This window comes from Macaca fascicularis, chromosome 8 (assembly GCF_037993035.2).
Source record: "Macaca fascicularis isolate 582-1 chromosome 8, T2T-MFA8v1.1".
Classification (NCBI taxonomy): Eukaryota; Metazoa; Chordata; class Mammalia; order Primates; family Cercopithecidae; genus Macaca; species Macaca fascicularis.
This window is the reverse complement of record NC_088382.1, coordinates 124,778,198-124,850,286: the sequence shown is the minus strand read 5'-3', so window position 1 is coordinate 124,850,286 and position 72,089 is coordinate 124,778,198. Positions and strand designations below refer to the sequence as shown.

The 72,089-nt window shown below is 36.1% G+C and overlaps 1 long non-coding RNA gene across 1 annotated transcript; it reads left to right on the top strand.

Moving 5' to 3' along the window:
* The first annotated feature begins 15,227 nt into the window (after nt 1-15,227).
* LOC135964558 (uncharacterized) lies at nt 15,228-51,152 on the top strand. Its single transcript, XR_010577044.2, has 3 exons — nt 15,228-15,419; nt 36,353-36,519; nt 50,829-51,152. It is a non-coding gene; the product is annotated as an uncharacterized lncRNA (long non-coding RNA).
* Nucleotides 51,153-72,089: the final 20,937 nt, after the last annotated feature.

Sequence of the window (72,089 nt, the reverse complement as noted above, 5' to 3'; positions counted from 1 at the left end):
AGTAACTATGATCTGAATGCTTGTGTCCCTCCAAATGTATTATGTTGAAACCTACTCACTCCCCCATGTGGGTGTTAAGAGCTGGAGCCTTTCAGAGGTGATTAGGTGACTAGAGTGGAACTCTCATAAATGGGTTTAGTGCTCTTATAACACAGGCCCAAGGGAGCTTGTTTTGCCCCTTTTGTCATGAGATGATACAGCCAGAAGGCACCATCTGTAAGGAAGAGAGCTCACATCAAACTCTGAGACCGCTGGCACCTTGATCTTGGACTTCCCAGTCACCAGAACTGAACAATAAATATTTGTTGCTTATAAGCCACTCAACTTATGATATTTTTGTTATCATAACATTTTGTTAGTAGCCCAAGCGGACTAAGACGAGGGTCATTACTATGAAATACTGGCTTAGGAAACCTACCGTAATAGCATTTTCAAAGTATCTTTAATTTAGAGTTCATTAAACCTTGTTTTGTTTCTCATCCACGAGATTCTTCAACAAACAGCAGATTCATGGAAAGAATATAAAGAGATTTTCACTGTTTGCCTCCTTTTGTCTGATCTCTAATAAGGTTATGAAAACTGCTTTGAATATTGTGTACCTAACTTTGCACTTGCTCTGGGTTCCCATGGTGGTTTATTCTCTGTGATAAAGCAATTGTTAGAGAATTAATGTCACAGTCACTGGTGAGAACTTTTAAGGGGAGGGAAAGCTTGTAAAAGCCAACAATTCTATCTGCAATAAACAGCGAATTTTTATGAAACTTCGTTGGTCATAAGAAAAAAAGAGAAAACAAAACTAAATGTAAGAGAATCATGAATCTGTAAGAGATCTTGGGAGGTCATTTGATATGCATTGTGACTCCACTGGGGCATGGTTTTCCTTGATCTTTGATCTTTGTCTCCTTTGGCACATACTAATAATGATAATGCTACTATATGCTACATACTGTTCAAATTCTTTTACACAAATTAACTCAGTTAGTCCTCAAAAATATTCCTCTAAGGTAGTGTCTACTATTGTTCTCATTTTAGAGATAAGAAAACTGAGACACAGAGAGGTTAAGTATCTCGTCCAAGGTGACACAGTTAAGGTTAGAGCTATAGATTAAAGCTCCGTGCAGTGTGGCTGTAAAGCTTGTGTTCTTATAGGCACTCAGTGGGTGAATTGATTAATGCATGCCTTCTTGCCTTTGTTCACCTGGCATAATCTCATATTCTGATTTTACAGATGAGGTCCAAAATCCTATTCAAGATTGGCCAAGGTCATACCATAAAGGACAGAGCAGTTATTTAACGTCAGCTATTTTGACTCTATGTCTTACTCTTTTTCATTATGCCGTAATTGCCTCTGTATCTAATTCATGTCTGGTGATTCCCTTTTGCCCTGAGTTTTGTTTGCACCTCCGGCCTGTGTACCTCCTGCTCAGTAATGATCTAATACTTACTGTGTGGGCTTCAAAGTTTATTTGATTTGGAGCAACCTAAACGGCCAGTTGGCAAGGTCTAAATATAAGATTGTAAATACAGAGACAGGGATGCATATTTCTGGCCTGAGGGGATCTCACAGTTATGGTAAAATATCGTGAATTATTGGCAACTGTTGGCATAACTGAAATGGATTTTTCAATTCTAAATGTTTGTGGTATGTTATGTAAATTCACATAAAGGGAGAAACTGCAGAATTATGGCAATAAACCTTAATATTTTTTATGAATTACACCAGTTTCAGAAAGTGGAATTTTCAGTTTGAAAAAGTAATTAATTTTGCAAGAGTCTTGCCTTGATGATCGCACATGAGGGTCATTATTTTGCACAGTGCATGCACCTTGCAGCGTTCAGAATAGGCTGCATTTGTTGCTACCACCCTTGTTTCCTCGCAACATCCCGTGTTGTGACTGGGCAATACACTTTGCTGCACTGATTTGACTGAGGGAGAAACCACAGCACGGTGTGGTTTAAATGACTCACTCAGTCTTGTAAAAGTGGTCTGTGTTAGAGCCAGAGTTAGGATTTGGATCTTCCATCTTGAATGCCATGCTTTGTGTTAAACCACATGGTGTTCCAATATATCATTTGGCCCATTTAAACCGCGTGGATAATTCATTTTTCAGCACTCTGGTTATATATAATCTTAGCTGTCACTTCCATTAGCTGCTTACACACCTGCATGTAGCTCACACCAGTCTCCTTTTCTGCAGGTTCTGACATCACAAGTGGTGCTCATTAAGCACTACAAAAACAATTAAACACAACAACAACCCTCCTTTGTTCTGCCCTACTGTATTTTACTTTTGGTTTCTGCTCAATGGAATTTAGTACCAGTTTTATTATAATGCCTGTCTAGGGGAACATCCGTTTTCTTGCAAACTTTCATAGCCTTTTCTTAGAGCAGAATAGTGATTTTACATTTATGTTCAACGGAGCTTGGGAGATATTAGGAAACTTCTTAAAACTATCTTGGTGAGGTAGCACTAAAGGAGCCTGTGGTGAGACCCAGATTTCAACCTCCCACCCCATGACAGATTATCTATTTTCAGCTTAGGTTTGCCACCAACACATTCTTAGGCAGTGGAGAAACAAGAAACTGCATTTTTAGAGTCCTTCCTCATATGGTTCCTGTTTAGTGTCCGCCAAAAAGAGGCATTCATGTGAAATTTTGAAGACAGAAGGAAAAATTGAACAGAAGAGAGATTGATCTTAGTTTTATACATTTGTGCATCCAACAAATAATTATTTATTTCCTACATGTGGTAACCATTGTTCTATATCCTGAGGATATAGCCCTTATTCTCACAGAGTTTGTATTCTGTGAGTGGGTGAGAAGACAAAAAACAATCAAAAAAACGCCAACAGGCAAGTGAAATACAAGTATATATTTCAGATCATGATCAGTGTTATGAAGGCAAAACAAAAGTAAAATAATATATTTCAGAGAAGATACTAGGAATAGAATAACTTTTGTTTTTTAAAGTTCTAAAGCATGTTCCACAATTGATTTTTCCAGGGAAATTTTAACTTCCTAAACCTTTCTGGAATTTTTTCTTGTTAATTATTCAAGTTTGAATTTAATTAGCTATCATGTGTTTATGCGGTTACCAGCGGTTTCTTTAAATAGTCTTTGTTAGTATACCCAGTAAGGCTGCTAAACACTGTCAGTCTGTTTTCTGTAGCATATAACAAAATACCTGAAACTGGGTAGTTTATAAAGAAAAGGAAGTTATTTCTTACAGTTTTGGAGGCTGAGAAGTCCAAGGGCAGGAGGTTGCATCTGGTGAGAGCCTTCTTGCTGGTGGGAACTCTCTGAAGGGTCCCAAGGTAGTGCAGGGGATCACATGGGAGGAGGTTGAGTGTGCTAACATACTAGCTCAGGTCTCTCTTCCTTTTCTGGTAAAGCCACCGATTCCTCTCCTATGATAACCCATTAGCCTGTTAATCCATCAGTCCATTCATGAGAGCAGAGCTTTCATGATCCAGTCACCTCTTAAAGATCCATCTCTCAATACAAGCACATTGAGGATGAAATTCCAATGTGAGTTTTGGAGGGAACATTTAAGCCATAGCACTGACTATTATGATCAAAGTGATGTCTCGATCTCTTTGTCGAGATGCTGGTTTGTTTGTTTTTAGTTCTGACAGCCTGTCACACTCTCTATTTCCATAAACCCTGTTGGTTGAGGAAAGAAATGGAATTTCAAGGGAGTCACCGTAAGTTACCAATGAGAACTATGATTGTGTTTCATCAGTTTGCTTTCCTAAGTTTTATATGAATTTGTTAGCATGCTCTCCCCAGGTCAACTTTGTCCTGTATAAGATTCTATAGGAATGTGGCATAATAAGCATATATCTCAAGAACATTCTGGATTGACTCAAATATGGGACAGTTCACCCAAGGTCTGTCTGTCCCTCTCCTTAGGAAGTGATAAACAAGCATGAGGCCTTACTTCTGTAGATAGAATTGAGCATATCTCTTTTGGAGATTGACTCTGATTTATGGTTGAGTGCATAGAGTGTGTCCTAGGGCATCAAGCTGTAATTGCACTCCTTCAAAGTGCACTGTTGTGCTCTCATCCTACATAAATGGGAGCTGCATAATTCTCTGTGTTTATTTAACTTATGATTTATTTCTTTTGAAAGGATTATGTCTTTTGGTTAAAACATTCTTTTCAGGGGAGATGGAGATTTAAGGAATAAAGAGTCTTTAGTCTTAGGAGGCTGCTTTTTTCTGTTAATTCTGCTTACCTGTAGAATCCTTTTATTTAGAAAAGAATTCCATATTGTTACAGGAAAGGGGTCCCTATCGAGACTCCAAAAGAGGGTTCTTGGATCTCATGCGAGAAATAATTCAGGGCAAGTTCATAGACTAAAGTGAAAGCAAGTTTATTGAGAAAGTAAAGAAATAAAAGAATGGCTACTCCACAGACAGAGCAGCCCTGAGGACTGCAACCTGGTTGCCCATTTTTATGGTTGTTTCTTGATTTGATGCTAAACAAAGGGTGGATTACTCATGCCTCCCCTTTTTAGACCATATAGGGTGACTTCCTGATGTCACCATGGCATTTGTAAACTGTCATGACGCTGGTGGCTGTGTAGCAGTGAGGACAAACAGAGGTCACTCTTGCACTCTGTGGCCATCATGGTTTTGGTGGGTTTTAGCCTGCTTCTTTATGGCAACCTGTCTTATCAGCAAGGTCTTTATGACCTGTATCTTGTGACGACCTTCTATTTCACCCCGTGACTTCTTAGAATGCCTTAACCATCTGGGAATGCAGTCCAGCAGGTCTCAACTTTATTTTACCGAGCTCCTATTCAAGATGGAGTTGCTCTGGTTCACATGCCTCTGACAATATGTCTTATATGACATTTGGCCACTTTGAGGCCTATAATAAAAATTGTTTTAAAAATACTCCTCTCACCTTTATCACTGCCACCATCAAATTAAGATTAGATGCTTAAGTGTGCTAGAAAAAGAGTCCTTTTCTTTCCAGTACAGCTTTGATAAATAGAACAAAGGAAGGTTGGATTTTAGTTTAGGCTCTGTGTTTGATGTGGTAACCTGGGGCTAGACACTTATGTCCCATGTGAGGGTCTGAGTCACATTGCCTTGTGTGTAGAAGGAGATTATATTAGAACATCAGTTCTTAAAGATTATCTTCTTAAGACAACTTTACACTCCAGAAGTAGGGTCCTATAGAGCTCAGCCTGAATTCCACTGGCAGCTTCCTTGGGTCTCCAGCTTGCAGATGACATATTGTGGGACTATTCAGCCTCCATCATTATGTGAGCTATTTTATATTGTAAGTCCTATCTTATCTGCCTATATCCAATTGTTTCTGTTTTTCTGGGCTGTGGTCTGTTTTCTTTTAAAAAATGCAAAGCCATTCTTGAACTAATTAAATGGTTTAGAATTTAGTGTTGAGGTCAAATTTACAGGAAAAATTTAGTTAAAAAAAAGTGGAACAAAAAGAAGAAAATTAAAAAGAAAATTAATTCACTAGCTCCCTCCTTTTGATGAACCTGTTTGATCTCCCTCTGATTTTTTTTTTCCAGTTGTTAATATTTACGTATCTAAAAAGTGGATTTGTTCAAAAACTGTTATCCAAAATACAGTTGCTGAAGACGATACATTGTAAAGTAGACAGCATGTTAGGGCCTCTTGTTTCTGTTTTTCTCTTCCTCAGAGAAGCATCCAAATATGCAGTCAGGGCTAGCTAAAATGGCAATTTAATGATGGCAAAGATGGCTTTTCTTATGTTTTGTTCCTCGGCCGTCTTCAAGCTGTTTCTCTCATTGGCATGGTTAAAGATTAGTATCCTAACCACCTTCCGGCCATTAAAGGTAGAGGATCTGAAGAGACAATACAGTCAGGAAGTAGCCTGTTTCACTTAAGCTCACCTCCCATTTGCCAGAATTTATTTCCATGGCCATGTAGGGGCAAAAAGAATTTTTCTTCACTTCCTTTTGAAGTTTCAATAATCTGAGTCTATAAAATAAATGGACAATAGGGAGATTAACAGGAGAAAATGCTTACAGATTTATTACATGCACACGTGTGCACAGGAGACACGCAAAATGTGAGACTCAAAGAATGGCCATATAAATGAAATTTTCATATCCCACAGAAAGGAATAAGGGCTTGGGACTTCTGGAGGGTGGTGGCAAAAGATTATAGAAAGGTCAGTGGAAGAAACACATGGTAAGCAACGCTGTCTTGTTATGAAATCTCTTAGATAAAAGTAGTCAGAATGAGCGACTCTCTGTGACAATCTTAGTTTTGGGGAGATGTCAGAACATCATCTCTCCTTAGACAAATAAATGGAGCTCCAAAAGAACCTCTGCTTGCATCCACTGTTTACCATAGTAAGGTAGAAACATGTAAATTTTCTTTACAACAGGACAGTTTTTCAGAGCTATTCCTATTTTGAGTTCTCTGAATTAGCAATTCAAAATATGCCAAAGAAGTATATTCTGGTCTTCCAGAGTTTTCCTTTTGAATCTTTATTTTCAGAAAGTTTCATTTATTAAAACCCCCTATCAGTCTTGTAGTCCTGCGAATTAAGTTAGTTCTGTCCTGAGAATAGGTCGGTTCAGTTAAATAGTTGTGTCTCGTTTGAGGAACTGGTGTTGTAGGTGGGCTCCCAAAGTTAGGCCTCTATATGGTACAATAAAACAGGTATTTAATAAGAGACATTTCTAAGGAAACAAAATAAAAACAAAGGTTAATGCTTGGAGCAGTCTAAAAACTAACATTTGAGTTTGAAGAGCAGCCAGTTGAGATTTCTAGATGTTGGCTCAAAGCGTCTTCGGGGTAAGCAGAAGCAGACAATGGCAGTCTGTACAGATTTTCCTGATTTGCAGTTTAAATGTAGCTGATGTAGTAATTTCTCTGAGTCTATTTATCAAGTTGACCAGTTTCCTGCTTGCAAGATTTTAATTTTTGTGATTCCAAGTCAGAAGAATGGGAGAAAAATTGGTAAAATTAGTATGCAGTCTTAGAGCCAAAAAAAATTTAGAATCCAGTCCGAATTGCAGGTGAAGAAGAATCTCAAAAACAATGAACAGGGTTAAAATATAATAATGATTGTACTATAGTTTTCTTCTGAAACCTAGTTGTTCCTCTTTCCAGTCATACCAGTTTTTATAAAAGATAATCATAGTAAGATGAATTTATTTGCAAAATGAGTTTAGTCTCATTAAATGTGGCCTGATTGTTTGCATAAAGTGCCACAAGAATGATGATTGACCATATAGGCTCTTTTAAAGTTTGTTTTGCTGGAGTTTATCATAAGGAATCTCAGATTAGGCCTTTAAAAGCCACTCATTGCTATGAAGCTAAGCCAAGAACTTGCTATCAGGTTTTACCTGTATTACCTAGGGAAATTCCTATCTTCTTGAGGTTTCTAAAATACTCTGAGGTTCCTGGAACTGTTGGGAAGTGACATTCTTTACTTAATTCAAGTCTGGGAACCCTGTAAGAAAAGCATGTCTTCAAGATAACAGGCCAGTTTTCCAAGGGCTTCTATTGGCTTCATAAAGTCAACCTCAGTTTCTCAAAGCTGTCTGAGCATATCTAAGAATATGACATTCCAGTTGCAATCTTGGTAATGTAACCAGTGTTACCAGTTGTCCTGTTACAAAGAGCAGAGATTCTTACTGAACTTATGTGGATAAGAATACTGCCATAAAGTAAGAATACTGATAAATGGTTTCCATATTTTGGAGGAATCAGGCAGGGAGAAAAATATAAATGTTTCAATTCTGTTTATAAAAGTATGTATTACCAGATTGCTGTAAGCTATGGAAAGCTTAAAAGAAAAAATTTTCTTAAATCTAGAAAACGACACAAAAATAAACAGCAATGTTTCAAACAAAAGTCGTAAAATATAGTCCTTCATCAGTTCAGTCCCACATAATTAATTTTATTTCTTCTTATCAGATAATTATTTCTTTAATACAAATTTTGGACTCGTAAAACTAGATGTTGGTTTAGCAGTTTTATGAGTCCATTGTTAAAAAATTATTATTAGAGTTCTAGAAATCTTACCCAGTCTAATAATATGGTTAATATGGTTTAAAGTCATCAGAAAGTGTTTCAGAGTACCTGCCAGAGTCCTTCCCATAAATTTTTTGAAGAAGCAATTTTGCACTGTTGCTAATTGCAAAACATTTTTAGAGATGAGTCAACACCATGATCTGTAGATGACAAAAACTTAGAATGGCCATGGCTAAAAATCAGATGAGTTTACTATAAATAGCCATTGACAAAAAAGTGGTTATTTTTGTCACATACAACATTTTCACAAAATAACCAAAACTATGACTGACAAAATATCAGAATTCTAGAAATTTCATACAATTTTGGATTACTCATATCAATAACATACCCATATAAATATAACTCAAAGGATGTTAAATATCATTTCCAATTTTACAGTGCTTCCCATGTAATTTATATTAAATAGACCTAATTTGTTTAATACCTCTCTTTTGGACTTCTAGGGGTCGTTCCAGAATACCCAAAAGGTAATTGGAGGCAAAAAAAAACCCTTAATTTTGATTTCGGGAAGTTTGTCAGAAATAAAGGTTCTAAACACTTGATCAAAATAGAGTTATAGATTACTGCAAAATGATCATTCTTTTAATCAGAGTGAGAATTAAAACATTTTAAAAGCAAACACAGGAAGTTACATACTTGTAAAAAACAAAAACAAAACAAAAATCCTTTACTCTTTGATAGTGGAGAAGCAGTTTTACAAGTAATCAAAAGACAGGATGCGGTACACAGAATCTGTTTCTCCACCTTCTTTTTTTTTTCCTTTTTGCAGTTCTCTGAAAAAGGTAAACAATTTTTTTTAATTATTATTCCCTATCAATACTAAATAAAAATCTTGTTTAAAAGAGAGGACCAAATTCTAGTTTTATATTAGTGTCCTTTTGATATTAAGGGCTCATTTTAAGAAAACATAAATAATTTCTTTTTAATGTTAGTCAACTTAATCATACTTAAATTCTTTTTCATAAGAATCATCTTTAATACATCTTTCATAACCTATCCATTCAGTTTTATCAGTATCACTCTTATCTTTATTCATTCTGAAACAATCTTTAAATATCCTCCTAAATAGACAAAATTGCTTTTTGCTCAACAAGAACAAACAGCCTCATGCTTGCTTTATAACTTTATTAACCAAAACCCCATCTTACTTTCCTTGTGTGCTTTGAATACAGAATTGTTTCCTTTACTTTTAGTAATTTTAATTACATATGGTAATTAAAATTTTACCCTTAGTAACCTTAGTTTCTATTGAAAACCTAAAAAGTAAGCAATTTAAAATGACACATACCAACTTACTTATTTTATAATTTATAAAAAATATATGCTTCATTATTGTATAATTTTTAAATGTGGGCCAAGACCTATGTACTTACAGAATCAAATATATTTTGTCTTTTATAAAATTAAAGAAGCCAAAAGTAAATAAACATGTTCCGCTATTAATGTTTCAATATTTTATCTAATTTGGAAATGATCTAGATATTCAATGACTAGCTATCATTTGATTTAACTTAGCAAATTTCTAAGTGTGTACTTATCAAAGGGATTTGGGAAACTTATTTAAGCAAACATGTTACAAAATGTAGTTATTGATAAAAAGTACATTTATAAACTTTCATCCCCCTTACATATATTTAGTTTTCTTTTTCTCATTAAAATACAATAAGACATTAAATGAAGTAAGTTATAACCCTGCTAAAGATTTTTATAACATGTGTAAGAATCTTAAAGTCAAATACATGGGTATTTTACTGATAATTCAAGAAGATTTAATTGTCTTTATTAAACCAATGATACTAACCTAGCCTTACCAAAGAGCCACCCAATTCACATGTACTTGAAAAGTACTTAAGTGTATTCAATATTTTTATTAGTTTTAGGATTTAGCTTTATTAGGGCTCATTTATCTAAATTCCTTCAAAGGATTTTATACCAAGTAGTCACAACATATATCATACATGTACACATGTATAAATGCACACAAACATAGAATTCAGCTAACTGATAAGTTCTCATAGAAAAAACAGGATCTAAAGCACACAACAAAGACCTTACACACACACACACACAGGCACACACACAAAGAGAGAAAAAGAGTCTCAATATTAGCTTTTAATTAAGCCAACTTCTGACCATAGATTATAGAGCTCTTTTCTTTAAATTAAAAAAAATCTTATTACATTTTAGCAAGGGCAAATAGCAGTATTAAACTGTTCTTTTTTTCTTTTGAGAATCATTTCTTCAAGTTTGCATTTTAAATAGAGTGGTTTCTCAGGCAAGACTGGTTAGAAAATTTTCATCTCAAAGGCATAGGGAAAGAAGACAAGTTTTTCCAAGAATGACTTTTGAGGGACGTATTTGCATGTTAGACATCTTGTGTAATCAGTATTCGATTTTTTTTTTCCATTTCTTAAGGGCAGGATGGTCTCATTCTAATGCTTCGATTTTTTACAGTATTTTCAGACATCCTAAGATAAATAACTGCAGTTCAGTGGTTAGCAAGAACAGGTGGGCTTTAAATTTCTATCAAAGAAACATTTCTGTTTTTTTGAAATATTTAACTTGTAAGACAAAGACAGTTGCTTTTAATTCTCCTAAAAACTGTGTGGCAACCTGAATGATATCTAGAAGGTAACTCATACATCCAACAGTATCATCTTTAATTTGTTCTTTTATAACAGGGAGCAGATTTCCAGCTAAGATGCAAATCAAAAGATTTCTCTGTTCTGTACTGAAAGCTGTTTGCTTTTGATATGTTTTAATAAATTATTTTCTTTTATTCGGAGTATATGGTTCCATTATGCTTAAGGGTGAAGGCTAAACAAACAAAATAACATGTTCCTATTGCATTCTAAATAGAAAGCAACATTTTATATCAAAAATATACCTACAAGTGATTTGAGATCAAAATAAAGAAGCATACATGAGACAAAAGCAAATAAACTTTATGACATTAACCAAGTCTCTAAAGAGGAAGCAAAATAAAATTCTGCCCTTTCAAAATCCAGATAACTTCCGAAGACAGGGAAAAAGAAAGAAAAGCTTAAACAACCATCAGTATGCTACTCACAAATGGGGTGCAACTTGCATTTCTATCTGGTCATATTCTTGGGATTCCCAACCTTTCAGTTGGGTGCCTACACATGAAGGTTCAATAATCCATGTGCTACTGATAGACAGAAAATAAAAATGATACAAATAGGAAAACAAAAGCTGTTTATGGGAGGAAAAAGATTACTAATAAATGGGTATCCCAAAAGACAAGAGTCATACAAATTCAAAACAAATATTTCTAACTAATTTCTATAAAGTAAATTTTTCTCTCCTGAGCTAAAGTAATTTAGTGAAGAAAGGAATTTATGGAGGGTTCAAAAGACTTTAAGTCTGCCTTAAATCTGATTTCTGTTGAATTAGGTATAGTGACTGTCTAGTTAACTCCCTCAATGTTTACATTTCAAAAACATGGCAAGATTTACATCTCCAGGAGACTGAGAAAGGGCTGGAGATTCAGGCTGAAGCATCTTTTGTTTAAATTTGATTTTCCGTATGTACCGATAGGTCAGATGGTTAAGATAAGAGCCCTCTAACATTTTTTTTCCTTTAAATATAACTAATTTATTTATTCCTAAGGTAATTCCAACAAATATAAGAACTAGTTTACATACACACTTCCTTCTGTTAATATAGATTTGTAAAGATAAAAGAGTCAAGAAGACACTCTTACCACCCACCCCAACCAGGCACTGCAGGCAGGGACATGAGACCTCAGCAAAAATGTTTATCTTTCTTTGCTGGTTTTTTGTCAGTTTTCCCAGGATCCCATCTGCAGACTCCCAATAAGTAGAGGGATTTGTTCTCTTGGCTCACCAAAGCTGTAAGGGTGAAGAAAAGTTTTCTTCCCTCCTTCCTGAAGGCTTGATAATTTGAGTCTGTAAAACAAACTGACAATAGACGGATTAACAGAAAAGGCATACAAAGTTGTTATATGCACATGTGTGCATGGGAGCCACACAAAACATGAGACTCAATGGCCAGATAAATGAAGTTGTTTTACTCTACAGAAAATGATAGGGGGGTGGGGTTCCTGGACAGTGGGATGGTATCAGCTATTTGTAGAAGGGTGAGGGGAGGAAATACTTGGTGAGCAAAGGCCATCATGTTATAAAATCTTTTAGGTAATGGCCATCAGAAGAACTGGTGACTTCTCAGAACTTTATCTGAGAAGATAAATATGTTTGGGGGTCATCTCAGAACTTTATCTGTCTTTAGGTAGATAAAGCGGCCTAACAGAAATACTTTAACTTACATCTGTTATTTATCTTACCAAGATAGATGTAAATTCTTTTAATCAAAAGGACAGCTTTTTAGATATTTCTATCTTCAGTTCTCAAATTACCAACTCAGAATATGCCAAAGAAGTATATACTGGGGTGGCATATTCTGGCCTCCCACACCATAACCAGCTGCAACGGAAATGAGAAATTTTAATTTTAACTATATGTCCACGTGTCCAGCTAAAGTTGGGCAACCCTCTTACCAAAAGAAAGAATGAATATTGGTGAAATGCAGTTGCCATGCCATAATGTTTACAAGGATTCATAAACTTAAACATCATTTATACATTTTCTTTTATAAAAGATGCGATCCCCAAAGTAGTAAGCTCACTGTGATGACTAAAAGCTTTTGATAGTGTGCAGCACAAAACGTTAAGAAAATTTATACATATTTGTTATTTCCATTTAATGTGTTTATGTGAAATAAATTAAAAACAAAATAAAACAAATATGCTATGGACAGTGTATTTTGAAAAAGCATGCCTGGAATTATGTAGATTTTGTTGCCAAATAACATTCAAGTGAGTCACCTATTAAAAAAGTCTCATATTTTCATACTTAAAAACATAGAAATATAATTTTTTAAAAAACTTAAAAAATATTCCAGTTGTTTTAATAATTTTAAAATCTTTGTATTAAAAATAAACATTCAACATGTTTGTATTAATTTGGATAAATTAATTTTTTATTAATATATCAGAAGATTGAGTTTTTCCAGCCAAATTAAAACCTAAATATTTGAATATCTGTAGATGGGAATAAAAAATGGGCCAACCATAAATACCTTCAATATGTATATACTTGACCTTTATAGATTTCTTTTTAGGCTGTGACAGACATTAAAATTCATATCAAAAATAATAGTTATTGTATTTATTAAAGGACTAACTTTTGTCATTAATTTTGTACTAATTTTATATCAATATATAGCCTGATTAATGTTGTATCAATAATACAGTATTCATAAATATTGTTCATATAATACTTACCTACTTTTCATTTTATGTATATTTTATGCATATTTTATAGTATATGTAACAGTGGTATGGTTGTATATATTTAAACAAGATAAGTCAATCAACCCACAAATACAAGAGGAATGCAGTTAAAGTATTTTTAGTTATGTGGTGGACAACCAAAAAGGTTTGGAGAGCAGTGGTTTCCCAAATGTTGTATTTCCACCATAAAGACATAGTGTATATTTTTAAATGTAGATATAAGAGAAATATAGTGTACTAATATTTAATGCATGGATTGTCACTGGAAAACTCATATTTGGTATTTGTCAGAAGGTCCCAAGGTGTCCACTCTAGTTTCTGGATTAGAAACAAGAATTTACATGCTTTATGAGGGGTTATTACACTGTGTCATGAGCATCCTGAGGGACTAGTGGAACTAGTTTCTTGGATCTGTGTCTCAGACTCTAGAAAATTCTTGCACTTTTATGTCCAGTGTTACAGGGAGCAAGATACTAGCGGGGCAAACACACCTGACAATGTGTTGCATATATTCCTACCCATCTTTTTATCAGTTTGTGTAATTTCTGAGAATAAAAACTCTGAGTTCCTGGCATCAGTGTTAGCAAGTTTATGTGAAGACAGTTATGCTTAATTGTAGTCAAGTGTTATATCATTAGTATGGACAGAGTGAACACAGAAGTACCAAATTTACTTTAGTGGATAAAGTTTGGATGGACAGGTTTCAAGTAGGTGTCAAGAACAACATTGCTGGGGGTAGAGGTATGCAAGGAGCATCTCTTATTAGGTTGATGCAAACTAATTGCAGTTTTTGCCATTACCTTCAATGGCAAAACTACAATTACTTTTGCACCAACCTAATGATTTTTAGTTAATTAATTAATGCTTATGGTAAATGTATTGTGTGCCACAACTATGTTACCTCAGACAATACAGAGGTGGAAAAGGCAAAACCTGTCTGTATCCCAGTGGAGCATAGAGGGTTACTAGTGAAAGGAAGCATTTAGAAAAGACTCAAAATGTTTAATGCAGTTTTATGAAGGGCTACAAAATGAACATACAGAGTGCTATGTGAATGCCTAATGAGGACATCTTACTTAGCCTATAGGTTCAGAGACGACATCCTTGGGGAGTGATGTGTAAAGGCCTGTAATGATTAGGAATTGAAAAGGCAGAGGGTAAGAGGCAACACTGACAAGAGTAGGCATGGAACCATGGAATTAAGTGAAATAAAGTGTTTGTCAATTATAGAGTGCTTTTGAAATGTGAAAATTTACAGAAAGTCCTTAGTGGTTGCTATGGACTGTATTGTGTCCCCCTAAACCCCATGTGCTGAAGCTCCACATCCCTAATATGACTATTTAAAGATACGGCCTTTAGAAGGTAATCAAGGTTAAATGAAGTTATATGTGTGGGGCTCTAATCCGATAGGATTGGTGGCCTTGTAAGAGGAGGAAATGAATTCTACATCTCTCTCTTCCTCTCCCTTCTTTTCTCTCTATCCCCTAGTGCAAACTCTCAGGAAGGACCACAGGAAGACACAGCAAGAAGGCTGCCATCTGCAAGCCAGGAAGAGAGCCATCACCAGAGCCTAACCATGCTAGTACTTTGATCTAGAACTTCCAGCCTCCAGAACTGTGAGAAAACAAATTTCTGTTGTTTAAGTTACCAAGTCTATGATATTTTGTAATGGCAAGCCAAGCTGACTTAAACAGTTATTATCTAATTTATCCTCTGAACTGACTCTCGTAATAATAATGTGATAAAGAAACTAGCAGCTCCTATTGATTGCACACTTGCTATATATCTGGCACTGTTTTAGATACTTTATGAAATGTAACTCCAATTCTCAAATCAGCTAAAAGGTGGGTATAATCTGTGCCTGCAGATGAACCAACCAAGTCTCACAGAGATGAAGTGATGGGCTCAAGATCACACAGCAAGCCAGAATAAAATTCAGACAGGTTCCAAGACCAAAGATCTTCTCTCTTTTCCTGGACAGACAGTCATCTAGCTCTTCCTTGAATACCTCCAGTAATGATATTTCTTTCCAAGGTAGCTTGTTTCAGTGTTAAATGAGAAACAGGTTCAAGTTGTGGTTTGTTTTTATTTTGTGTTGAGCTGAAACATGCCTCTGTATTATTTTTTTCAATTGTCCCTGGCCCACTCCTATAGTATTTTATTCTTCATAACAGGATTTCATCATCTTCTGTTGGTCTACCCTCTTTTAGGGTGAACCATATTCAATGAGTAATTCATTGTCTGTGGATTTGTTTCCACCTGTGAAGCCGCAGAACTTTGGTCCTCATCCTCAAATTGCCTTCAGTTCTATCTGGAGGTCTGCAAAAGAATTTTTAAGTTTTTAAGCAGTATAACCATGGGCCTCAGTTCTACTTGTATTCGTATTTGTCTACTTGTTTATATCTGTTATCACTGCTCGCCATGAAAAGCCCAAAGTCATTTCAAAAGTATATACCAGATGCTACTGGGATTTCTAGAGCTTACAACAAACAAACAAACAAAATCAAGCAGTGCTACGGGCAATACCAAGAAAAGGTAAGGGTCATCTTTCTCAGCTTTCTGCCTTAAATTATCTTCAGATGCCAAAAGCTGCTCTCTGTCGTCTCAGAAATTCCCCTCAATAGTTCTATGAGCTTCTTCCTCTTTTTCCTTAGTGGATGTATACCAATACATGGGACTGGTGGGGTAAAGATGCTCTTCTATCCTCCTCCTTTCTCCAGTTACCTCTTCCTTCTCTCACACACCTGCACCTGCCCCAAGCTTCTGCATTCCCATTTACAAATTAAAGCCCACATTCTTAGGAATGGAGTAAATATTAGATTTGGGCAAGATTGTGTGGGGGATAGGTACTGCAGTCAAGTGCAAGAGGTAGCTCTTGGCTACACTTGCAGAAATTAGCTTAAAATGCTCTTTTTCATTATTAGACGGTTTTCAGTTCATTTGCTACCCCAGTAGCCTCTTGGCATGTGTTTCTGTTTGTTAGTGCTCTTCTCAAAATGGAGCACTTATAATTGAACCTAATGTTCCAGATGTGACCTGATTAGGTCAGTGTACAATAGGATAGTTAATGCCATTCTTCAAAATCAAATCTAATCCAAGTAGCTTCCTGCTGCTTACAGCCCTCATCTGATTGCCTTTCTTGGTATTGACCAATGGAGCTAAATTTATATTGATGGCCTCCCCATGCCCCCGCCACCCCATCATCTCAATTTCCTTTCATTCAACTGATGCGCCAACTTCTCAGGATCCCTCACCATTTCCCAGTCTTTTCTTTGCATGCACAATTCTCTTTTTCTAGAATCTTCTTTTCCTCTTCTCCACCTGAAGAAATGTTTCTAGTTCTCCATTTCTCTTTTGTCTTAGATGGTCCTTCTCCTTCAGTCCCTTTTCAGTGTTACTTGTCACATTTTATTGTTACTATCTTTAAAGCATATGCACCCCAACTGTAAGCACTTTCCAATTACCGATGGCAGAAATCACGTATGATTCACTTTTGTTTCCCAGGTTTTTATTTTCTTTCTAGCACATTTGGATGTTCAGAATTTTTCACTTAGTTAATAAATTATCTTGGAATTAAGTTACATTACCTATTTAGTTACAATTGCTTTGTTTTTAATATTCTATAAAATACTAGATGACTTGTTAGACATATTTTTGAAATTAAATTACTTAGCTTTTAAACTATGTTAATAAAATACCTATGTTAATGTTGCTCCCATGGCAACCCATTGTGGCAGAAATGGCTGGTTGTTCGTATTTTCCTAGGATGTTTTTTGGGGAGAGATGGGAGGAGAGAGCATTCTAATAATCTGCCACTTGTACTATACCTTAGAGTGGTAGAGTTTAAAACACACCTGGAGGTAATCACAATGATCATCTTTTTAAAGATAAGAAAACTGTGGCTCAAAAAATGTATTGGATTGCTGAAGTTTCCACAGCTAGTTGCTATACTATTAGGTTTGTGCAGAAGTAATTGTGATTCTAGACCGTGAATTTTAAATCATTATAACTAGGCTGAAACACTTCTTTATTAATCAAAATAGGAATCATCACAGTAAACACATCATTGCCAACAAGAAATAAGTTTGTTTATTCGTGTAGTGGAAAAAGTCAGAGCTTCAGGATTCAACTCTGGAAAGCATTCTCTGTATCCTGCTGGTTGTGGAAGTGTTTTGCCTGCAAAACGTTGTGCAGGTGTTTGAAGTGGTAGTCGATTGGCGAGAGGGCAGGTGAATGACGCAGTGGATGACGCAAAACTTCATAGCCCAGTTTGTTCAATTTTTGAAGTGTTGGTTGTGCGACGTGTGGTCGGGCGTTGTCGTGGAGAAGAATTGGGCCCTTTCTGTTGACCATTGCTGGCTGCAGGTGGTGCAGTTTTTAGTGCATCTCATCAATTTGGTGAGCATACTTCTCAGAAGTAATAGCTTCGTTGGGATTCAGAAAGCTGTAGTGGATCCAACCGGCAACAGACCACCAGTGACCGTGACCTTTTTGTGGTGCAAGTTTGGCTTTGGGAAGTGCTTTTGAAGTTCTCAGTCTAGACACTGAGGTGTTCATCACTGGTTGTCGTATAAAATTCACTTTTCATCACACATCACAGACCGATCGAGAAATAGTTTGTTGTTGTTGTGTAAAATAAGAGAAGATGACATTTCAAAACAATGACTTTCTAAACTTTTCGCTCAGCTCATGAGGCACCCACTTATCAAGCTTTCTCACCTTTCCAATTTGCGTCAAATGCCAAACGACCGTAGAATGGTTGGCATTAAGTTCTTCAGGAATTTCTTTTCTTTTCTTTTCTTTTTTTTGAGGCAAAGTCTTGCTCTGTTGCCCAGACTGGAGTGCAGTGGCATGATCTCAGCTCACTGCAACCTCTGCCTCCTGGGTTCACGCCATTCTCCTGCCCCAGCCTCCCGAGTAGCCGGGACTACGGGCTCCCACCACCATGCCCGGCTAATTCTTTGTATCTTTAATAGAGACGAGGTTTCACCATGTTAGCCAGGATAGTCTCAATCTCCTGACCTCGTGATCCACCCGCATTGGCCTCCCAAAGTGCTGGGATTAGAGGCATAAGCCACCATGCCCGGCCTCTTCTTCCGCAATTTCTTGTGGTAGTTTTAAGAGGATCAGCTTTGATGATGGCTCTCAATTGGACATTGTCAACTTGTGATCGCCGGCCTCTATGCTCCTCATTTTCAAGGCTCTCATCTCCTTTGCAAAACTTCTTGAACCGCCACTGCACTGTACGTTCATTAGCAGCTTATGGGCAGAATGCATTATTGATGTTGTGTGTTGTCTCTGCTGTTTTATGACCCATTTTGAACTCAAAAAGGAAAATCACTCAAATTTGCTTTTTGTCTAACACCATTTCCGTAGTCTAAAATAAATATAAAATAAACAGCAAGTCATAAGTCATTAGCAAAAAAAAAAGAGCGAGAAATGCACATTAAAATGATGTATACCATAACCACATTTATTTAAGAATGTATTCCAATATCAAACAGCAAATTTCAACAATGCAGAAACTGCAATTATGTTTGCACCAACCTAACAGTACAGCTGGAATGAAAACCCAGGTCATGTCTAAGGTTGCTGCTGCTTCTTTTTTAACGTTATTTCTAATGTTACTATTAGATGCTACTAAAATAATGCTACTATTATTTCTTATTCATCTTTCATAAACACACCTTTAGCCTCTTTTTATTTTTTACCTTATCTTACTTCACTTGTAGGATGGTTAGTGTTAACAGCACAAGATTGGAAGCAAACTGCCTAAGTTCATAATGCTGGCTTTGCATCTTTCTAATTTGGTAACCTTGGGAAATAATTCAGTCATTTCAGCCTCAGTTTCCTTATCTACAAAATGGGTATACTAACAGTTTTTACCTCATATTATTGTGAAGATTAAGATATTTTATATAGATAAATCAATTTCATCACTATATATAGAAGCCCTATGTGTGTTTGCTGTAATTATGATAATCACCCACAACTCTGTGCTCTTTTTTACCTGTCACCAACCTGTGTGGCTCCTTAATGTAATGTAACTGCTGTCACCATATCACAACCAAGTGGCCAGCATCTTGGATTTTCTCCTTGATAATTTTAAATAAACTTTTAAAATGTGGGAGTAATTTTAGACTTACCTAAAAGTTGCAGAGATACCATATTTACTGTATGGCCTTCATCCAGCTCCAGCTATTGTTAACATCTCACATAACCACTGTCCATTTGTCAAACCTAAGAAACTAACATTGACACAATATTATTGACTAAATTACAGGCTGCATTAAGATTTCACCAGATTTTCTATGAATGTCCCTTTTTCTAGTCCAGAATCCAGTCTAGAATATCGAATGGCACTTAGTATTTTATTCTTTTTTATTTAATGCTCCTTTTAAAATGAACACTGATGATTGGACATGAGAGTGCTAATATGGGCTATTTTGTCCCAAAGAGAGAGGCACTATCACCTCTTTCATAACCAGTGTACTGAACATCAAGGACACCTAATCACCCTAATCTCCTGGCAGAGACCAAAATGAACAGACAGAGAAGATAATCAGTTTCCCTACTTAAGAGCCGCACTTTCTGCAGTCAGGGAACGCATGAGAGTAAACAGAGTGTGAAGAACAGAGCTGCTGATCAGAAAGTCTTGTTAGGCTTGTGGGAGGTAGTCCAGGTAAATGACTCACAATAAAAGAGAGTAAATGTGGGAATCTTCTAGTGTCTCCTGGTTTCAGAGAAAGTTTATAAGGAGAGACATTTGTTCATTTATTCAAATATTTATTGAGCACTTACTATTGTCAGACATTATTCCTGGTGTGAGATATTGTTTAGAATTTGTGAAAACAATTTATTCTTTCTCAAATTGACTTCTTCCAGCAATGTAAATAAGAAATAAATTTTAATTTTTAAAAAATCATATTATTAATTTTAAATGCCTTGAAGATAACAAATAAATACATATATTCTTTTCTTGCATCATTCAATGCATTTTTTTGGCTTTTTAATTTCACATATTAATAAAAGTAGTTATGAAAGCATTAAAATTAAATATAATTTTTAAACCTCTACTGTGTACCAGGCACTGTGTTGTCTATTTAAATTATCAAATTAAACCTTTATTAAAATCCTCTGAAATGGAGATTTACTGTTCCACTTTAAGAGGTGATAAACTATGACTCACAGAGCTTGGGTGAACTTCGTGATCTCTTGAATGTCAGAGCAGAGTTGGAATTTAACACCACCGTCTCTGAAAACCCACATCTTTAAGGCCAGGTTGCCTCATTCTGTTCTGAGTTGGGGGTGACATTGCCAAGCCTGATGGATGGTAAGGAGCAGAGACTTCCTATTCTGGTCTAAGTTTGAATCTGGTCATTTATAAGGGAAGCATGGAAAATGAAATGCAGTTTTGTTATTGTGGTTGAGAGTGAGAAGTTATTGAACGATGAAGGGAATCTGAGGAGAGTGTTATAAAATGAAGGTTTAGAGAAGAGAGTTAATTTTCTGAAGAAAAAGTAAATTGATCAGAAGCAAAGTTAGTAAATCTTAAGGCTTTTATGGCGGTAATAAAAAAAACAAAACACAACACAGAAAGCAAGCTAAGAAACAGAACAGGCATGGCTTAAGGCCAGTGTGGACGGCCCCATGCCCTCATGCTATCTCCTGAGTCCCAGCTCTGCTCTCCTCTCTCAGGGGCTACCCTGTCTCAGAGGGTAGACCCTCTGCCTCAGACTGGGCAGAGCCCTGCAGTGGTTAAGGGTGGGCTTGGGCAAGCAATCAGAGAAGCAACAATAGCTCAAGCCCCTGCTGTACTATCCTGTGGCCTGGGCCCAGGTTTCTGTTTCTCCATTTGGCAATGAAACTGCACTGAATATGACACATAACCTTCCTAGGCTGTGCTATTACTTGGTGTCCCATTAGGCCTCCTGGGGCATATGTCTAGCATGTTCTCTCAGAACAGAGTCATGATAGAGGTAGTCCCTAAATCTGTGCCATGCTTGCTTCTGACAAACAGAGGAGAGAGTATCAACTCCTCTATTGTGTTTTTCTCAAGCTAGTCCTATCTCTCTCTTCACCTCACTCTACCTCTGTGCTTTTATTATATAGACAATGGCTATTTTATAAGAATGCAGGGAATAATTACGACAACAACCAATGTGAGTGACCCCTTTTTTGTTGTTTGTTTGTTTTTTGTTTTTCAGTGGAGAGGGAGAATCTAGGTTTTGAAGAACTTCTCAAGATCAAATTAGAATTTGGCCTTCAGGGGTATAATCCAACCTGAGAGTGGAATGCCCATAGTGAAATTGCTTTGGATACCATCTGATTGGATTGCTCTTCATTTTACAGACAAAAAAAGTTAAATGCTTTTCATAAGACACAAAGTTGGCTATGGGCACAGCTGTGACTCAAACTTAGATCACCTCATTTCCAAATTAGTGTTCTTTCTACCATGATACTGAAAGAGAAGAGGTGAAAAAAAAGAAATGGAAAATTCCACTTACAATAAACTTTAAAATTTCCCCCCAATTTGGTTGGAACCAAAATAAATAATTTGTCAAAACTTTAAAATAATTTTTAGAGGAAAATATCAACATTTTCCACTGTTCTTGAAAGTGTTATTAGAGGTCTGGGTGGTGGAAATGATTGACAATTTTAAGATCAGGGAGAAATTTCTATTATGTAAGTCATATTTCTATGACAATGTCAAGCATTCTACTTAGTCATCTATTATATCATAGTTATTATCTACCCTCAATGTCTAAGGCAATTCAACTCCATAAAATAGTAAAGAAGCTGTAGTCTCATAGGATAAAAAGGTATCAGGACAGAAATATCCATTTCAAGTTCCTATTTGAGAAGCCACATAGTAACATGAGACAAATATTGACACCATGGGTAGGAGACCACCACCAATAATGCATTAAGGGCATAACTAATGAGAAAGAAATAGGACAGAGCTTCATCTCCTTGCTTCATTTTGTGCCCCAGGCACTCAACTCTGAGAAATGCACCTGCCACTATGATTTTGTTACAAGCTGTGGTAGTTCTCCTTATTAGTGAAAGAAATGATGGTATTGGTCTCTGTTCTCATTTGCCATTTAGCTTATTATAGCTTGTTCTTATATAAGTTCCATAGGGAATGTATACATGTCAAATAACTGTGCTATCCACAGTGGAATTTGTTTATTCTTAATCATTTTTGAGAAGAAGGGAAAGTTTCCTGATTTTGTTGTTGTTATTGCTCATGGGAGAAGATAAAACATCTATTTAGACTGGTAAGATTAACTTTCTAAGGACTTTGACTCTGTAAAATGAGGACACAGGATTAAATTATCTTAAAGATATTTTCCAGCACACAAGCCACAATATTTACAACATCTGTATATCACTATTTCCTCCCTTCCTAGTGATGAAAAGGATAGGTCTTGAAAATTTATGAGAAAAGGAAGGAAATACATACACATACACATTTTTTTTTCTCTCTCTGTTTCTCTGTCTTTTTCTGTCTTCACATACATGCAGACCACAAACTCTTTGCTGGAACTTGGACTGTATGGATTCTATAAATTATCTCATTTCATCCTTTCAGCAATCTTAAGAAGCATATAATTTTACTCGTTTTAAAGATTAGGAAGACAGATTCAGAGAGGATAATTAATTTGCCAAAACTCATACAACCATTGGCGGAGATGAAAATACATTATGTGATTCCTAAATCTATGACTTTGCACGATACTAGAGGATCAGTTGAAAGGCATGGAAATTAGGTAAGAATGACAAAAGTCTTACCCAAGAAGACACATTGCCTTCATTCTGAAGTCTACATTTTCTTGCTCTTTCTTAACACTTTCTTTGTCTCCCTGCCCTCTCTTTCTCCCATTTATTTCTTTCCAAAGTCATTTTACATTTTCTTATTCCATTTCTCTGATTCCAAAAGAGAATAAACATATAAGACATATAAGATGAATGCTATCTGTATTTCCAATCTTCCTTATTTTTGTTGTTTTTTTGTTTTTGTTTTTTTTTTTTGTTTGTTTGTTTTGTTTTGTTTTGAGATGGAGTCTCTCTGTCTTGCCCAGGCTGGAATACAGTGGTGTGGTCTTAGCTCACTACAACTTCTGCCTCCCGAGTCCAAGTGAATCTCCTGCCTCAGCCTCCTGAGTAGCTGGGATTACAGGGACGTGCCACCATGCCCAGCTAATTTTTGAATTTTTAGTAGAGATGGGGCTTTACCATGTAGGCCAGGCTGGTCTTGAATTCCTGACCTCGTGATCTACCTGCCTTGGCCTCCCAAAGTGCTGGAATTATAGCTGTGAGCCACCACACCCGGCCTTCCATTGTTTTCTTACAAGTTCATTTTTGAAAAATAACACAATAAAGTGTAAAGGACACAAGTTTGGCTTATTAGTTTTTTAGCTGATAATTTGAAACTGATAAGCTATCACCTATGATTATTATGAAGATTCAGTTGCATAGCTCACTTGAATGAAGCATTTAGTGCAGAAAGACTAGTGTATATACTTCATTAAAAAGGATAAATTAGGCCGGGTGTGGTGGCTCACACCTGTAATCCCAGCTCTTTGGGAGACAGAGGCTGAGTAATTGTTTGAGGCTAGGAGTTTGAGACCAGCCTGGGCAATATAGCAAGATCCAATATCTACAAGAATAACAAACTATTAGCCGAGTGTGGTGGTGCACATCCGTAGTCCCAACTGCTTGGGAGGCTGAGGTGGGATGACTGCTTGAGCCCAGGAGTTCGAGGTTGCAGTGAGCTATGATTGCACCATTGCACTTCAGGTTGGTTGACAGAATGAGACCCTGTTTTTTTTTTTTTAAAAAAAAAAAAGGGAGCAAGTTATTTTTTCCCTCAGTACTGATGAAATATAGAATGGAGAATGTTAGGAGAGAAGAGGATGCAAGAAGGGGATGTGATTGCCTAGCCTATCCAGTTGGAATGCCAGTTTTCCTTTCCAGTATGTCTTGAACGTAGTAGAGAATATATTCTCTTAAGGGACACTGGGGAATCTGCCCTGTGGAGGGTTGTGCTAGGAGCCATCAGGCTATCTTGGCAGCTGGTGCAGCTTTGCTTGAAGAGCTCCTTGTTATGCCCATGTAGACCCAAGTGGGCATCACCTACTCTGTTTTCACACATCATCCAATATCTCTGTATTAATAATGCAGTTTGGGTGTGACCAGCTCCTAACATTCATTAAAGGCTTCAGGAAATTTTTGTAGCTTAGGAAGTAGTATTACTAGAGATTTAGAGGTCACCAGATACATTTATTTCTTTGTTCTGTCTTACACAGATCTAATAATTCTTTCATTCATCCAACATTTATTGAGTATAACTGTGAACCAGGAAACAGTGGTAAAAATAAAATAACGACCAACTACAAAAACAACTAATATTAATTGGATGTGTTCCATACCAGGTATTTTATATTTTAAGCACTTTGTATTAATTATTTAGTCCTCAGAACTATCCTATGAAGTCGGTGGTATTATCGCCATCACATTGATGAAGTGAAGATGCTGAGGATACAGCTTATAAGTGATGGGTGCAAGTTGAGAACTGAAACAGATATAAACTTTTCTTTCACAAAGAATACATACTCCAGCAAGGAAGAAAAGCTGGCAAATAAATAATTGGAAAATCAACTATATAATGGTGCTCATTATTGCACTGTACTGTCTCCACTGCCCCAGTAGTGATTAACTTTGACTAGAGGCATTAAAACAAGGTATCCCATTTAAGTTGCATCTTGAAGGATATTAAAAAATATGACCTAGTAGACAAAGAAGAGAGAATCATCCTAGACTGAAATTCTAATTCATGGCATATGTAGAAAAATGAGAGTAGTTCAGAATAGTTAAATTGTTAGGAAAAGTTGGAGTTAGTGAAATCCAAAGGGTGCCAATCATTGTAGGTCTTGAATATTGTAGAATTTTAGATTTTTTGTACACCAAAGAATAAGAACTTTTTGGAGGTTTATAACCACAGAAGTGGCATGATATAATTTACATTGTAAATGGATTAAGAAGAAAGAAGCTGAGGACAGGGGAAACCTCTTAGGAAAAACATGTTAGTCTGGGTAAGACATGATAAAGAACAGATTGATGGTTGTTGAATTAAAAATAGAGATGAGGGGGCAAATGTAACTGATATTTACAAGTTAAAATGTTGGAGACTTGGTCAGTAGGAAGAAAAATTGAAGGTGGAGTGCAAAGGGAAGCAGAATCAAGAGACTAAGAGGAAAAAAAAATACTGGTCATGTTTGATTTTGTATAATGATTGAAGCTCAGCTGTAACCGCTGCCTCTGTTACTTGGTTACATAAATCCCCCTTTTGTTCTATGCTAGTTCACATTGGATTTTTGGCATTTGTAGCAAAAATATTTTTGACTAGTATACCCAGGAACTACAAACATTTAAGTTTTAGGAAGTAGAAGTGACATTCCAATACAAGATCTGACCCCTCTGTTGTGGATGAATGAAGTTGAATATTCAGATGAACAGATCAGCTTTCAAGGCTTAAAAATATCATGCATCTTTTGATATCAGAGACGCAGAGATGCAGATTCTTAAAGCTTGTTCCATTGTATAAAAGGGATATGAAGAACAGATTCTAGAAGACTTTCACTGCAATACGTACTATAAATTGAGGAGCTGTGATTGCTATTGTAATGAACTAGATTAAAACGTGAACAGAATTTGTGAAATATTGAAGCAATAGAAATCATTTAGCATGAAGAAAGAAAGGCCAGAACACAAAATTACTGTTTTGAATTATTGGAAATGCGCTGAAATGAAGCTCCATGACAAATGTTTCTTTCTTCTCACCAAAAAGAGAGCAAGAGGAAATGGATTCAAGTTGAAGCCGGATCTATTTAGGTGAATTATACTAGAGTGCTTCCTGACCTTGAAGGCTATTTGGCATAGCGATGGATTCCAGGTCAAGGAATCCCTTTCTCCAGAGGGAGAATCAGAAGGATGAAGGGGATTTAGGAAGTCATTGAGGCATATGAAAATTGATCTCTGTTTTAAAGAGTAAGGCCCTTGAGGAAGAAATGCCATGACTTCATTCCAGTGTCTAACATCCTCACTCGTTACTCATGTCTAGCTTGGTGTGATAGCTTCAAATCCTTTCCTTATTTTCTCTTCTAGGTTGAGGCAGAGAATAGTCAGCCAGGAACTTTAAACTTCTTAGTTACTCTGAGGGTCAGTATTCAATCAGCATTCACATCGTCTTTTGCAGCTCAATATTCCCTTTTTTGTAAACTTTACTCGTAAACATTACTTCCTAATCTTTTAATTGTCAGTGTGGTTCTCCTTTGAGAAAGTTTTTTTTTTTTTTTTTTTTTTTAAGACTTTCATATCTGTCTGTACTTTGGAGACCCAACCTGAACACGATTATCTAATAAGAATTTTAAATGCTGAACATCGTATACCAGTTGCTTCTGAGTTTGTAAACAGTTTTACTCCTGTTAATATGATTCAACATCCCACACTTTTTAATTTTTTAAAAACAGCAATAACATGAGTTATGTATACTTACATTTATTTTGCTACATTTGTTTTCTTTCATCTTGTTTTTTCCTTAAGTCTGTAATGTAATTCTGGGCATACAGTAAAATACATAAAGTGCGAAGCATCATGAAGCATGAAAGAATGATCAGTGTTCTAATGAGTACATTTTATATAGGTGTTTGTGGGTTGTTGGAAAGATACAATTAGATAATTTATGTTGTAGTTCTTTATAACTTGAATACACTCTTGCATCAAGATCATATGAATATAATTTGAATGTTAAAATATTATATTCAAATATTCAGTATTCAATATTTAACCTGTAGTTCATAATAATTTTGAAATTCTTTGTTTTGAACAGTATGTACATTCAAGAGCTGGATTTTCTAATTTGTTTATTGTTAGTTATTAAAAGCATATCTATATGCTTATGGCAGAAAATAGTATTTTTTGAAACAGTGTAATAAAGGTAAATGTCTCCTGCCACCTCCTCTGATTCCCAGTACCAGTCATTTTCCAGGTGTAACTATTGTCAATCATTTTTTCTGTTTTCTCCTGTGTTACACAAATGGTGTTATATTGTATATATTAGTTACCACCTTGTTCTTTTACTTTTTCTCCGTTGTATATGGTACCTTAACATATACACAGACTCTGACCACTTCTAAACCTCTTCTGCCATCATCCCATCCCAAACGATCATTGCTTGTGAATTATTGCAATTGTCTTCTAATTTGTTTCCTTGCTTCCACTTTTGCCCCCCACCCCAGTTCATTCTCCTCACAGCAGGTGGAATGATCTTTTAAAAACATAAGACAGATCTGTCATTTTCTTGCTTTTAGCCTCTCATTCAGTGTTAAAACCAAATCCTGAGAGTAAGCAGCCCAGGAGCTCTCTGTGCTTGATTTCCTACAACTTCTGTGGCATTATTCTAATATCTTTATCATTATCCTGCAAATTCTTTCAATCAACCCAGCCTCCCTACTTTCCTGAAATAGGCCAGGCATAATTCCTTCAAATCTGTGCCCTGTGTTTTATCTGCTCAGAGTGCTCTCCCTTCTAATGTCCACGGAGTGAATTCTCTCACTGCCTTCTCATCAGAATGTGGATGTCAACTTTCCAGCAGGGACTTGATTAATGGCAACATAAGCCCGTGTAGACATAAGCCCCTTTCACTCATATTGGGATCTCCCTCGCTGTTCTGGCACAGGGTGTGGGGCACAGGGTAATTACATTTCCACTCTGAGAGTCGGGTGAGGCCATGTGACTTCCTTTGGTCAATACAGTGTAAACAGGAGTGACAGGTGGAAGCGTTTAAAAGTCAGTGGGTGATTCTCCATGACCCGTCTTTCCTTGCCTTGACACCTGCTGGAGACACCACCACATGGATCCCTGAGTGATCGCTGCATAGAGCTACGGCTCTCCATATGAAAATCACTGGACTAGGGAGTGAATGAGTGGTATTCATTCTGGTTTTTTTCTTTTTTTTTTTTGAGATGGAGTCTCGCTTTGTCGTCCTGGCTGGAGTGCAGTGGCACAATCTCAGCTCACTGCTACCTCCACCTCCTGGGTTCAAGTGATTTTTTCTGCCTCAGCCTCCCAAGTAGCTGGGACTACAGGCGAGCGCTATCATGCCTGGCTAGTTTTTACATTTTTAGTAGAGATGGGGTTTCACCGTATTGGCCAGACTGGTCTCAAACTCCTAACCTCAGAATCTGCCTGCCTCGGCCTCCCAAAGTGCTGGGATTACAGGTGTGAGCCACCACACCTGGCCAATTCTGTTTTATACAAAAAAGATTTTGGGGTTTGTGACCAGAGTATAACCTAGTTTACCCTGGCTTATGCGTTGCCACCTTTCTTCCTCACTGTCCTTAAGCTCCTTAGGATTCTCCAAAGCACTTAAACTGACATATTTGTTTATGATCTGCGTATACCTCTTAGAGGACAGGAACTTTGTTTTTTTCACTGTTGTATCTCAATATGTAGAAAAGTACCTGGAATATAGTAGGCATTCCATTAGTTATTTGGTAATTTAATAAATGAACTCTGTAACAACATAGTATGATCATTCTACATCAGCATGCGTAAGGTCTGCCTTATTTGTTACTCCATTGTATGGATGTGTTGTAGATTGTATGGATAGGTACAGATGACTATGGTATTATTTTTATTTTTGTCTTTATATTAAAATATGCTATAGTAGAACATTTTAAACTATTTCCCCACAAGAGTATGAAATTTTATCTTTAGGATAAATATCAAAAGCATTTAGAATCAAGGTATAAGTTAATTTTTATTTAAATTTTAATTTTCTTGTATATTGCCAAATTGCCGTGAAAAGTGACTGAAGCAAACTAGAGAACATGACTGTGTAAGAATATGAATAGATTATATGAGAGTGAATAGCCCAGAGGAAGAAATATTTGTGATGTTTAAAGTTTGTCAAGTGGACTTGACATTGAAGTTTGGACTAAACTGGAAAATCTGAGGAAAACATGTGTCTGTGCGTGTGTGTGTATAAAGGTGTTGATTCTATCCATACATATGAATGTCCCTGATAATGTCACCATTCTCTTCCTCATTAAAAATACATGTAGAATCTCATTTGGTTTGTGATTCTGATCAGTGTTTGTCAAATGTTGCTCTGTCGAACATGATTTGCATGGATACCGATGAGGCCATGCAAAAAGGTTATGCCGAGAAAGCTTGAGACTCTTAGTCATTCAGAAAGTAGGTTATTACCCTTGTTGCATAAAATTCACAAGGTATATTCTATATGTCCATTCCAGCTTAGATAGATTTAACTGTTTTACTCATTCTGAGAAATAAGAACACCCCAATAAGTAACTCAGCAAACAGTAAATGATTTGCCTAAACTCACACAGGAAGTCACCAGTATACAAGAATAGAACCAAAAGTTACTGATTCCCTGTCCTTTGCTGATCTCACTAAATAATTTGTTAAAGCACTTCAAAGCCTTTCTTTCAAAGTCAATTGAAAACTTTTCATGAAAGTCCCAACATCTAAAATTCACCTTCTAAAGGAAGACTATATTTAAAAAGTGTTGCTAGAAAACAAATGTTGCAATTTTATGTTGCTGTGCTCCTCTTTGCAAGTGTCAGCCTCTTACCTGTGTTTCCATTCCTTCTGCTTCCTGCCATACCCTTGGGGCAAGGTAGGGAAGGAGCTGTCTAAAGGGAGAGACCTAGTGAGTCTGTCCAGGATACCATTCCATCTGCTATTCTGTCCCAGTGCCAGGAGGCATTGAAAAATTAGTCATGTAGTCAATGAGTGACTGAAACAAAAAAGATACATTTACAAATAATGCTGGGAGAAGAGGAGAATGGGGAGTGACTGCTCAATAGATAGGAGATTTTCCTTTGGGGCAATGAAAAAGCTCCAGAACTAGATGTTGGTGATGTTTTTACAAAATTGTGAATTTAATGCCTCCAAATCATATACTTTAGAATAAATACAATGGTAAATTTTATGTTATGTGTATGCTACCACAATAAAAAATTTAAAGAAAAAATTTTCAGTTAAAAATCATTTGCTTCTTACCTCCTATCTGAGAAACAAAATGTTATCTGATAATAAGGATCTATTTTGACTGTTAGCTGTTACTTCAGGTAAATTTGCAAATGGAGATATTTTAAATCAAATGCACATGTTATTCCCACACAGAGGCTTTACAAATTCTTAGTTTATTATTTTAGCGTTGATTAGTTTTTGCCCATTCTAGAGCTTCATATAAATGAATTCATTCAACATGTACATTTTCGTATAAGGCTTCTTTCACTCAGCAGAATGCTTTTGAGATTGTCTTATTTAGTCATATTTTTTCAGGACTAAAATAAAGCTAACACCAGCAAGCCTTTAATGAAGTCCTCCCTGTGCTTACAAAAATGGCATTACTTAAATCTGTCGTCTCAGAAAAATACTAGCCATGAAATCCAGGCCTCATCTAGGGATAAATAAAGTTCTTCTTCAGGAGATCAAGCCCTAGAAGAACATGTATTTGGGAATTTTACATACATCATGACGATGCTGAAAGGTACAGCCCATGTTTGTTTTGCTCTGAGCCCTTGGAATTGCATACAGGTGTTTGTTCTGGAGTCAAAGTTGTAGTATTCCCTCTGAAATCAGTGAGAGCTCCTGCTTAGATCAGGCTTGTGAGGAATGGAGCAAAACCAAATACAGGCAAATTCCCATCCTTTGCCCATTAAAGACAAAAACAAAAAAGCCAAAAAACAAACAAACAAAAAAAACCATGCATCTGGTTCCAATGATGGGTACCAAATCTTCTGTCTGGATATTTTATCTTTTCTTGCTTAAAGTGTGAAGTATCACATTCTTTAAAAGCAGCATGATACACTTAAAATACTGCAAGTCCCGTTTTCTAGATAAAATTGCAATCACAGGGAGAGTTGACAGAGTTGAATTCTATTACTAAGTAGTTGTGTTCAAGCTTCAATTCAAGTACTTCGTTTACTTTAAATGACCTGATGCAAATATATGATTTAGATCTTTAAGTAAGAACTACAGAAGCTCTGCCAGGCTCCATTATTTAGTCTTGAAAGTTCCATTATTTCCAGACATCCCAAAGTAAGAGTCTGCCAAGAAATGGGAGGAACAGAAGGTCCTATCAAAAGGTGTCCTGCCAGGGAGATGACAAGACGGATATAATTTCAACACCATCCTAATTTGCTTTGCTGACCAAAAAGAGAAGATTCCGGCTTTCTCCTTCAACAAGATCCTCCACAACAGAGAACTTTATTTTAAATCCTGTCAACTGAGTTCTCCTCCTACTCCCCATGTATGCCTGCATTTTCCAGGTGCAAAACATTAGTTAAATTTTGAAAATGCTTTCTATGGGTTTTGGGGTGACTGTGACAAAAAGGGTATTTGGGAAATAAAGCTTAATTTGTTTTTACCTTGATGGAACTCATTTATAAATGTATTTTTTAAATTAAATTACGCCATTACAGACTTTTTTTAAAGTTTTAAAGTAATGTTGTGCTCTAGGCTGGATATCAAAGTAGTTTCTTAGAGAATGTGAGACATATCTGTTTTTGGAGATGTTTAAAGTGGACTAGATTTTCATCTGTCTAGATGAAGGACAACACAGTTTATAGCAGGATGTGGAATTAGATGACAGTACAATTAATTACATTGAATTATTTGCAAATACATTATAAAAAATAAATAGTGTAATTTTCCACCAAATAATAAATTGCAAAAATATTTTTAAACGTATTTTCTGGAATAATGGCAATTAATTTACCAAATTTTTGAGTTGTATATCAATGTTTTAAAAGCATTTTCTTTAATTTCTTTTTTATAGTAGATAATAAACAATATATGAGGTGACTTACTGACCTCAGTTAAATTTAGAGAAAGGTTAATTTTAATTAAATCAATATTATAACTTTATATTTTTACTAGAAATTTACCACTTATTTTACAGCTTACTTTTTTAATCATGCTTTTTCCTCTGTGAATTTTTTTTTTTTTTTTTTTAGATGGTCTCCCTCCCTTTTAGAGTCTGGTCGGTTATTTTGCAGAATGTCTCTGTGCTGCATTTACCTGATGCTTTCTCAGTATTAGACTAAAGTTATGCCCTTTTGCAAGAACATCACAGAAGTGATATTTTGCCCTTTTCAGACATCATGAGGTACATAATGTAAATTGGTCTCATTACTGATGATTTTTTACTTCAATCATTTGGATAAGGTAATGTCTCTCAGGTTTATCCACACTAAAATTATAATTTTTCCCTTCATAATTAATAATTATCTTGTAAAGAGATACTTCGAGACTACGCAGATATGCTATCTCATTGTATTTCTATTTGCTAATTTCAACCTCTATCAATGATTTTTGCGTGCAACAGTCATTAACATTGTGTTTTTCAAATGCTGTTTTTTATTTCCATTATTCTTTTTACGTGTATAAATTGGACTTCTATTGTAAGGAAATTTTGTCTTTTCTTCATTTATTATTTATTTTTAGTTGATATTAAATGTTAACATCTTTTTCAACTTCAAGGAATTAATATATTTTTCTAATTTTTTTTTTTTTTTTTTTGTTTTTTGAGACGGAGTCTTGCTCTGTCGCCCAGCCTGGAGTGCAGTGGCCGGATCTCAGCTCACTGCAAGCTCCGCCTCCCAGGTTTACGCCATTCTCCTGCCTCAGCCTCCCGAGTAGCTGGGACCACAGGCGCCCGCCACCTCGCCCGGCTAGTTTTTTGTGTTTTTTAGTAGAGACGGGGTTTCACCGTGTTAGATCAGGATGGTCTCGATCTCCTGACCTTCTGATCCACCCATCTTGGCCTCCCAAAGTGCTGGGATTACAGGCTTGAGCCACCGCGCCCAGCCTAATATTTTAAACTGAATAGTTAACTCATTTATTTTGAGCCTTAATTTTTTTCTTTTTTTTAATTGCTACGTAATAACTGTTCATATTTTGGTAGTGCATGTGATACAATTTGATACATTGATATAATCAAATTAGGGTAATTGGGATATTCATTTTCTTAAATGATTATCTTTTCTTTATGCTAGGAATAGTTGAAATATTTTCTTCTAGCTATTTTGAAATGTGCAGTTGATTAATGTTAACTATAGTCACCCTGCTGATGTACGAAATACAAACATTGAAGCTATGATTTTTCCTCTGAGACTTTCAATTTTTTTTAAAATATAGTCTCTTTTAGGTAGATCTTTTCTGGGATTTCATTTTAAAATATTCCTTATGAAGTTATTTTATATTCTGTATCAGTTTGTCAATTTCTAACAAAATCTAATGTGAATTTTAATTAGGATTACATAAAGATTTATAGTATACTTAGAGAATAATTGCTATCTAACTATATTGAATATTAAAATCCATGAACATAGTATTTATATTAATTTATTAAATTCTTTTATTCCTTTTGCAAAAATGTATATACTTTATTGTACATGTCTTGCATATATTTTATTAAATTTATACCTATTTTTGATGCTATTCTAAGTGAAATTTAAAAAATAATCTCTAGTTCTTCATAGCTAGTATGTAAAGCTACAATAGATTTTCATATTTTGTTCTTTTATCATATGACCTAGCTAAATTTCCTTGTCTGTCTTAGTAGTTATTTTATAAGATTCCTTAGCAATTTTAACATACATGATAATGCTGAGTGCTAATATATATAGTTTGTTTACCTCTTCCTTTCCAATATATAAGAATTTATTTCTTTATCTTATTTTATTGCTCTGGCTTGGATTTCCATTTCAGGGTTGACAAAAGGTGGTAAAAACTGTTATCCTTGTCTTATTTCTAATCTTTGGGTGAAAGTATTTAATCTGTAACCATTAAAAACTGAGGTTAGGAGTAGATATTTCATAGTTACCTTTATTTGGATGAGGAAGTTCCTGACTGTTCTATTTGCTGATTTTAAATTATGAATAGATTTTCAGTTTTGTTAAGTTCTATAATAGTCATCATCTAGATGGTAATTCATTTGTTAAATTGTGGAACAACATTGATCTTCGTATGTTAAAACAACCCTTCAGTTCTAGGACAATCCCTACTTAGTCAAAATATTTAAAAATACATATTGCTTGTTTCCAGTTTGAATATATAATGCTGATTTACTAATTGTTTTAAAGGATTTTAGTCTGTAATTGATTGTAGGTTTTTTCCCCCCTGTAATGGTTTTGCCTGTTTTTGATATCAGTATAATGATGATGTTAAATGAGAAATTGGGAAGTGTTCTTTTTCTATATTTTGAGAGATTATGGGTTAAAATTGTTGTTTCTTCAGTGTGTGTTTGAAAGAAATAGACAGTGAAGCCATTTTGGCTTGTAGTTTTTTTGTAAGGAAGATTTTAAGTGACAAATTCAATTTTAAACAATATAACTATGTTTGGACATTGTATTTCTTAAGTAAATTTTGGTAGCTTGCATCTCTTAATGAATGTGTCCACTTGATCTGTTTTGAAATAAATTGGAATAAAGTAATTAATAAAATTCCTTATTATAATTTGCTGTCTGTAGGATTGCTAATGATGTCTCCTCTTTATGCACAATATTGGTAAATCTTTTTTCTATTTTTCTGAACCAATCTAGCAGAGTTTCATCAATTTTATTGATCTTTATAAATGCTTATATTACATTTAAAAATTGTCTCAGTGGTTTATTTTATTTGTTTTTATTTATCATTATTATTACCTCCACTCTACTCACTTCAGTAGTGCTTTAGCTGCGTCCCACAAATGTTGATATGTTGTGCTATTCTTTTCATTTCGTTCAAAATATTTTCTGATATTATTTATGATTGCTCTATTAACTCATGAGTTTTTAAAAATAATGTTGTTTACTTTTCAGACCTTTGGATATTTTCCAGATAATTTTTTATAGTGATTTTTAATGTTATGCCATGTGGTCAAAAACATACTCTGTATGTTTTTAATTAATTCATTAATAATTAATGAAATTTATTAAAGAGATAAATTCATACATGAATTTATTAATTTTTTTAAGTGTAACCTGTGTTCTCTTCAATTAAATGTTCTAAGGGTACTTGATATGAATATGTTTTATTTTGTGATGTGGTGTGCTGTTCTATACATATATCAATGTTGATTTGGTTGGTAGTGTTTTTTGTTTTCTGTATACTTACTGATTTTCAGTTTTCTTGTTCTATTAATTATCAGAGGTCTGTTAAATTTAAAATTAAAATTTTAGTCTTTTCTGTTTCTGTATTCATTTATTAGGTTTGCTTGATTTATTTTGAAACTGTAATCATGTACATACACATTTATATTTGTTATGAGTTGATTCTTTTATTAAGATGCCCTTTTTATGTCTCACAATATTTCTTGCATGGAGACTACTGTGTCTAATATTATTATCACTATTCCTTCTTTCTTGTGATTACACAAGAAATATATTGTTTTGCACAATTGCTTCTTACCTCCTATCTGAGAAACAAAATGTTATCTGATAATAAGCATCTTTTTTGAGTGTTAGCTGTTACTTCAGGTAAATTTGCAAATGAAGATATTTTAAATCAAATGCACATGTTATTCCCACACAGAGGCTTTACCAATTTTTAGTTTATTATTTTAGCATTGACTAGTTTTGCCCGTTCTAGAGCTTCATATAAATGAATTCATTCAACATGTACATTTTCGTTCATGTTGCACAATATATATTTTCTGCACAATATATATTTTTGCACAATATATATTTTTGCACAATATATATTTTTTTCACTTTCTACTTAGTGTACCTTTGTGTTATGGACTGAATTGTGCCCTTCCCTCAAATTCATATGTTGAAATTCTAATCCTCCAAGGTGACTATAATTGGAGAAATGACCTGTAAGGAGATAATTAAGGTCAAATTAATCTATAAAGGTGAGAACCTAATTCTAATCCTGTTTTTCAGTGGTATAAGAAGAGGAAGAGACACCAAAGACCTTACTCTCTTCTTTTGTGCAAAGAGGACTGGCCAAGTGGGGACACGGCCAAGAAAGCAGCCTGCAAGCCATTATGGGAGACCTCACTGGAAAACAATACTGGCACCTTAATCTTGGACTTCCAGACCCTGCAAAGGTGAGAAAATAAATTTCAGTTGTTAAAGCCACCCTTTCTATGGCTGCTCAAGCAGACTAATATATTATATTTAAATATTTAAAGTGTATTTCCTATAGATAGCATGTAGTTGGGTCTTGCTTCTTTGGAAAAATATAATCTTAAAATCTCCGTCTATGATTGTTTAGATTATTTATATTTAATATTAATATTAATATTGTTTGGTTTATCTACTATTAGGTTGTTTTCCATTTGCCTGTCGTCTTTGTTTTTGCCATTTTTCCAAGTATTATTTTTTACCACCTTTTAGTATTCTATCTAATCTCTTCTCTTGGCTTATTTACTCTTTGATACAGTTTCACTATGTCCCCATCCAAATCTCACCTTGAATTCCTATGTATTGTGGGAAGGACTATGTGGGAGGTAATTGCATCATGGGGCAAATGTTTCTTAAGTTTCATGAGATCTGATTTTAAAAGGATAATTTCTTGCACAAGCTTCCTTCTCTTGTCTGCTGCCATGTAAGGCTTGTGTTTTACCTTGCACCATGATTGTGAGGCCTCCCCAGCCATGTGGAATTGTAAGTCCCTTAAACCTCTCTCTTTTGTAAATTACCCAGTCTCAGGTTGTCTTTATCAACGGTGTGAAAATAGACTAATATACTCTTCCTTTTTTGTTTCTTTTAATTTCTAGTGGTGGCTCTGGGATTTGCTTTATGCATTTTTGTCCTTTTCACAGCCTGTCTTCAAATTCAATTATATCACTTCATTTATAATGTAATTACCATAATATGCTGTATTTTCCTTTGCCTTTCCCATCATTGGTGCTGATTTTGTTGTACATCTTCCTTCTGTATATGTTACAAATATCAATATATTGCTACTTTTTTGTTTTTCAAATAAATATGAAAATTAAAAAGATAAGAAAATATTTTTATATTTACTAATAAGCTTATAATTTTCAGTGCTTTCTATTCATTTTGTAGATCCAAGTTTTCATCTCGTATTGATTTCCTGTAGCTGGAAGAACTTCCTGTAGCTTTTCTTTCATTACAAATTCTCTCTGCTTTTGTTTGTCGGAAATGTTTTCATGCTGCTCTCATGTAAGAAAGATGTTTTCATTGGATATAAATTCTAGTTTGACTTTTTTTTTCTTTCTCCACTACAGAGATGTCAGTTTTCTATGTGTGCTGTCTTGGATTTTTTTCAGATGAGAAATTACTGATTAATCTTTACATTGTTCGACTTTGTGTAATGAATTTTTTTTCTCTGATTCATTGTTTTTTTGTCAATTCGATTATGATGTTTGCTTGTGTGTTTTCCTGTTTTGTTTATCCAGGTTTTCTTTCATGGAGCTTTTTGAATCTCTGGTTTTGTAGATGTTATTGATTTTGGAAAATTTAGCTATTTTTTTATAATATATTTTCTGTCTCTTTTCTTCTTGTACTCATACATTATGATAAACTGCTTTATATTTTCCCACAGGCCAGAGTCTCTTAGTTTCTTTTTAATTTTTTATTTTTGTTTTGATTTTCTACCTTTTTGTTCTCTACGCTTTGGTTTGTATTATTTCCATGGTCATTGACTTATATTCATTGGTCTTTTCTTTGCCACGTTCAGTCTGCTGCTAAAACCATCAAGTGAAGTTTTTGTTTCAGATATTGTATTTTTCCTTTCTACTAGTTCCATTTATTTCTTTTAAAAATCTTCTGTTTTATTTCTCGTTATATTCATATTTCCCTTTAGATCTTTGAATATATTTGTAGGAATTGTTTAATTCTTGTCTGATAATGTTGGCATTTTTGGTCTTTCTCTACTTGTTGAATTTTCAATTGATTATGTGTCATATTTTTCTGCTTCTTCACATAATGTTCAAAGCATTCACTACCCAATAAAACATTATTTGATTTATGTGATTTTTTTATTGGGTAGTGAACGTGTTTAATTTTTGTTGTTGATGCTAGATTTAATTGTTTCCAGTATTTTGGTTTAATGTTTTATAATTTGTTTTCCCAGTCTGTTAAATTACAAGTGAATTAACTTAGTATTTTTGGTGCTTGGTTTATGTTTTGGTTAAAGTAGATCTAGAATAGTCCTTACACTAGAACTAATTTAGTCTTCTTACTAAAATGAGAAGTGTCTATTGAATGTCCTCAATGTTCACATGAGAGTTTTTATCCTTACTGGTTGGAAATTGAATATTTTTTTAAATTGCCTATGATCTCTAGAAATTTTAAACTACATTCTACCTGTGCACAGCTTAGATTGTAGCACAGATTCACAGGAATGCTGATTTCTAGAACTAATTATCTGTATATCACTCATTCCTGATTTCTACCATACAAATCCCACTCCTTTCGGCCACCTCAAAGTATAATGTATATCTTCTTAACTTAGTGAGCCCACGTGTTCTATTTATGGACTCTCCTTCCTGTCCAGAAAGTTCCTTCTGGCCAAAACTAGGGCAATTGTAGGCCTCATCTTCTGGGTTCTTCTCAGGGACCCAGGCCTGCTCTATGTATTGTTCGATATTTGAAACTCTTGTCTTATGGATCTTAGGTTGTGAAGTCATATTTGGCTGATTTTAATTTGTGTTTATTTTCCTGTAAGATAAGAGTGCAACAAACCTGAGATCAATTTATCTCCATTTTAAGATCCCTGGCCTAATACAGAAATCTCAAATTCTGCACCTTCATTGTGCACCCACCTCATGATTATTCCTATTTTGGTAGAGCTTATTTAGTCTTTCCTCCTCAGATAACTCTTTTAAGTATGTTTATTGTCAACCATTTTGAACTCAGCTTTATTTTTTTATAGGTGGTATATGTGGCTGGCCCTAGAAGATTTACTTTTTTTCCAAGAAAGTGCAGTGTTACAATAAAAAGCATTTTTATGAAGGATCTAGTTGTGTATAACAGGAAGAGCTTTCAAATTATTTTATTCATTATGTTGCTGAGCTTGAAATTCTTCTGAATTTTGACTATTAAGTCAATTTGTAGATATTTTAATGTTATATTTGGATTTATGTTTGTGTTTTTTAAATCATGTAGTTAGTTAATTTCACGTTTCTCCCAGTTTCCTGTCTCTTACTGTGTTAATTTTATGTTTCTTTTTTGTTTCCACTAATGTTAATTTTATGTTTCTTTTTTGTTTCCACTAAGAGTTTGGGCATCCTGATGGTTAATTTTATACATCAACTTGCCAGAGCCGTGCTGCCTAGATATTTAGTCAAACATTATTCCAGATACTTCGGTAAAGATGCTTTTCTTTTTAGATGAGAATAGCATTTAAATCTGTGGATCTTAAGTAGACTGTCCTCCATCATAAGGGGTGGGCTTCATATAGTCAGTTGAAGGCCGTAATAGAACAAAAGCTGACCTTTCCAGAACAAGAGGGAATTCAGCTAGCGGACTGCATTTAGACTTCAGTTGCAACTTGTCCTCGAGCCTCCAGCATGCTGATCTATCCCAACATATTTGGACTCCAAGTCTCTACAGTCACATGAGCCAATTCCTTAAAATAACTCTCTCTCTCTCTTTCTTTGCGCACACACACGCATACACACACGCGCCCATACACACACACGTGTGCATACACACACACGCGCATACACGCACACATACACACACTGTATTGGTTTTGTTTCTCTGGCAAATCCTGATCAATGCAGGGATGTATATTTAAGTGATATTATTTTAATGGATACATGCACATTTTTAACCTGCAGTCAGAACTCAACAGTATCTACATGTCTACAGTTCATCACTATCTCTACTGTTTCCCCAGTCCTTAACTCTCTTAGGCAGCTTAGGCTGGTGTAATAAATATGCCACAGACTGAGTGGCTTAAACAACACACAATTATTTCTAACAGTCGTGGAGGTTGGGAAGTTAAGCATCAAGGTGCAGGCAGATCTGGTGTTGAGGGAGAGCCCTCTTCATGGTTTGTAGACAGCCATCTCTTCACTGTATCCTCACAAAGCAGAGAGGAAGCATGTGCTCCTGTGTTTCTTCTTTTAAGGGCACTATTCCTATTCATGAGGGCTGCATATTCATGACTTTCGAATTACCAATGCCCAACCTCCAACTGTCATCACATTGGGAATTAAGCTCCAATATATTAACTTTGGGAGAATACATTCAGACCATAAGCACTACCCACAATTGACCGTTAACTCCCAATACCCTTCCTATTTTACCTGCTATTGCTTTCTTGCACTTTAGTTTACCTTTTTAATCAACTAAAATTACTTATCATTGTCTTTATATCTTTGTTTTCTGACATATGTACAGTTTTTTATACTCATTACCTCTTTAATTCCATTTATTTCTCAAGATTTAATTACCTTTATCCTAAAGTTAAGCCTTTACTATTTTTCAGCAAGGGTTCATGAGTAAAACATTTTATCTTTATTGGGATATGCCTTTTGTTTACTTAAATTGTAATGATGATCCAAATGGATGTAAAATTTTTATAAATAGTTCACAATTATCTTACTTTGTTGATTATATTGTTACTCTAGTGCATTAAATTTTCAGTCTGTAGAGATATTCCCTAGTTGTTTTTAAGTTTTTTTCTTTTATTTTAGTTTTCTGTAGTTTCATTATGGTGTGTGTAATTGTAGGATTGCTTTTACTTAACATCTTTTAGACTTTCTTGTTTTTCTTGATGCTGATGATTTTATACTTTTGTGGTGACTGTGCAGTTTTGACCTTAAAATCTTCTATTTTAGTGCCTTATTCATTGTCTCTTTATTCTTTTTAGTTTGGGTATTCCAGCTCTTCTCGTGTTATTCTTTATGCATTTTAACATCCTTTTCAAATTGTTATGTCTTCTCACTCCTTGTTGCATCTACATAATTTCCTCAGTTTTATGTTCTAATTTGTGAATCCCTTTTAGCTGGGTTATTTAATATAGCCATTTATTTTGCATTTTAATATTTATTTCCTGCATTTCAAGTTCTATCCTGTATATTTTTTCAAGCTTGCATATTGTACTTCCACAGTTTTTTTCACCAGTGTTTTAAATAAATGTGTCTCCTTTTCAAATTGTTCTGTAATTCCAAACACTTAAGTTCTAATTCTGTTAACTTTCACTATGGTTGGATGTATCTTACGTATTTTGCAATTTTTGACTATGAACTCTTGAGTGGGATTATGTATATGAAAGAGAGAGACAGTGGGGGAAGAGGAGAAATGTCTTGTGTTCTGACTAACCTAGAACTATTTTTTTAGTTTTATTTGTTTGTTTTCTGTGCCCCTGCCAGAAGCCTCAGGCTATTACTGGCCTGTTATAAAGGCCTTTCTTAAAATTTAAGCACGTGGTCCCATATTATAGGAAGATTGTAACTAAAAGCCAGAACCATGTGAGTAAAAACTAAAATGTGTTTTTAAGTTTTCTGGAGAAATATGTTTTTTTCTACTGAGAGCACAGGCAAAGGCAGACTCTGTTTTTATTTTCCTTGGAGTTAATAGAGTTTTATTTTCTAGTTCAACCTCTAGGGTCTTGATTTTGACAATGTGTGCATGTATGTGTGTGTGTCAGTTACATGTCTCCAACTTTCAATTCTAACACTTCAACACATGTGGCCCCAGTACCGTGTCACTTGTATTCAAATGGACATTAAAGCTCTAATGTTACTAGCATTGATAAGTCCCCAGAGTGGCTTAATGCTTACCACTCTGATTTTTAATTAATTTTTTCCTTTAATCACATCACTCATTCACATGTGAACTTATCTATTCTGTTAAGTACTATTAAATATGCATTTAAAACATTATTTGCTGTATTTTATGTAACAATTCTGGATACTTACAGTGGAAAGGATTTTGAGATATCCAGACTATCATATTTACATTTCAAACTTTGAGCCACTTAATTGCATAGTTATCATAGACAGAAGGATCTGTGTAGCAACTAGTACCACTGGTAAACTGTGCCTCTTAGTGAGCCCAAGTGATGTGGGAAACTTGCTCTTTGAATTCATTCTGCTTCCAGCACAGATAACCCAGAATTTAATCCTTACTTTTTTCTTTCCTTCCAAATAAGTTAGAGTTTTTAGTAAGTTACATGGAGAAATAGGTCTTCCAGTTTCTTCACAGTTTCATTTCAACTTTATTCTTGGTCAGCAGTAAGTGACTTTTTTTAAGTAAACTTTTATTTTGGAATAATTATAGACTTACAAAAAAATGCAAAAGGAGAGTTCTTGTAGAAGTCTTTTCTAGTTTTCCCCACTGTTGACATCTTGTACTACTATATTACATTTGCCACAACAAGAGCCTAATATTGGTATACCACTATTAAGTAAGCATCATACTTCATGTGTTTTGCTTTGTTTCAACCAGTTTTTCTATTAATATCTTCTATTTGTTCCAGGATACCTTACAGGATATCATATTACATGTAATTGTTATATTAATGCAGGATTGTTTTGCTCCTTAGCTCAGCTAAAATCAGGCTTCTTGTCTCACAACCAGGAAAAATCAGGCACTTAGACACATTGAAAGGTGAGGAGAGCAGAATTTATTAAAAGAAAGTTCTCAGCCAAAAAACGGGGGGTTCTGCCAACTGGCTCCCACCTCACGGATTGAATACCAGGCCACCACACACGAGCTGAAGAGGCCCAGCTCCTCTCCTACAAAAGATGTGAATTTCTGGTTGCTCCACCCCATTCTCCCAGTTGAGCATGTGAGCCCTTAGTCTGAGCCACTCCATATTGACTTATTTCCCTTACTGTGCATATGTTAAGGGATGGAATTTTTCACCATGGGCATGTTTAGGCAAGACCTTGTGCAGGTTCCCTTATCTGCGTCCTGCATCTATCAGTATCTCCCCAGTGTCCACTGGTCTGTGAATTTTTAAATTCTTTCCTTGTTTTATTGTGAGCTTGATAGTCTTGAGGAATACTGGTTAGGTGTCCTATAGAATATCCCCAAATCTGGATTTTCTGATGTTTCTCATGATTATACTGGAATTATGGGTTTTTAAAAAGGTAATACTTATTGTTACACCATATCAATGTATATCATTGATGTTATTAGCTGTAGGTGACAATTTTTAATGAACTTTGTACTTCAGAATAGTTTTTGATTTGCTGAAAAATTATAAAGGGAGTACCTAAAGTTCCTATATAGTTTACACACAGTTTCGCCTATAGTTAAACCCTTGCATATATTAGTATGCTACATTTGTCACAGTTAATTAACCAATATTGACATTATTATCCATTATCAATTAAGCTACATATGTTGTTCAGATTTTGTTAGTTTTCCTTTAATGTCCTTTTTTTGTCATAGAATCCTATCTGGGACACCCCATTACATTTAGCTGTGGTGTCTTCTTAGGCTTCCCTTGTCTTTGACAATTTATCAGACTTCACTAGTTTTTAATGACAGTTTTAAAGAGTACTGATGATATGATTTGACTGTGTCCCCACCCAAATCTCATCTTGAATTGTAGCTCTAATAATCCCAGTGTGTGGTGGGTGGGACCCAGTGGGAGGTAATTGAATCATGGGGCAGGTTTTTCCCATGCTGTTTTTGTGATAGTGAATAAGACTCATGAGATCTCATGGTTTTATAAAGGACAGTTCCCTACACATGCTCTCTTGCCTGCCACCTTGTAAGATGTGACTTTGCTCCTTTTTTTGCCTTCTGCCATGATTGTGAGGACTCCCCAGCCATATGGAACTTTGAATCAATTAAACTTCTTTCCTTTATAGATTACCCAGCCTTGGGTATGTCTTTATTAGTAGTGTGAGAATGGACTAATACAACTGGTAAGATATGTTGTTAGAATGACCCTCACAGTTGGGATTTGTCTGCTGTTTTTCTCATGATTAAACTGGGTATATGGGTTTTTAAGAGGAAGGGCACAAAAATAAATTACCACTTTTGCAGGGTACATATGATCCATATGTTAATTACAATCTTGATTACCTAGCAGAGGTAGAGTTTGTCAGATTTACTGTTAAGTTACTTTTTCCTCCTTGCCACATTCTATTGAGTGGAAGGAAGTCACTATATGTAGACTATATTTACAGAGTGGGGAGTGACTTTTCACCTCCTTGAGGGCATGGGATCTCACTTATTATTATTATTATTATTATTATTATTATGACGGAGTCTTGCTCTGTTGCCCAGGCTGGAGTGCAGTGGCATGATCTTAGCTCACTGCAAACTCTGTCCCCCAGGTTCAAGCGATTCTCCTGCCTCAGCCTCCAGAGTAGGTGGAATTACAGGCGGGCACAACCACGCCTGGCTAATTTTTGTACTTTTAGTAGAGACAGGGTTTCACCATGTTGGTCAGGCTGGTCTTGAACACCTGACCTCGTATCCACCCATCTAGGCCTCCCAAAGTGCTGAGATTACAGGCGTGAGTCACTGCACCCAGTGATCTTGCTAATTATTTGGCATTCTTCTGCATGGGAAATTGGCTGTTGTCCCTCATATGTTTGTTTATTCGATTATTTATTGATATCAGTACAGACACAAGAATATTTTTCTTATACTTTTGGATATATGGTAATTTATTAGTACTTTATCTTGATGAGTGAATTGGCTCAGTTTGGCCATTGGAAATCTATTATTTGACTCCTGTGTCCTTTTCTTCCCTCCTTTTCTTTATCATGGTAAAATACATGTAATGTACAATTTAGCATCTTAACCATTTTGAAGTTTATAATTCATTGGTATTAAATACATGAATAATGTTTTGCAACCATCACTGTCATCCATCTCTATAACTTTTTTCGTCTTGTAAAACTGAAACTTTATACCTGTTAAACAATAGCTTCCTATGCTTTCTTCCCCTCAGTCCCTGACAACCACAATTTTACTTTCTTGCTCTATGATTTTGACTGTTCTGAATACCTCATATAAGTGAGATCATATAGTACTTTTCTATTTATGATTAGCTTATTTCATTTAGCATAGTATCCTCAAGGTTCATCCATGCTGTAGCAATAGCATATGTTAGAATTTTCTTCCTTTTTTAAGACTGAAAAATATTCCATTGTATATTTACCATATTGTGATTATTCATTCATCTGTCCGCTGAACTATTTCACACTCCCACCGACAGTACACAAGGGTTCCAATTTCTCTCTCCTTTCAAACACTTGTTATTTTCTGTTTTTTGATAGTAGCCATCCTAGTGGGTATGATGTGATATTTCATTGTAGTTTTGGTTTGCATTTACCGAATGGCTGGTGATACTGAATCTTTTTACATGTGTTTCTTGGTTATTTGTATATCTTCTTGAAGAAATGTATATACAAATCCTTCACCCATTTTTGAATCAGGGTGTTTTGGCATTTATGTTGTTGAATTTTAGGAGATGTCTTTATAGTGATTTCTTTTTATCCATGGAGGGTGTGTTCCTAGAATTCCAGTGGATGACAGAAACCAGAGATAGTACTGGACCTTATATATACTATGTTTTTCCTTTTCATATTTATCTGTGGTACAGTTTAATTTAGAAATTAGGCATAGAAGAAATTAACAACAATAATAATAAAATAGAACAATAATTACAATATGCGAGTGTTTCTACTTTTGCAATTTGTTGCTATTGTTAAGTAAAATAAGAGTTACCTGAATAAGCACTTTATATTGTGACAGTTGATCTGGTAAATGAGTGATAAGCGATAAGTGACTAACAGGAGGGTAACACATAGAGGGTGGATGTGCTGGCCAAAGGAATGATTGACATCCCAGGTAGGATGGAACAGAATGGCATGAAATTTTATCACACCACTCAGAATGACATGTAATTTAAAACTTAGAAATTGTTTATTTCTGGAATTTCCCATGTAATATTTTTCAACTGTGGTTGACAGTGGGTAACTAAAACTGCTTAATTTAAGCTACAGATATACAGATATACTGTATATTCTGGATATTAATCCCTTACCAAATATATGATTGACAAATATTTTCTCCCATTCTGTGGGTTGCATTTGTACTCTGTTGATGTTGTCTTTTGGTGAACAGTTTGTAAAGTTTCATAAAGTCCAAGTTGTCTTTTTTTTATTGTTGTTATCTGTGCCTTTGTTGCCGTATCCTAGCAATCATTGCAAATCCAGTGTTGTGAAGCTTCTGACCTATGTTTTCTTCTAAGAGTTTTATAGTTTTACATCTTACATTTTCATATTTAATCCATTTTGAAATTTTTTAATATATGGTGTCAGTTAAGGGCCAAACTTCATTCTTTTCTATGTATTTACAAAATAATTTGCTTGGTTTTTGCCTGGGATTGTGTTAAATCTATAGATAAAATTGGGAACAAAATTGTTATCTTAACAATATTTATTTTTCTAATGTATGAGCATGGCATATTCACTTCACAATATGAAGTGAACATATACATATAACATAACATAAACATATGGATATTGTAAATAATTTGTATTTTACCTATGTATTTCATTTTGGCAGTATTATTTTTTATTTATTTATTTTTTTTTTATTTTTTGAGACGGAGTCTTGCTCTGTCCCCCAGGCTGGAGCGCAGTGGCCGGATCTCAGCTCACTGCAAGCTCCGCCTCCCGGGTTCAGGCCATTCTCCTGCCTCAGCCTCCCGAGTAGCTGGGACTACAGGCGCCCGCCGCCTCACCCGGCTAGTTTTTTGTATTTTTTAGTAGAGACGGGGTTTCACCGTTTCAGCCAGGATGGTCTCGATCTCCTGACCTCGTGATCCGCCCTTCTCGGCCTCCCAAAGTGCTAGGATTACAGGCTTGAGGCAGTATTATTATAAATATCATTTTAAAAATTCAAATTTCAGTTTTTATTGCTTGTGTATAGGAAGACAATTGACTGTGTATATTTATCTCCTGCTTTGACTCTTCTATACTTTTTCAAAGCAAAGAGTTTTATTGACTTTTTTAAGTTAAATAACCACATCATCTACAAATAAAGACAATGTTATTTTTCCTTTCCAATGCATATATACTTTAGTTCCTTTTCTAAGTCTCATTGTACAGCTAGAATTTTTGCTACGATGTTGGATAAGAGAGGTAAGAAAGGAAATTCTGACCTTGCTCCTCATCATAGAGAAAAAGTGAACAGTTTCATTATCATTAAACATGATGTTAGCATTATAGTTTTTACAGATACTCTTTATCAAGTTAAGGAAATGGCTCTCTATTCCTAGTTGGCTTAGAGTGTATATTAAGAAAGAACGGTGAATTTTGTCAAGTTAATTTATTGCCACCAATTAATTTGAATCGATGAGTTTTTTCTTTAGCTTAATAATGTGAAGGTTTATATGAGTTGATTTTTGAATGTTTAACCAATCTTTCATACCTATAATAAATCCCAGTTGATTGTAGTGTATAATATTTTTATACATTGTTGGATTTGATTTGCTAAGGTTTTGTTGGGGATTTTTGCATTTACATTCATGAGAAATACTAGTTTGTGTTTTTCATTTCTTGTAATGTCTTAACCTTTTTTAAGGTATTAGATAATGCTGACTTTATAAAATGTCTTAGAAAGCATTCATTCCTTACATTTTCTGTGCTTTCTTTTTCTGTGTGGATAATTGGTATTACTTTTTCCTTAAATGTTTGGTAGAATTCACTGTTCAAACAATCTTGGCTTGGAACTGTCTTTTGGGAATGTAATTAAGTATTGATTCACTTTCTTTCTTTTTTTTTTTTTTTGAGACGGAGTCTTGCTCTGTTGCCCAGGCTGGAGTGCAGTGGCCGGATCTCAGCTCACTGCAAGCTCCGCCTCCCAGGTCTACGCCATTCTCCTGCCTCAGCCTCCCCAGTAGCTGGGACTACAGGCGCCCGCCACCTCGCCCGGCTAGTTTTTTGTATTTTTTTAGTAGAGATGGGGTTTCACTGTGTTAGCCAGGCTAGTCTAGTCTCGATCTCCTGACCTCGTGATCCGCCCGTCTCGGCCTCCCAAAGTGCTGGGATTACAGGCTTGAGCCACCGCGCCCGGCCCCGATTCACTTTCTTTAATAGACATAATAGTAGAATATGGTAGTTTGTGTCTTTCAAGAAATTGGCTCATTTCATTCACTCATTAAATTTCTTGGCACCATATTCTTTTAACATTTTAAAGTTCAAGATATCAGTATGATGACACCACTTTTCATTTCTGAAATCAGTAATTTCTAAACTAAAGGTTTTTCAACTATCAATCTTCCCAGGAAATAGTCTTTGGTTAAATTGATTTTTTTTCTATTGATTTATTTTTTCAATTTCATTGATATTTTTCCTCCAATTTTTGTTATTTTTTTTCTTTTCATTTTTAGGCTTATGGTGGTTTTTTTTCCCTCTAATTTTCTAAGGTAAAAGTTTAGGTTATTTGTTTCACATCTTTATTATTTTCTAATATATTGTTTAACAACAGGGATATGTTCTGAGAAATATATCATTAGGTGATTTGGTTGTTGTGTGAAAATAATACAGAGTATATTTACATGGTCCAAGTAGTATAGGACTAGGACCATGTATAGGACTATGTATGGTCCTAGTAGTATAGGACTAGGACCTAGTAGTCCATAGTATATCCTAGTACACACCTAGGCTACATGATATAGCCTATTGCTCTTAGGCTTCAAACTTATACAGTATGTTACTGTACTGAATACTGTAGGCAATTGTAACACAGTGGCAAATATTTGTGTATTTAAGCATATTTAACATAGAATAGGTACAGTAAAAATATGGTATCATAATCTTATGAAATCACCCTGTTATATGCAACTCTTTGTTGACTGAAACATTGTTATGTGGTACATGACTATATGTAGGCACAGTATTGCTATACTGTAATTTCTCTTTAAGCACTGTTTATACTACATTCCATAATTTTTGGTAAATTGTATTGTCATTTTCACTTAGTTTAAAACACTTAAAAATTTCCGTTGAGCCCTCTTTGACATGAAGATTATTTAGAATTGTATTGTTCAATTTGCAAATGTTTTAGAATTTTCCAGCTATCTTCTGTTATTGGTTTGTAGTTTTATTCTGTTGTCATCTGAGAATATACTTGGTATAATTTTCATTTTTTTTAGATTTAAGTAATTTTTCATATTCATGGCTTAAAATATGCTCTTTGTGAATATTTCATGTGAGCTTGAAAAAAATGTGTATTCCGCTATTGTTTCTATGTGGAATATTCTATAAATGTCAATTAGATCAAGCTGATTGCTAATGCTGCTCAGGTCTTATACATCATTATCATTACTGACTTTCTGCCTGTTTGATCTCTCAGACCTGTCAGAGGACTTTTGATGTTTCCAACTGTACTAATGGATTTGTCTATTTCTCTTTTAAATCCTATCAATTTTGTCTTCACATATTTTTATATTCTGTTTATGTTTGTAATGCTTCTCTTCATTACTGATAATTTTCTTGTCTGAAGTATGATTTTTTTCAGTAATTAACAAAGCTTCTCTAGCTTGCATTTGAGTATTATAAGCATGCTATATCACTCTACATCTCTTTAATTTAACTATATGTCTTTATAGAGAGTAAAGTAAGTTTTTGGTAAACAACTCATAATTGGTCTTGTGTTTTTAATCTGGTCTGACAATCTCATTTTAACTAGTTTTAAAATCTGGTATTCAGATGTAAATGTATTAGTGACATAGTTGAATCAATATCTACCATGTTTGTAACTGTTTTTTGCATGTTGGATGTATTCTATTTTCTTCTCCTCTACCCCACTCTTATTTTTGGCCTCTCTGGTTTTAATTGAGCATCTTCTATAATCTCATTTTTTTCTCATCTCATAGCACATCAATGACACTTAGAAATATATTTTTAGAGGTTGCCCTAGAGTTTACAATATACATTTTTGACTTATCTAAATCCAGTCTCAAATTACAGTATAACACTTTACATATAGTATTGGTCGTTCATGATAGAGTGCTCATACTTTCTCTCTTCTGTCTCTTCCTGTGACATTACTGCCTTTCATTTCACATACATAATCACCTGGTGAATCCTTAAGTTTTAAACACATAGTTATGATATATATCAATTAATAATAAGATAAATACATTATTTTACCTTCATTTGTTCAGTCCTTATGCTCTTACATTATGCAGATATGTTTCTGACGTATCATTATCTTTCTGCCTGAAGAATTAACATTTTAACATTATTTTCAAATTTAAGATTCACTAGAGATAACTTCCCTAAATTTCATTTAAGAAACCTTTATTTCTCCCTGTTGAGAGATAATTTTGCTGAATATAATAGTGATATTATTTTTTTCTTTCACAACTTCAAATACTTCACTGTCTTCTAATTTACATGGTTTCGGTTTCATTTGAGACATTCAATGTAATTTTTTTTTTTTTTTTTGACAGAGTCTCACTCTGTTGCACAGGCTGGAGTGCAGTGGAATGATCTTGGCTCACTGCAACCTCTACCTCCCAGGTTCAAGCAATTCTCATGCCTCAGCTTCCTGGGTATCTGGGATTACAGGTGTGTGCCATCATGCCCAGCTAATTTTTGTATTTTCAGTAGAGTCATGGTTTACCCATGTTGGCCAGGCTGGTCTCAAACTCCTGGCCTCAAGTCATCTGCCTGCCTTGACCTCCCAAAGTGCTGGGATTACAGGCATGAGCCACAGTGCCTGGCCTCACTGTAATTCTTCCCTTGGCCATTTTGAATGTACTGATGAGCCCATTGAAGGTGTTCTTCATTTATATTACACTGTTTTAAAATATACAGGACTTTTACAAAATTTGTCTTTTACTTTCCATTTGTCTACTTACATCTATTCTTTCATGTTGTCCACTTTTTCCATTAGAGCCCTAAACATGCAAATAATAATTATCTCAAATTTCCTGTCTGTTAATTTCTGCATCTCTGTCATAACAGTCTGATTCTGATGATTGCTTTGTCTTTTCACACTGTTTTTCTTTGCCTTTTCATACATTGGAATTTTTTGTTGAAAGTCAGATATATTATGTTGGGTAACAGAAATGGTGGTGAAGAGTCCTTTAGTATGAAGATTTATAATTGTCTGGCTGTGGCTCTGCTTTGTTGAGTGTTTGAGCTACATAGTTATAGATGCTATTGTCTTTATAGTCCTCTAACTATGCTTGTTTTGTTTCTTTTCTTGTGTTAGGCTTTCCTAGGTACATCTCATAGAAAGTCTGTGTCTTGCAACTCTTCAACTGTACTCTACTATTATTATTCTAGGATCCTGTTGGTGTGGTAGTTAGATGTGTGCAAAAAGAGGCATTCTTTGTTTGTTTTGGAGATGGAGTTTCTGTCTCATTGCTCAGGCTGGAGTGCACTGTTGTGGTCTCGGCTCACTGCAACCTCTGCTTCCCAGGTTCAAATGGTTCTCCTGCCTCGGCCTCCCAAGTAGCTGGGATTACAGGTGCCCACCACCACACCTGGCTAATTTTTATATTGTTAGTAGAGACAGGGTTTCACCATGTTGGCCAAGCTGCTCTTGAACTCTCTTGATCCACCCTCCTCGGCCTCCCAAAATGCTAGGATTACATGCGTGAGCCGCCAGGCCTCGCCACAAAAAGAAACGTTCTACCTTCTGAATGAATCTATGTTTTTTAGTTGGGCCATGATTCAGGGCTGTGAACGTCACAAATATTTCTAGTAATCTAAACAATAAAATCATTAGGAATTAGTATAGATTATTGTCCTCCTTGTTCCCTCCTGCTTTTCCTGGAAACAGAGTTTTCAATTTATTTCCCTGAAGCCCTGACCCCCGTTCTCCATATTCACTCCAGGCTCCAAAAGGGACACAAAACTTTAGGTGACTGGACTGAGAGGAATGCACTTCCCATGGCTGGGATAAGGTCCTAGAAACTTTTTCTTCTTTAGCTTGTAACAAAGACACTGGATGTAGTTCATAATGATCACTCTTGCCTTCCTCCTCTCAGAGCCATTTCTCAGAGCTTCACCATAGGACTTGTTGGGATTCCTAGAGGAAAAGCCCATGAATGTGTAGGATCCCTTTAAGACTGTGAGCCCCCAGGAATTTTTTACTCCCATTCTAGGCTACTCTCAGCCTCATGCAATTTTTCAAATTACCATTTACTGCTAGTTTGTGGCTCCAGCATCTTCTGTTCCAGGTAAGTAAATGTTGGTTTTTGTATATCTGGATGTACCTGTTTTTGTAGGTTTCATAGTAGTGGTTTGCCTAGAGGCCTCATTTCCTTCATGAATCCAAGAAGTTGTTGATTTTTGGTTTGTCTAGCTTTTTCAACTTGTAAGAACAACAGTGATGACTTCCAAGAATTTTACATACTATAGCTGATAAGGAGATTTATAAATGACATTTTGGTTTTATTAGTTTTCGCGTTTGCTTTTTGTTTATTTTTGTAGTTAAACATTTCAGACTCACAAGGATAGAAAATTCTCTGTATCTTTCAATAATAGAGTCATCGTCCAGTTTAACTAAATTTCAATAGGTCAATCATATATTTACTTTTCCGTAGAAAGGAATAATTATCCTGCTCTAACAATAGAAAAAAATTTATTTGCACTTTAAGCCAAGCAGCGTCATAGATGCTATAAAGGAGGTCAACCCATGATGTGAAAATTTCAGCTTTCCTCAAAGGCTGTTTAAAAAATCATGTCCTTTTTATAAGTCAGAAATTGAAGAGCCACCTGGAATACAGAACGACCAATTTATTAAACATTTTGTATAAAATATGTGCATTTTATATAAGAAATTGTGGATTGATTCATCTTGAGTTTGAATAATTGTAATGTCTTCTAGACTTTGCCAGTGGTGATCTGTGATTTAAAAAAGACGGGTTTATTATTTCTGCTCTTAAAAGAAGTCAAGAAAAGCCCTTTCACAACATGCACAGACTTTTTTTTTTCTATGACAGCATGCTTCAGAAAGCATTTGCACAGTGATCTTTGCATAATGGTCTTTTATGTTCAAAGAAAATACTTCGTGGAGAAATTTTTTAAAAATCTATAAACAACAAAGTAGAGAGAATGAGATTCTGTGTGCCTCAGTAGGACATTTTCAAAAGATTGACATTTATAACTTGTCAATATTAGAACTCTGATGGGACAGTATGACATAAACTTTGTCCTGGCATAACCTCCTATAAAGCTGTAATATATTGGAATAGCCGGGCGCGGTAGCTCAAGCCTGTAATCCCAGCACTTTGGGAGGCCGAGACGGGTGGATCACGAGGTCAGGAGATCGAGACCATCCTGGCTAACACGGTGAAACCCCGTCTCTACCAAAAAGTACAAAAACCGAGCCGGGCGAGGTGGCGGGCGCCTGTAGTCCCAGCTACACAGGAGGCTGAGGCAGGAGAATGGCGTGAACCCGGGAGGCGGAGCTTGCAGTGAGCTGAGATCGGGCCACTGCACTCCAGCCTGGGCAGCAGAGCGAGACTCCGTCTCAAAAAAATATATATATAGATAGATAGATAGATAGATAGATAGATAGGAACATACGGCCTTCTGAAGACTTTCTGAATGGCTAGTGATTTCCCATGATTCTTTCTGGTCTGAAGCTATATTTTATTTTCATATAAAACCTCAATAAATCTTCTCCAAAATTCATCAGTTTGACACTGGTCATTTTGTTTTCTTGTGGTGAGGGATGTAGACCAAGTTAAATCATGATCTAAGAGTTGGAATAAATCACAAAAATTGCCAAGGATTGATATTAAACACCTTTATTTCATATAAGCCACAAAAATGTAAAAGTTAAAAAAAAATCAGTCATACACCCATGATCAAATTTTTGTTAAACCAAACATAACATAATTTCCATAACAGAACAAAACAGGAATATTAAAATATCTTACTTTGCTATTGTAATTAAAGGACAACTCTGAAATCTGGTGATACTTTAGATGTAGTAGGCTACCAAAAAGACTTTCTTCCTTTTTGTCTGTATATTTCTTCATTTGTCTGTGATACAAATCGGTTTCAATGCTTTCATTTTCTGCATATATAGTGAAGAACACAGACTTAAAATTTAAAGAACAGATTGCAGACGTTATCAAGAAGGGAGTTGACCCCTATATTTGTCTAATTATGCTAAATTAAAAGTTATAGTCTCTTGCTTGAAATACATAATAAAGCTACTTAAATTTGTTAAAGGGCCTGGGTTTTGTCTTAATAATATTACTGATTCTAGTACAGCAGAAGTGTTGGCTGTGCAGGATCATTTGAACTTTTCTACATTAATTGGGTTAACTACCCTTTAAATTAAAGGAATCATATTAGTGCCCTTCCTGCTTTCCGATGAGATGTAGCCTAACATTTAAGCTTTATAAATAGCATGCCTTTGTTTCCCTTGTATTTTTCGACCCTATTTCAACCTATGAAATCCAAAAATGCCTTATTTTTTGGCTTAAAATTGAAAAGTATTTATTAATTTCCCCCTCCAATAGAGAGAGAATATTGTTTTGGCAACATTCTTTAAAAGTTGTTTCAATTTCATCACTGTTTAGTGGGTGTTGTGGTTTCTTTCCAATATTAGTTGGGGTTTGTTTTGGCTGATTCTAACATAAATGTCCAAATAAAAGGGATTATACAATGTAGCAGTATATTTTTATCACGCATTGATGTCCGGAGTGGAACAGTCCATGGGTCATCTGGCGGTTCATTGGTGTCAGGAACTCTGACTCCTCTCATGTTATTATACTAACTTTAGCCTGTAACCTAATTGTCCGATAGGCTGAGCTCTGGTCATCACATCAAAATTCCAGTCAGCAGGAAAGTCAAAAACATTAGAAAAGTTTACTCTGTCTCTTAAGATAACATTCCAGAAATCCCACATTGTACTTCCATTGACATCATATTGTATAGAAGATAGTTATTGAGCCACACATAGATGCAAGGGAGGTTGAGGAATGTAGTCTTTTACATAGATAGCGATTTGTTCAGTTAAAATAATATTTATTGAAGTAGAAAACTGACTTTGTTAGCAACTGTGATGGCTTTCTGATGTGTGAACTCCAGTAGATTGAACTACAGTCCCAAGGCATTCAAACACTGATGTAGATATGCCGTGAAGTGATTTTTGCATTATCTGATTATGACCCCTACTCAGTTGACTTTAAGCTAAAGAAAAAAAAAAAAAAAAAGATTATTCTGGGTGGGTCTGGCCTAATCAGGCCTAAGAGCCTTTTTAGAAAGGATTTAGGCCTTCTCTGAGTTTAGAGACTAAAGATGGCCTGTGTTGACAAGGTTCTAATCTGCTCGTGATCTTCTCTTTCTGACTTTCCCTATAGACATTGAACTTGCAAACATAGTCTCTAATCTCTACAATTACATAAGCCAATGCATTGTAATAAACCTCCCTTGCACACTCTCCACCACCCCCAACCTCCCACTGGTTGAACGCTGAAGGATACAGCAACATTTTGCAATATCCGTTTCCAGTGCTTCAGTTTTCTTCCAGCTGTTTATCCTACCTGGAGGTGTCCATGTGCTTTGAGACTATTATATTATCTTCAGAGATTGGAGCAAATAACATGTCATCCTCTGGCCATTACTAGTTCAAGGACAATCTTAAGACCTAATTTCAGCCACTTCAGTAAGAAAGAGAATGGCTTCGTGTTTCTCAACCTAATGAATCCCATCAACTCTGAAACTATCTTTGAGAAACTACTTGCTCTCTAGGCTTCAGTGTGAACATAGAGAATGGAGCCCCAAGAACTTGTTGGCATTAGACGTAAAGTAGAAGACAGTGTTAAGGATGAAGCAGACACACGAAAAACAGACCAGAGAGAAAATACTATTATTAAAAAGTGTAGAATCTAACCAGCCTTAACATTCCATAATCCCTCAACATTTTTAAGGGAACATATACATTTTGCTAATCGTTAACACAGTTTGAGTTGGCTATATATCTCTTGCAGTAAAATGTATCCTAACTGATACAACTAGGAAACAATTCATTTTATGAATGATTCAACATAGATAGATATCTAATTTGGGCATTGCCTTAAAGTAATATCTGGAAATTTCTGTAGCGCCTCTGACAGTAGTAGACTGCTGTTCTATTTGGCATGCAGACAAATGTCAGTTTAGCATTAAATACCAAAACATGAACATTTGTTGATAATTTTGAATATTGTGTATGAGATACTAGTTAACTGGAAAATCACATAAAGCTCTTATGTTTTGCTGTAATGATCAATCTGAATTATATTTATTCCTCTTGATTTCGTGTGTTCCTACCAAGAGATTCTTCACAAAGAAGATAATGGCAGTGGTTTGAGTTGTGGCTTAACTTGTGTCCTTCTACAAAATATGTTAAAATTCTAACCCCCAGCACTTTTGAATGTAACTTTGTTTGGAAATAGGGTCTTTGCAGATGTATGCAAATTAAGATGAGGTGGTTAGGGTGGACCCTAACCCACCCATATGATATGACTGTCATAGGATATGACTGTCCCGTATGATATGACTGTCATATAGGATTGTCATGTGAAGGCAGAGACACACAGAGATGTTGTATGTGATGTTACATGCAGAGAGACTGTAGTGAGCTGATGCAGCTGAAAGCCAGAAAATGTCAAGGATGCACAGCCGCCACCCAAAGCTAGGAAGAGGCAAAGAAGGATTCTACCCAAAGTCTCAGTGGGAGCATGATCCTGCAGACATCTTGATTTTAGGTTCCTAGCTTCTGCAGCTCTGAGAGAATAAACTGTTTTCAGTTTTAGCCACCTGGTCTGTGGTAATTTGATATAGCAGCCTTTTGAAACTAATACAATATGGATGTTTCTTTTGAAAAATGAAAAAGAAGTGAGGAAGAAAAGAATAAAATGTGAGAAAGTGGGAAGCTCAGTTAATACCTAATTTGAGTTAACCTATAATCTTAGCTAGTCGGGAGGCAAAGGCAGGAGTATCACTTGAGCCCAGGAGTTTGAGGCTGCAGCGATCTATAATCATACCACTGCACTCCAGCCTGGTGACAGACCGAGACCCTATCTCAAAAACTATATATATATTTTAGTGGACATGTATGGCATAGTTGATATTTATCAGATGCTTTTTAAGAAAAATAAAATGTTGTGGGGTTGGAAAGTGAAGAGGTTATCAACATGTACTGAAGACTTACAACAGGCTAGGCATGGTATTAAATGCTTTACACATGTTACCTGATTTAATCCTCACAGTATTGTGGTAAAACAGGTGTAATTACCCTTATTTTATTGCTGAGGAAGAGGTTTCTTAGTGAGGTTATGTAATTTGCCCATGATTACCACGATACTAAGTAGTAGATTTGAATTCTTCTAAGTCTAACCTAAAAGTCCAAGTCCTTTCCTCCAAACCAGGTGTCAGCAAATTATGGCCCATAATGGTGAGAGGTGAAGCTAGCTAGGCTTCTGGGTTGATGGGGACTTGGAGAACTTTTCTGTCTAGCTAAAGGATTGTAAAGGCACCAGTCAGTGCCCTGTATCTAGCTAAACGATTGTAAACGCACCAATCAGAGCTCTGTGTCTAGCTAATCAGGGAGGGGACTTGGAGAAATTTTCTGTCTAGCTAAAGCATTGTAAATGCACCAGTCAGCACTCTGTGTCTAGCTAAAGGTTTGTAAACGCACCAATCAGCACTCTGTAAAAATGAACCAATCCGCACTCTGTAAAACGGACCAATCAGCACTCTGTAAAATGAACCAATCAACTCTCTGTAAAATGGACCAATCAGCAGGATGTGGGTGGGTCCAAATAAAGGACTAAAAGCAGGCCACCCTAACCTGCAGAGGCAACTTGCTTGGGTCTGCTTCCACACTGTGGAACTTTGTTCTATGGTTGTCAATAAGTCTTGCCGCTTTATCACTCTTTGGGTCTGCACTACCTTTATGAGCTGTTACACTCACTGGGAGGTCTGCAGCTTCACTCCTGAGGTCAGTGAGACTGCGAACCCACCGGGAGGAATGAACAACTCCAGACGCGCCACCTTTAAGAGCTGTAACACTCACTGCCAAGGTCTGTGGCTTCACTCGTGAAGTCAGCAAGACCATGAACCCACCAGAAGGAGTAAACTCCAGACACATCTGAAAGAACAAACTCCGGACACACCATCTTTAAGAACTGTAACACTCACTGTGAGGGTCCGCAGCTTCATTGTTGAAGTCAGTGAGACCAAGAACCACCCCCTACCCTGAGGGAACCAATTCTGGGCACAGTGGGGGTCACGTTTAACCTGCCCTCTGTTTTGGAGAATAAAGTGTTATTGGAACACGGCCATGCCCCTGATTGCTTTTGCACTACAGTGGCAGAATTGACTTGTCACAGAAACCTATGGCTTGCAACGCTAAAAATGATTGTAAACTGATCCTACACTGAAAAATTTTCGGAACTTTGCTCTAGACTTGTGCCAGAAAGTCTGTATTTGATTCTTCAATCTTTTGCCTTCTAAAAATCAAAAATCAAGTAAATTATTTTAATGTCTGAGGCTGCCTTCCTGTCTTTAATGTGTGGATAATCCCTTATAGTGTCATTCTAGGGATTACTTGATAAAATGAATGTTAGTATATTTTGTAAACTATATAGAAATATACAAACCTAAGTAGTTAATCTTAAAAACAATAAAAACCACATTACTTAATATCTTACTTCAATATTGAAATAAATTTAAATACCATTATACAACTTCAGATTTCTCTTATTTCATTGAGTTTGTCTAATTAACACAAATTATAGGCAGATTTCCTTCCCAAGCTGCCTTTGTTGTAGGGGTTCCTCTATGTGGGGTGGTCCCTCTGTCCTGGGGATCTGTTTCTTCTGTGATCAAAACAGTAACATTTTTTTTTTCTTCAAAAGGCAGAATTCAATCTTTTGTTGTGGGCTACCATGGGAACATTCCTTACATTCCAAAAGGGAGAGTTTTTCAAATTTAAAGACTTTGCAATCCCCTGATTAAGTCCACCAAACCTGATCTATTTCAACTATGATCTTTAGGTTGAAGTTCTAAAAATCTAAGGCTGCATTATTTCATTCAATGTCTCCTGTCCAGTTCTTCAAAATTTAATTCCTTTTTTCTGTTTTGACAGGACATTCCTTCAGAGTTCACATTAAAGGCTGCTGACTCCTAAAAAATGTAAACTCGTTTTATTAGAGTCGTTTGATTGTTCATTGTAGGCACATGGGGCCACAGTTTTAGGCTCAAAGTCATCTTTCAGTATCCATACTTATGCCTGGACTCAAAAAGCCTATCCTCTTCTAATTCTCTTCTTCACGTGTTCCCCATTGGCATTTCCTCAATCCCAAGCTTAGTGAGATTGCCTGCTTACTTTTAACATGACAAGTTGTCAATGTGGAATACTGCATGAGACCAGTCAGTTAACTGGAAACGTTTGTAAAGCCTATCTGTTCGAATGTAGAAATCGATGTGAATACCACCTATTTCTATGTCATATTTTTTGTGCTTTTTCAAATTAAGAGTCTCCAACAATGAAGTCTTTCTAATAGGCTGACAACCTACTTTACCTTGCTTAGTTTGAACAGATGTTGAAAAATACCTTCTAGGGAGGAATGTATTTGGGAAATAGTAGTGTGCTAGAGCTGGCTGTACGGGCTCCTGAGAGCCGTTTATTAAATTATTGGAAATGTTGGTAGGGGATCGCGGCTTATGCCTGTAATCTCAGCATTTGGGGAGGCTGAGGCAATAAGTTCACTTGACCCCAGGAGGTGGGAACAGTTTGGGCAACAAAGCGAGACGTCCTCTCTAGTTTAATACAAAATAGAAAATAGCAGAGAGACAGTGTTTTTCTCAAGATCACACATGAGCAACTATGCAGTTATAAGAAAAAAATATATTTTCATAACATTGTAGTAAACAATAGCTTTCTTGTAAACAAACTATAGCACATCTTTGCAGTTTTGTACAATTAAATATGCTACTTCTTTAATTCAAGCCTTGTTTTCTCCTCTAAGATGGGCAATTTAAAAATAATTGTTTCTACTATACTGAAATGCTATTACTTTTGCATTTGGTGCTTCTAGAGGTCTTTTGAAATTATGTTTATTGTGATCTAAAACCTTTGTTTCTTCTCCTGCCTGATCTCCATTTCATTATAATGACTAGTGGCATTTTCACATTTTGATGACTATCCTCCCCTGCCAATCACTTCTGAGACTTAATTTCTTTCTAAACATCATCATTGGATGAAATACTTCAGTCATCAACATCTTGAAGCATATGGCAAATACGGAGTTGTATTCAGAGGGATATATGAATGTCTATGGATTAGGGACTAGAGGTATTTTAAAAATAATGACAAATATTATAAATAAGAGGATTTGTTCTTGGTAACTTTGTGATCATTAGGTTATTCCAGGGTTCATTAAGAGGAATACTGCCTATAATGAGGAGCTGGTTTTAAGAAAATTGCTCAAGCACTTCCAACTACATAGATCTATCAATTTCTGTATGAATATTGAAGCTACCCTTTCAGAGAGTTAAGAACAATAAATTTGTCATGCGCCTCACAAAGGTTAAAAACTAAGTGAAAGACTTTTGATAAGTTTAAAGCTTAATAAAGTGAATTGGATTCAGTGAAAATTTCTTTAAAAGTTTTCAACAAATGAACATTTTGTAGACGCTGTCTCATTTGACAGCTACATCCCCATGAAGTGAGATTTTTACAATGTGATTTGGGTGGATATGACAGTTTAAGTAGAAAGGCATTAAGACTTCTATTTTTTTTTCATTCCTAAAAGAAGAAAGACAGTAAAGGTGGAAGCTGGGGGAACACGTTGGAACTTTAAAAATGAGAACTTTATTTATAGTTACTAAGTGCAAATATTTCTGCTTCTGAATAATCAAATGGAATGATTTCCAGGGAATGAAAGAAAATGATTGAGGATAGAAGATAGGAAACTTTCCACTTAGATTTACTTTACATGTGTGTGACAGAAAGAGAAGTAGTAATTATGATATATTCACATTTAAATATCTTTAAAATTATGTTTTGGGAGCTGGATGTGGTGGCTTATGCCTGTAATTCCAGCTATTTGGGAGGTGACTGGAGGCGGATCTCTTGAGGCCAGGAGTTTGAGACCAGCCTGAGCAACATAGTGAGACCCTATCTTAAAAAAAAAAAAAAAAAAAAAAGATAAAAATAAAAATATTTTTAATAACAACAAACAAACACAACTCCCCCCACCCCACCCCAAACACTTGGTGTCAAGCTGTCAGAACTGATCTTCTCACATCTAAATATATCAGCGCCCTCAGCAGTCACTCATCCTTTGGTTCTTTCTTGAACAATCTATTTCCAGAGTGACCTGAGCCTGTCTAGACATAGTTTTCCTAAAAATATGGTAAATTTCTCTGGGAACTAAGCAAGAAAATAAAAAAGTGATTTTGTGCTCTTATTTATTCCTGAAACAAATTACATCTAATTTTTCATTTACTTCAAATGGCATGCTTTTCCTCCGTTAATTACTGGAGCCTGTACATGTTGAAACCCTTTACTCTATTGCACATTCCTTTGCATCTGTGTCTTTTCCTGAAGGATATTGATGGAGTGTCATCATTTGCCGAAGTCTAGAATTTCATTGAAAATTTTAACATGCAAGCCTCATAATTCCCCTTTTCATATATCATTTTTAAATGCCTCCTTTGGCTGCTGGTATGCAATAGTGCCAGGACAAATTGTGTCCTGGTGGTGGAGAACAAGTATAGTAGGAGCCTTCATTCCACCTGACGTGCCTTGGCAGGCCCAGCCTCTGACACACCTCGTTATGTCTCTCATTCTGGCTACATGTTTCTGCAGCCTGATTTCACAGATTTGGAAGTGAAAAGGCTTCCACCGTACATCCGTTTCTATCTCAATATTAAGACAGTATGGCCAAGTTGCCTGATAACAGGTTGCAAATAGAGATGTCGATCTAAGGCAATTTCCTGCCCCAAAGGAAGGGGGGCAGGGAAATCCTGCAGAGGCACTATCAAGAGGTTTATCAGAGTCAGGTTATAGTCCTGAGTAAGAGACTCCACATGAGTGATCAGGGCTATGTTTTCACCTGAGATTCAGAACACAGAGATTAGTAACTGAACAGAAGCAGAACTTGTCTGAAATACAAGAGACTAGAAGCAAAGGTGTTAAAGTAATAAACACAAGATACCATTTGAAATTGTGAAGTCAGAGTGAGGAAGATTCTGTGTAGTTGACAGGTTACACTGACTAAGGGACTTACCATGTTTCAAACTCATGGTATAGAATATTTTTGGTCAAGAGAGTTCCTGGGTGATGGTGGGGTGGGAAGAGATGCAGAGAAAGAAAGAGAAAAAGAGGGAGAGAGAGAGAAGGAACTCAAGGTGTCTAATTACTGAAATCTGGTTAACACATATGAGTTTATTACAGGTAAATTCATATTAACCCTACCCAATTTTTTCTAGCAGTATTGGAACCTTCTACTGCATATTCAGATGTATACTTTTGAATTAAATTGAGTACTGGTTTTGGTGTCTAAACAGAGATCAGAAATTAAAATATCATTTACATGTTACTAGTAATGAAACAATATCAGGAAAATCCAGTGGTACTGGGCAGGCATGTCCACTTTCTAATAGGCAGCTCAGCATCATACTATGAGGTAATATGCATCTGCTAGATTTTTCCTATTCTGACCAATTGTCTGGACCAGAGTGGTAGTCCATCTTAGTTTTCATTCATCATTTCTTCTGGCCCTCTGAGGTATGTCACTTCCAACTGCATTGCTTATATTTCTTTGTCTCAAATAACAATTATTGAGCCTGATTAATTAATATACAAAATTGTTTATTGTAGCAATGTTAAGTAAATCATAGAAAATAAGGAAACACTAAAAAGCCAAACTCTGGGAAGAAACAAACTCCAGAGAAGCTCTCGTAACTCAGTAGCAGAGATGTTCCACAATCTGTTAGGGCTGTGTCTTCACTTCGGACTATTTCCATCCATTTACTGTCCCTGGATGTTTTTACTCAAGAATAAAATTCCAGTGAAAGAAACAGAATAAAAGAGAATGAGGGGGCAGAAAGAGAGGGCGGGGGAGAGAGAGAGAAAGAGAGAGATTATCCTAGTTTGGGTAGCATTCTGTGGCTTGGAGTTCATTTGATTGTCCTCTGAGATTATCTGGAGCTACAGGAGAAAGATCACTCCAAAATCCTGCAGACCACATGGGAGGATTGGGAATATAATCTAACAAATTAAACTTCTGTATGTAATTTCTTGTAAATATAATCTGTATGTTGAAAGTTGGGGCAATCAAAAGTGTTAAGATAAAATGGGGCAGGGATAGTAGGAGACAATTGAATGAGTTTCTTTAGGATTCTCTTGCCGTCATAAAAATACATGTATTAACTGCCTGATTTTCTAGAAAATACATGGAAAAGTTCGTAAATAGCTTGGGGTGCCAGTTAAGGTACAGGCTGGGTAAATCCGTAAGTGAAGTGCTGTGCTAATTTCTATTCTCTGTAATTTTAGAAGCTTGTAATCAAAGAGCACCAACAGAGAATAGAGATTCAGTGCAGTGACTTTGGAATCAGATAGAGGCTGGTGTAAACCCTCGCTCTGCTACTTTCTAGTAGGACACTGAGTGAATCTCTCAACCTCTTTATGCTTGCATGTCTTCATCTGTAAAAAGGAATACATAATTTGTTCTTGGAGTGATTTTTTAAAGGTTTTTTAAATTTTATTTTTAATTTTTTATTATATTTTAAGTTCTAGGGTACATGTACACAACGTGCAGGTTTGTTACATATGTATACGTGTGCCATGTTGGTGTGCTGCACCCATTAACTGGTCATTTACATTAGTTATATCTCCTAATGCTATCCCTCCCCGCTCCCCCCACCCCACGACAGGCCCCAGTGTGTGATGTTCCCCACACCGTCTCCAAGCGTTCTCATTGTTCAGTTCCAACCTATGAGTGAGAACACGCGGTGTTTGGTTTTCTGTTCTTGGAATAGTTTGCTGAGAATGATAGTTTTCAGCTGCATCCATGTCCCTACAAAGGACATGAACTCATCCTTTTTTATGGCTACATAGTATTCCATGATGTATATGTGCCACATTTTCTTAATCCAGTCTGTCACTGATGGACATTTGGGTTGGTTCCAAGTCTTTGCTATTGTGAATAGTGTCGCAATAAACATACATGTACATGTGTCTTTATAGCACCATGGTTTACAATCCTTTGGGTATATACCCAGTAATGGGATGACTGGGTCAATGGTATTTCTAGTTCTAGATCATTGAGGAATCACCACGCTGTCTTCCACAATGATTGAACTAGTTTACAATCCCACCAACAGTGTAAAAGTGTTCCTATTTCTCCACATCCTCTCCAGCACCTGTTGTTTCCTGACTTTTTAATGATCGCCATTCTAACTGGTGTGAGATGGTATCTCATTGTGGTTTTGATTTGCATTTCTCTGATGGTGAGTGATGATGAGCATTTTTTCATGTGTCTGTTGGCTGCATAAATGTCTTCTTTTGAGAAGTGTCTGTTTGTATCTTTCGCCACTTTTTGATGTGGTTGTTTGTTTTTTTCTTGTAAATTTGTCTGAGTTCTTTGTAGGTTCTGGATATTAGCCCTTTGTCACATGAGTAGATTGCAAAAATTTTCTCCCATTCTGTAGGTTGCCTGTTCACTCTGATGGTAGTTTCTTTTGCTGTGCAGAAGCTCTTTAGTTTAATTAGATCCCATTTGTCAATTTTGGCTTTTGTTGCCATTGCTTTTGGTGTTTTAGACATGAAGTTCTTGCCCATGCCTATGTCCTGAATGGTATTGCCTAGGTTTTCCTCTAGGGTTTTTATGGTTTTAGGTCTAACATGTAAGTCTCTAATCCATCTTGAATTAATTTTCATATAAGGTATAAGGAAAGGATTCAGTTTCAGCATTCTACATATGGCTAGGCAATTTTCCCAGCACCATTTATTAAATAGGGAATCCTTTTCCCATTGCTTGTTTTTGTCAGGTTTGTCAAAGATCAGATGGTTGTAGAAGTGTGGTATTATTTCTGAGGCTTCTGTTCTGTTCTATTGGTCTATATCTCTGTTTTGGTACCAGTACCATGCTGTTTGGGTTACTGTAGCCTTGTAGTATAGTTTGAAGTCAGGTAGCGTGATTCCTCCAGCTTTGTTCTTCTTGCTTAGGATTGTCTTAGCAATGCAGGCTCTTTTTTGGTTCCATATGAACTTTAAAGTAGATTTTTTCGATTCTGTGAAGAAAGTCATTGGTTGCTTAATGGGGATGGCATTGAATCTATAAATTACATTGGGCAGTATGGCCATTTTCACATTATTGATTCTTCCTATCCATGAGCATGGAATGTTCTTCCATTTCTTTGTGTCCTCTTTTATCTCATTGAGCAGTGGTTTGTAGTTCTCCTTGAAGATGTCCTTCACATCCCTGTAAGTTGGATTCCTAGGTATTTTATTCTCTTTGAAGCAATTGCAAATGGGAGTGCACTAATGATTTGGCTCTCTGTTTGTCTGTTATTGGTATATAAGAATGCTTATGGTATTTGCACATTGATTTTATATTCTGAGACTTTGCTGACGTTGCTTATCTGCTTAAGGAGGTTTTTGGGCTGAGACGATGGGTTTTTCTAAATATACAATCATGTCATCTGCAAACAGGGACAATTTGACTTCCTCTTTTCCTAATTGAATACCCTTTATTTCTTTCTCCTGCCTGATTGCCCTGGCCAGAACTTCCAACACTATGTTGAATAGGAGTGGTGAGAGAGGGCATCCCTGTCTTGTGCCAGTTTTCAAATGGAATGCTTCCAGTTTTTGCCCATTCAGTATGATATTGGCTGTGGGTTTGTCATAAATAGCTCTTATTATTTTGAGATACATTCCATCAATACTGAATTTGTTGAGAGTTTTTAGCATGAAGGGCTGTTGAATTTTGTCAAAGGCCTTTTCTGCATCTGTTGAGATAATCATGTGGGTTTTGTCTTTGGTTCTGTTTATATGCTGGATTACGTTTATTGATTTGCATATATTGAACCAGCCTTGCATCCCAGGGATGCACTTGATCATGGTGGATAAGCTTTTTGATGTGCTGCTGAATCCGGTTTGCCAGTATTTTATTGAGGATTTTTGCATCGATATTCATCAGGGATATTGGTCTAAAATTCTCTTTTTTTGTTGTGTCTCTGCAAGACTTTGGTATCAGGATGATGCTGGCCTCATAAAATGAGTTAGGGAGGATTCCCTCTTTTTCTATTGATTGGAATACTTTCAGAAGGAATGGTACCAGGTACTCCTTGTACGTCTGGTAGAATTCGGCTGTAAATCCATCTGGTCCTGGACATTTTTTGGTTGGTAGGCTTTTAATTATTGCCTCAATTTCAGAGCCTGTTATTGGTCTATTCAGGGATTCAACTTCTTCCTGGTTTAGTCTTGGAATTTATCCATTTCTTCTAGGTTTTCTAGTTTATTTGTGTAGAGGTGTTTATAGTATTCTCTGATGGTAGTTTGTATTTCTGTAGGGTCGATGGTGATATCCCCTTTATCATTTTTTATTGCATTTATTTTATCTTTCTCTCTTTTCTTCTTTATTAGTCTTGCTAGCGGTCTATCAATTTTGTTGATCTTTCAAAAAACCAGCTCCTGGATTCACTGATTTTTTGAAAGGTTTTTTTTCTGTCTCTATCTCCTTCAGTTCTGCTCTGATCTTAGTTATTTCTTGCCTTCTGCTAGCTTTTGAAAGTGTTTGCTCTTGCTTCTCTAGTTCTTTTAGTTGTGATGTTAGGGTGTCAGTTTTACATCTTTCCTGCTTTCTCTTGTGGGCATTTAGTGCTATAAATTTCCCCTTACACACTGCTTTAAATGTGTCCCAGAGATTCTGGTATGTTGTACCTTTGTTCTCATTGGTTTCAAAGAACATCTTTATTTCTGCCTTCATTTCGTTATGTACCCAAGTAGTCATTTGGGAGCAGGTTGTTCAGTTTCCATGTAGTTGAGCAGTTTTGAGTGAGTTTCTTAATCCTGAGTTCTAGTTTGATTGCCCTGTGGTCTGAGAGACAGTTTGTTATAATTTCTGTTCTTTTGCGTTTGCTGAGGAGTGCTTTACTTCCAACTATGTGGTCGATTTTGGAATAAGTGTGTTGTGGTGCTGAGAAGAATGTATATTCTGTTGATTTGGCGTGGAGAGTTCTGTAGATGTCTATTAGGTCCGCTTGGTGCAGAGGTGAGTTCAATTCCTGGATTTCCTTGTTAACTTTCTGTCTCATAGATCTGTCTAATGTTGACAGTGGGGTGATAAAGTCTCCCGTTATTATTGTGTGAGAGTCTAAGTGTCTTTGTAAGTCTCTGAGGACTTGCTTTATGAATCTGGGTACTCTTTTATTTGGTGCATATGTATTTAGGATAGTTAGCTCTTCTTGTTGAATTGATCCCTTTACCATTATGTAATGGCCTTCTTTGTCTCTTTTGATCTTTGATGGTTTAAAGTCTGTTTTATCAGAGAGTAGGATTGCAACCCGTGCCTTTTTTTCTTTTCTATTTGCTTGGTAGATCTTCCTCCATCCCTTTATTTTGAGCCTATGTGTATCTCTGCACGTGAGATGGATCTCCTGAATATAGCACACTAATGGGTCTTGACTCTTTATCCAGTTTTCCCATCTGTCTTGTAATTGGAGCATTTATCCCATTTACATTTAATGTTAATATTGTTTTGTGTGAACTTGATCCTGTCATTGTGATGTTAGCTGGTTATTTTGCTCATTAGTTAATGCAATTTCTTGCTAGCATCGATGGTCTTTACATTTTGGCATGTTTTTGCAGTGCCTGGTACCGGTTGTTCCTTTCCATGTTTAGTGCTTCCTTCAGGAGCTCTTGTAGGGCAGGCCTGGTGGTGATAAAATCAGCATTTGCTTGTCTGTAAATGACTTTATTTCTCCTTCACTTATAAAACTTAGTTTGGCTGGATATGAAATTCTGGGTTTAAAATTCTTTAAGAATGTTAAATATTGGCCTCCACTCTTTTCTGGCTTATAGAGTTTCTGCTGAGAGAGATGCTGTTAGTCTGATGGACTTCCCTTTGTGGGTAACATTTTTTCTTTCATTTCAACTTTGGTGGATCTGACAATTATGTGTCTTAGAGTTGCTCTTCTCGAGGAGTATCTTCGTGGCGTTCTCTGTATTTCCTGAATTTGAATGTTGGCCTGCCTTACTAGGTTGGGGAAGTTCTCCTGGATGATATCCTGCAGAGTGTTTTCCAACTTGGTTCCATTCTCCCTGTCACTTTCAGGTACACCAATCAGACGTAGATTTGGTCTTTTCACATAGTCCCATATTTTGGAGGCTTTGTTCCTTTCTTTTTACTCTTTTTTCTCTAAGCTTTTCTTCTCACTTCATTTCATTCATTTGATCTTCAATCACAGATACCCTTTCTTCCAGTTGATCAAATCAGTTACTGAAGCTTGTGCATTTGTCACGTAGTTCTCATGCCATGATTTTCAGCTCTGTCAGGTCATTTAAGGACTTTTCTACATTGATTATTCTCGTTAGCCATTTGTCTAATCTTTTTTCAATGTTTTCAGCTTCTTTGTGATGGGTTCAATCTTCCTCCTTTAGCTCGGAAAAGTTTGATCATCTGAAGCCTTCTTCTCTCAACTCGTCAAAGTCATTCTCTGTCCAGCTTTGTTCCATTGCTGGTGAGGAGCTGCGTTCCTTTGGTGGAGGAGAGGCGCTCTGATTTTTAGAATTGTCAGCTTTTCTGCTCTGTTTTTTCCCCATCTTTGTGGTTTTATCTGCCTTTGTTCTTTGATGATGGTGACATACAGATGGGGTTTTGGTGTGGGTATCCTTTCTGTTTGTTAGTTTTCCTTCTAACAGTCAGGACCCTCAGCTGACGGTCTGTTGGAGTTTGCTGGAGGTTCACTCCAGACCCTGTTTGCCTGGGTATCAGCAGCGGAGGCTGCAGAAGAGTGAATATTGCTGAACAGCAAATGTTGCTGCCTGATTGTTCCTCTGGAAGCTTCGTCTCAGAGGGGTACCCAACCGTGTGGGGTGTCAGTCTGCCCCTACTGGGGGGTGCTTCCCAGTTAGGGTACCCGTGGGGTCAGGGACCCACTTCAGGAGGCAGTCTGTCCGTTCTCAGATCGCAAATTCCGTGCTGGGAGAACCACTACTCTCTTGAAAGCTGTAGGACAGGGACATTTAAATCTGCAGAGGTTTCTGCTGCCTTTTGTTTGGTTATGCCCTGTCCCCAGAGGTGAAGTCTACAGAGGCAGGCAGGCCTCCTTGAGCTGTGGTGGGCTCCACCCAGTTCCAGCTTCCTGGCCACTTTGTTTGCCTACTCAAGCCTTAGCAATGTTGGGGGCCCTCCCCCAACCTTGCTGCCACCTTGCAGTTAGATCTCAGACTGCTGTGCTAGCAATGAGGGAGGCTTCATGGGCATGGGACCCTCTGAGCCAGGCACGGGATATAATCTCCTGGTGTGATGTTTGCTAAGACCCTTGGAAAAGCACAGTATTAGGGTGGGAGTGACCCAATTTTCCAGGTGCTGTGTGTCACGGTTTCCCTTGGCTAGGAAGGGGAATTCCCTTACCCCTTGTGCTTCCCGGGTGAGGCGATGCCTCGCCCTGCTTCAGCTCTCACTTGGTGGGCTGCACCACTGTCCTGTACCCACTTTCCAACACACCCTAGTGAGATGAACCCAGTACCTCAGTTGAAAATGCAGAAATCACCCATCTTCTGTGTCACTCACACTGGGAGCTGTAGCCTGGAGCTGTTCTTATTCAGCCATCTTGGCTGGTCTGTCAATTTTTTTAAGTTTTAAAGGGGATAATAATATTTGTAGTTGGCATACTGAATAAAATGGTAGCTATTGTCATTGGTATTTTTAAGACTGTGCAGGAAAATCATGAGAAGACAAAGTTACTTTTCCAGGGCTGCTGTAACAAAGTACCACAGATTGGCTGGTTTAAACAACAGAAATTTATTGTCTCATAGTTCTGGGGGCTGGAAGTCCAAAATCAAGATGTTGGTTCCTTCTGAGGGGATGAGGGAGGGATCTTTTCCAGGCCTCTCTCTTTGGCTTGTAGATGGCCATCTTCTCCCTGTGTTTCTTCACATCACCTTTTCATCATCTGTCTCCTCTGTCTGCATTTTCTGTTTTTATGAGGATTAGGGCCCACCCTAAATACCTTATTTGAACAAGACTAGCTTTGTAAAGACACTATCTCCAGATATGGTCACATTCTGAGATACAAGAGTTAGGACTTCAACATATGAATTTTATAATATACAATTCACTCCATAACAACCAGGTCACATTGGGGAACTCTTGAATGATCTGTGGATATTTAGTCTTGAAGAGGAATAGTGGTAATTGTACATAGGGAGGCAGAAATTTGATAAATGCCTTCAAATGTGATAATGTACAATGTCTAAGGAAGTTAATACAATGTTTAACATATCGTAAGCATTCAATAATTGTTATCTCTCTCTCTCTAACCAAGTATTTGTTGAGTACTTCCTCTGTTTTGACCCACTACATTTTGGTTTGATTTGTCATCCAACAATAGATAAAAGAAACGCTACCATTTAGGTGATTTATTTATAACATTTGTTTTCAGTTATGTCTTTTGATAGCTTCAGAAGAAAAATCCATTTGATGAGGCAATGGTTGAATTAAATATCCATTGTAGAACTGTGGGGCCTTCCAAAATCCAGATGAGTAGGTTTTAGCCAAGTTATATGAGCACAATCTAAATAACTACTGGTCTATGCAGTGGGGACATAGTGCTAAACATGGAAACCAGGAATGCTGGATTCGACTTGTTTTATGTGGCCCCAGAATAGAAATTCCAATTCATACGTAGCAATTATGTAGAGAGATATTTTTGTCTCATCATAAGAAAGAACTTTCAAAAAGGCAAAGCTGTTAAAAAATGGCTGCCTTTGGCTGGGCATGGTGGCTCATGCCTGTAATCCCAGTATTTTGGAAGGCTGAGGCGGGCAGATCAACTGAGATCAGAGGTCTGAGATCAGCCTGGTCAACATGGTAAAACCCCATCTCCACTAAAAACACAAAAATTACCTGGATGTAGTGGCGGGCACCTGTAATTCCACCTACTCAGGAGGCTGAGGCAGGAGAATCACTTGAACCCGGGAGGCAGAGGTTGCAGTGATCTGAGATCGTGCCATTGCACTCCAGCCTGGGTGACAGAGTGAGACTCCATCTCGGAAAAAAAAAAATATAGCTGCCTTTGAGGTAGCAAACCTCTCTCATATATCAAAACCCATTTTGGAGGATGAAGTATTTGGCATGAGGTTATGGGAATTAAAGAGATGAAAAAGAAGTCAGGTAACTGACTTTTAGAATCCTTTCCTACTCTAAATTTCACTATTTAATGAAATTAAATAATTCATTTTAAAAAGGTGTGAGGAAAAGGTAACAAGAAAGTGTAAGAGAACAGGTGTATATAATATATGTTTTGAAACAAAGTACTCTAATCTCTTCTTATTTATCTGGGAAAACTTTCTATAATTCCAGGAACTGTGGCAATCATAGAAGAGAATCAACTCAGCTGGTATAGTCTCTGGTTTCCAACTCTTGAGTTTCAAGAAGATAGCACTGCTGAATGAATGGAAAGTATTCTGATTGATACAACCCCAGTCTAGTTGTTTAACAAGACTTGGAAATGTTGCA